The 72,089-nt window shown below is 42.0% G+C and overlaps 1 protein-coding gene across 2 annotated transcripts; it reads right to left on the reverse strand.

Moving 5' to 3' along the window:
* Window positions 1–26,060: 26,060 nt before the first annotated feature.
* On the reverse strand, window positions 26,061–53,523 carry LOC148029778 (uncharacterized). 2 transcript variants are annotated; one of them, XM_087686101.1, is made up of 20 exons: window positions 52,228–53,523; window positions 51,989–52,144; window positions 51,811–51,894; window positions 51,392–51,511; window positions 51,179–51,292; window positions 50,962–51,054; window positions 50,789–50,878; window positions 50,632–50,702; window positions 50,453–50,527; window positions 50,281–50,368; window positions 49,997–50,055; window positions 49,821–49,884; window positions 49,645–49,710; window positions 49,382–49,567; window positions 49,206–49,310; window positions 48,271–48,506; window positions 47,885–47,954; window positions 31,338–31,403; window positions 31,200–31,250; window positions 26,061–31,109 (listed from the first exon to the last, which is right to left on the reverse strand). In XM_087686101.1, exons 1-20 carry the CDS (start codon window positions 52,867–52,869, stop codon window positions 28,284–28,286), a joined length of 5,262 nt encoding a protein of 1,753 aa, XP_087542227.1. In that variant the 5' UTR covers window positions 52,870–53,523; the 3' UTR covers window positions 26,061–28,283. The 2 variants fall into 2 exon arrangements, with proteins under 2 accessions (XP_087542227.1, XP_087542228.1); XM_087686102.1 differs by having other exon boundaries at window positions 26,065–31,109; window positions 51,989–52,115; window positions 52,228–52,355.
* Window positions 53,524–72,089: the final 18,566 nt, after the last annotated feature.

The following is a 72,089-nucleotide window of genomic DNA, read 5'->3' on the forward strand; positions in this document are numbered from 1 at the left end:
TTGACCTATATTGCCCTGACTTTCAGGTGAAACATCATATGAAAGCTAAAGACTGTTTTACATATGTTGAACCTTCAAGCCTACATGCACACAAATACTAAGGTATAAAATAGCAAATATATGGTGGAATCCGAGCCCTAACACCTAGCACAATCCGATGGATGACTGGGACAGTCATGACTCCAGTCATGACTTGAACCCACAAGCATGCAGCTAATGACAGAAAAGATAAACAACTGACTATGATGATGAAGAGTAACTCAAAGAACACATTTATACCCTGCAGAGGCCTTGCACCTCTTAACAAGCCACACTGAGCTACCATGAGTAGAGCCCCTCTAGGATACTCATAGTCCTCTTGTGCAATTGCATAATTGGTCCTAAGTGTTAGTGAAATTAAAATAGCAGCTAAGTAAACATGCCAAGGTTGAGAACTCATCAAGTACAATGACATCCATACTACATCATAGAGAATAAAGATATAGAACCATGACTGAATCAATAAATCACTATTCCAATGGCAAAGAGTAGGAACAATAATCAAGAGGCATGTCGATGACGCTCCAGCATCTCCATCATAATTAGTGTATGGCAATGTACCACACAACTTGAATTTCAAACAAGAAACTTCATCTCAAATAAATATGCAAGATAATCCAATAAAACCTATAAAAGAAAACAAAATAGATTTGAATCTGCATCTGCATCATACTCATTCAGAGCTTCAATCTGCACCATATCATCTAAACAATATTGCTTTGCATCAATCCTAACTGATAAAGCATATATCTCCTAACTCTCAAGTCGATTTTCAAGTTTCTAAAAAACTTAATCTTCAGGTTGCTGCTATACTTGATATTTCCCAGCTTGCTAGAAGACTTCTTGCTGCATTTCCTGCTTTTTAGGTTGTTGCCATACCATTTCTTGTTGTAGGAAATTAGGTTGTTGGTGTAGGAACTCAAGTTGCAAGAATTCGGTTTGCAGGGATTCAAGTTGCTGCAATCCACACTGTAATTTTGGCATTACCAGCAAACCTGAACAATCATGAGTTGCTGAAATCTACTATAAACCTGAAAATTTCAGCAAACCTAAAAAACATTCTTTTAGGTAAAGGATTTGAACACTTCCTGATGGAGAAAACCACAATATACTTTGAAAATTGACATCTAACTCATCCAATATCCTCATAGCCATACTCAAAAACCAATTAATATGACCCATATCAACCATTCCTTCTATAGCATCAACTGCATAGATATCAACTACTATAGGTACTTGCATGATTCTACTCACTTCAACGTCATCTCCAAACTGATTAGAATACTCAAATACTTCAGAAATATCAGGCTGAACTGAGATATCAACAACCTGATCATTATCCTTATCATACACATCTACATTGTTCACTATAGATTGAGATGCTTCCATATCCTGATCTGGAGATTTTGCTTGCTACTCAGGATAAAGTTGCATAGATCCAAAATTCTGAAATAATTGATCCAATTCAGTCCCTAAACTTCCTCGAAATCCAAACAACTCCTGCTCAACCAAAAAGTCTTCAGGATGTTTTCCTAAATCATCATAAATTGTAGAAAGAGCAATTTGTTGTATAGGAACTTCATTTTCAGCCATGTTGGGCTACTCTTGATACCTCTAAATCATGATATCCACATCCATTCCAAACACTGGCACTATGGATAAATTTCCCTAAAGAAAAAGACCATTCTCATAAATACTCATTATGATAGAATTGCCTTCTTCCTACTCATTTAGGTTAACCTTCTGAACTTCATCTTCAACTACTCTTATAGATCCTCTCACAGTGTGTTCATACCTCTACTCAACTTGAAGAATAACCTTTTGTCCTTCCTCTTCTTGTATATCAAAGTTATCCATCTGCTTAGAATCTGTAGAATGCTGATTTTCAGGTTTCCTATTGAGTTTATTTTTAGGATAACCAATTCTTGAGTCTTGAATTAAGTTATTCTACTCATTCCCTAACCTATCCTAAAATTCAAGCTACTTCTGATCTTCAGGACAATTGCATGCCTGCTATCCTAACAAGTTTTGGACTGCAGAATGAACAATTTGTTGTTCCAAAACTGCATTTTCTTCAATTATGGGAAAACCATGATTCTCTTGAATGATGCCATCAACATCTATCTCCAAGATAGGGACTACAAAAAGACTTGCTTGCATGCATAATTCTTCCTCATCTTGTTCCACTTCATCAATCATATTAATTGTTTATGCATACAGATCCTCAAAAATAATAGCTTGACTTGGAACACGGGAATAAGCCAACTGAGTATGCAAGTTAGCAATTTCATTATCTTTCAGCAAAACAACAACTTTCTCAAGAACATCAATGACCTCTGAACAATGAGAAACTTGCAAATCCATTGCATTCTTGATATGAGAAACCTCCTGTTGAAGCAATGCTTTCTCTGCTGCTTGAAGCTTATTAATGACAAATAAAGCTTCAACTACTGCAATTTCAATTGCATTCCTCTCCTTTTCCAACTCAAAAGAAATACATTGAATCATCTCAGTTGAAGATTGAGTCATAGGACATAACTCATGCAAATCTTCATGAAAACCACATGCATAGACTGATTTTTGCAATTCCTGACTTTTACCATGATGTTGTAAACATGGACATTGCTGCAAACTATTCATTTGCTGCCTGAAAACTTGCTGAAAATTGATCACTTGTTGTCCTAAAGCTTACTCTCCTGAAAACTGCTCATACATGCAATTAACTTGAGAGTTTACAGCAGTAGTAACTTGTTGAATTTCTTCAAGTTGAATAGTGATATGACCTGGAATAGTATGCAGCATGTTGTAAATACATGTATCCTGCAAAGATACATCCTGAAATGATGGATTTTGTACTACAAGTAGTGGCATTTCAAGTACTTGTAAAGCCTCTTCAGTGAAGTCTGGCTCCTTGGCTGTATAAACTTCCTCAAAACCAGTAAGAGAACCAAGAAAATCATCCATAATAGCATCCTCATTGAGAAAAACATTAGCCTCATGCTTGTCATCCATGACAACATCATCTTCTTGAATATGTAACCGATCTTCTTGTTCAACAAACTGATCAACTTCCTTGATAATAACTTCATCAGTTCTTTTTTCTTCAGGAAAGCTAATTCAAGATTGATTGTGGTAGTATGCTAAAGGCCAAAATATGAAAAATACCTTCAAGTTGTCAATGCAAGGTGTGTGATGCTCCACTCTCCCATTGGTAAGCTCCTATGTTGGGTTTGGGGCACTAAAGGGTTCTTGGTTGCTTTGGCTAGTGTCCTCTCTGACTCCCTCAGCCTCAATCTCTAACAAAACCATAGGTAAAGGATAGCAATCATCATCATCACTTGAACTTGAATCCTGATCCGAATCCAAAACATCATAATACTTCTCCTTGAGCTTCTCAACTGCTCTAAGCAATCTCTGAATCTACTTCAAACTTGTGCAAGACTTAACCTTCTAGCCTGCATGGTCATCATGTCATTCATAAGCATCATCAAGTACAGTCTCAAAAGAAGTCAGCTTTTCCCATGCTCTATCCAATCTTGAATTGGAACCCTTCTTTGTTGATGAAGACAACTTCTTATGGATACCATTAAACTACTGACATAGATCAAACATGCAGAAATATTTGCAGAACTTCCTGATTTCACAAGACTCATGGACATATGGACAGCATTTGGAACTATGCCCATGCTCAAAGCAGACTTTGCATCTCTTTTCCTTCTTCTTGGATTTACCCATAATGAAGCATTTCTATAGTTTGAAAAAGAATCTGCTTTGCTTTGATCCAACCTCCTTTTGCAATGATGGAGTAATAGGTCATTAGCCTATAATACTCAAGGTGCGCCTACAATTCTAGCAGTTCAAGCTACCTAAAATACTCCTTTATAGGTACTTCTTGAAAATTCCTGAAAACTCCTTTATTGACCAAACTTCTCAAGTTTATCAAGTTATCTCTACAACTACCTGATGTTTTTGACTTGCGTCCTGACTTTCAGGTGAAACATCATATGAAAGTTAAAGGTTGTTTTACATATGTTGAACCTTCAAGCCTACATGTGCAAAAATACTAAGATATAAAATAGCAAATATATGGTGGAATCCGAGCCCTAATAAGGGGCATGGGCCCACAAACATCCGAATGTGTCAATGCCAAGGGCTCACTCATGCATGTCCTACCAGACTTCTTATGCGTATTCCTAGTCTATCTGCCATAAAGACAATGCTTACATGAATCAAAACATGCATAGTCAAGGGGTGGTAAGTATTGCAAACTAGAAAGCATTTTCATTTCCTTCAAGGACATATGGCCCAAACGAGCATGCCAAAGAGATACATGTGGGATGGAACCCACTGACAAAACATGGTCAACAGAGGACCCATCAACTACAAGAGGATAGATGCTGCCAACTTTGGCACCTCTAGCAAGCACAAGTCGGCCATGTGTGATCTTCCAGGCGAAATCCCCAAAAGAGACATGAAACCTAGCATCATCAAGTTGCCATGCAGATATAATATTGTGTGTAAGTGCAGGTACATGACGTACATCTTTTAATAGAAAAGTACTGCCAATAGAAAATTGCAACTTGACATCCCCAATGCCAATAGTAGCAAGTGACTGGTCATCACCCATACTGGTCATTACCCAAGCAGTTGAACCAGAGACAATGCGATAGGAGTGAAACCACTCACAGCATGGTGTAACATGAAATGAAGCACCAGAATCCAAAAGCTAGCACTGTGGATACATACAGTGAACCTCGTCAATGACGTAGCATCACAAAAACTAGCTACAAGTATGTACTCTCCGTCGAAGTCCTCAGTCTGCATGAAATTTATTTCCTCGATTTTCACACTGGATTCACAGGTACCATGCTGTGATCAAAGGACTTTTCCTGTACTTTGTCTTTCCCCTTCTCTTTGCGCTTCTCATTACGCAACTCGTGACACTATGGGTGTATGTGACCCTTCTTGCCACAATGATGGAATGTCACATTAGCATTTCTCCCACGAGACTTGCTATGTGACTTACCATGTGACTTAAACCTAGACTTCTGCAAGTCTCTGCCACGGCCATTTCCACGATCATTCTTTCCATTACCATCTCTGCCTCTAACAATCAAAGACACATGAGAGGCATCCAAGTTCTTATGAGTTGATCTCTTCCTACAGAAGAGCACCCTCTACATCAGGCAAGTTCAAAATAGTAGCACGAGTACATAAGGTAGTGCGGAATACATCCCATGACTCACTCAGAGTCCCAAGAAAAAACAATGGAGTAACCTCATCATTGAAAGTAATGCCCTGCAAAGTCAAGTTCTTGAGAATAGCATGGAACTGGCTCGAATGAGTAGACATCGTCATATTCTCCTTCATGTGCAAGTCCATAAGTTGCTTTAGCCAATACATCTGACTTGCTAGACTTTTCTCATCATAGAGGTTCTTGATCTTATCCCAAAGCTGCCAAGCACTCTATGCTTCCTCAACCACATTGTAATGCACTTGTTCAGTGAGAGACAAGATAAGGGTAGACTTGCATAACTCATCAAGCTCCATCCATTCGTCATCAATCATAGTTTATAGTTTCAGGCTGCTCTCTATGCAACCTTAGTGGTTTTATCTGTGATTTATGCACCAATACCTACCAAACTTGGCTCTTCCAATAGGTATAATTCGTACCATCAAGCTTAGTGATGTTGAAGATAGCACTGTCAGTGGAAGAAGATCCCATACTACAAGCTGAAACAGTGCAGACATTTCAAAATTGCTTGATGTTTTCTGCTATAAACAACCAAAATTTCACCAAAACCAAGGCAGAATGACCATGAACTGATAGCTAATGATGCTTCCCACCAAGTACCATCAAAAGTATATAAAATCATCAAGATGATTCAGCATGAAAAATACATCATACTCCATGCATAACTGCTTGCTGTAATAAATTACAACTAGGTACAATGAGAGAAAACTGTAGACAAAATGAATGCACCACGTCAACCATTGATTGTCAAAGCATAACCAACATCAAGTGGGTATAAATCAGAGTGATAGTCATACGGACATCAAGCAAACACCCAAGCATGTCAAATGAATCTGTCAGTAAGCTGGCACACCCCTTGTGTAATAGGGCAAAGTGTACACAACACTAGCAAGACCTGACACAAATAGGTGTATGCTCAGGGAGTGCAAAGCCCAAATCATCCCAAGTACATCTGTGAGGACCACGACATATAAACTGTGCAACATCCAAATGAAGATCCTAGTCTCAAGTATCTGAATGCTCAATTAGCATAAACCCACCTACTGTCAAGCATATCAAGACACTCCCACTAGCACAAAATCCATAAATGTCAAGCAAGAAAGCTCAAATAAAGCATATAAGAGTGCATCAGTGACAAGTGTCCAAGATCAAGCATCGATGAGACATCCCGAGCATATAGGCTCCGTAGAATCCATACATAGCATCCATAGACATTAAGTACATCTAAATTGTAACTCTAGCAAGCCAAGAAATATCCAAAGTAAGCTCCGATCAAATAAATGTCAAGCCTAAGTAAGTTGCAATAGCAATCAACTCCAAGACAATGTAACTAGCATGTAGTAGTGGCATAGGCCAAGCATGTCAAGACTGGTCAAAGACATAAGTGAGGTACATGTCAAAGTACATCCAAAGAAGGAGTTTCAAGTGCTATAAAGCAAAGCTCAAGCTCAACCAATGATCTGAAGCAATATCAAGCTCAAAGTTGATCCCCGATGATCAATACATCAAAGTACATCTCCAAAGCATGTTCTGATTCCAAGAGGCATAGGCAAACATGAAGTAATAGGCTTCAGCCCACTGTTGTATAGTAGTGATTTATTATTGAAAATTATGATTTTTCAGCCCAAAAATCAATCTAAGTTCATAGCAAAACATATGCTTTGCATCCCCCAACAATCGGTCATCAATAGGCATCAAATCGCTTAACTAGGAAGCTCCAAATAAGCATAGGCATCAACTGCTAGTGTAGCATTGACATTTAGTGTCTATAAGCTATTGTAAACTGTTTCAAAATGGTGCTATAGGACCTCAGATCAATTTTCAAGGCTTGGGAGGCTTCAAAGCATATCAAGCATCATTGTTTGGGGTGCCACAATGATCTAGGAGCAAGGCATGACCATCATTTGATGTGGGGAGCTGTTGTCCACTTCAGCCTACAGCAAGCATCATTCACACTAATCTACATGGGGTTGCTACTCACGTTTTTGTGCTGGTTAGGGTGATAGGAAGTTCAAGGGGGTGCCAAAGAAGGCACACAACAAGCCTCAGGTGCCCCACTAAGGCCTATGTCAAGATATGGAGTCGGCAAGATACAATGGTGATAACCCCTTCTTCTTCTTAGACCTATAGACCTATAGACCTGTAACCAGCATGAAACCTTGAAGAAGATGAAAGAATACCTTTGTTGGAATGCCCTGGAGTGCTCAAAGGGGCCGGGTAGGTGCTCGAAAAGACGAGGATTGACGGGAGCTCAAGAGAGTCAGCTATGGCTATTGGGAAGGAGACCCAATGAGTGTAGGTAATCAATAGGAAGCTGAAGGAATCACGAACCAAGTCGGAATGCTCGAGAAACCATGCTCTGATACTAGTTGAAAGGTGAGAAGGATCGAAGCTTTCTTGGAAGAGCTATGGTGGGAGAGCAAGAGCAAGAGAAAGAGAGAGACACAAAATGGGAACTCCAACAATCACAAGGTGTGATCAAGCCTTCCTTTATTCAAACTATCACTAAAAGTAAAGAATAAAGTGATAGTAACGGGTGCCCGCCATCTGCAGTGTGCAGTGGTGGGTATTGTCAGTGTAGTAATACACGGGTGGCTAGGCGGAGGCGCCTTTACCCCCAACATTACCCGCATTTCAAAATGCAACAACCACATTGGGAGGGGACAAGATGACCATTGTTGGAGCCGTGCTGCGAATCAGTCCAATATTGTCTACAAACATCATTACCATCGCTTACAAAAATCTAAGATATTTTCAGTATGTACAAGTCTTAATAAATTTGTAGCACTAGTGCCTTTCAAAACGATCATGTATTGAGTGAGTGTCTAAGTGAGAAAAGGACCATCTCTTGAGGGGATGGAGTGATGGTTAGTGTATTGAAATATAAGGGTAAAGACCTAATAAATTTGTACCAGGAGTACTTTCAAAACTATCATGCCTTGAGCGAGTGTCTTAAGTAAGGAAAGGACCATCTAAGGTGTTTCAAGTACAACCCATTGGTCCACTCTTCTTCTTATGAAGAAGAGATGAAAACCTCGCAAGGACTGTGTTCCCGAAAATTTCTCAACATCATCCTGAAGTGCAACTGCTAAGCTTCGTGTCATCATCACTCCCCCTTGCTCACCACAATTCTCCCTGCCATTCTGTTTCCAACATACGAACCCCCCATTTCTCCTCCCTACGGCCTTGAAACAATCATTCCATCACATCCACCTTATGCCAATGCTTGGAGTGCAAGGTGGCAGTCAATCTACCTCCTACTCTCGCAGAGACTACGAGCACATCCTCAAGGTATTGATGATGACCCATACTTGGACATTCTCAAGGTATTGTTGATGACCCAAACTTGCATATAGCCTTGCATTCCAATGATGAGGATTTGACTCGCACCCCGATGTGCACTAATGACACTCCACAAGATGCACCCACAACAACTCTCCTCACCATCTATAGCCCTTCACAAAATGACGGGCCTATAGTAGTTACAAAACCAACAACAACACGTGAACGACCAAAAGACAAACAGCTGCAAAATCACGCAGGCAAAAACACTTGTTGGTAGGGAGGCTCCCCACATATCGAGACCATTGGTCCATGGAAGACTTCAAGGTTCTCGTTGATGCAAAGCTTCGACTTGACAATGAGATGGCAAAGGCATGAGGCAAAAGTACTTTTCTCTCCTTGGATGAGAGATGGCATAGGTTCTCCACCTAGTGCAAGGTTGAGATAGTAAATAAAACCCCTCTAGTGCAAGGTTGAGATAGTAAATAAAACGCCTCTTCCAATGTCCAGAAGAGTGGGAGAACACATTTTTCCAAAAGTACAAGAAGATAAGAGATTGGGATCATGTAGTACCATTGGGCAAAAACATGTATGCCGTGATGCGTGAGAAAGAGAGTAAGGAAGGGGGGGTTTCCAAAGAACTTTAATAGGAGACTCTATGATATCCTAGACACAAAACGTTCAGGATCGATGTGTTCGTCGATCTAGGACCCATCATAACATATAGTTCTACAAGATGCTCAGCAACTTTTTCACTAGTTACCTACATTTACAGTTATTTGATTGGGTAGGAGCAACATTGATATTTAGTAGTAAACATCATTGTAAGTTCTAGCCATAAGTTCTAAACCCAATATTGATATTCATATTTGCAGAGAATTTAAACTCTTCGATGCTAGTAAGACAAAATGTGAGTAATCCAACAATGTTGTGCGGGGGAGCCAACAACACACCTATAACAAGTTCAAGTGGTACTAGTGGCAACTTTTTTGTATCATTGTACCAAGGAGAAAGGAGTTTTGGGAAGTTTTCCATGGAGTGTGGATGTTGCACTTGTGATTCTATGATGTCTAGATTTAGACACCTTTGTTTTAGCATTGTCCCTTGAAGGTGAATTTGTGTCACCAAATATTTAATGCTAAACTTACAATAGAAAATTAGCTATATGGCAACTGTTTTGTAATGTACAAATGTGTTAGAATAAGGCACACATGGCATTTGTTTCAATGAGCCATGAGAGAACAATCAATCTTGCAAAGAGTGAAATGCATGATAAAGACGTAGTAATGTGGTAAGGATGTTGACCTCTTTGAAAGAAATCTATTTCAAAAGAAAATTTAGGCAAAAGTAAAAATTGCTTGAAAATGTTTTGCAATCATCATTTTTAAAGCAATGTGCCACTAGCTTTTGTGCAACAAGCATTATCAACAAACAAAGAGTCCTTCTCAATATCTCATCTCTATCATGCTAATGTTACTAAGCAGCCGAATCAAATATAAATAATCTTTCCACATTAAAAAGCATGTCATCTAATGATGCTCAGTGATTATGCCACCTAAACTAAAAAAGAAAGATATTCTCACATAGCTCACTCGACTTTCCAAAGTCACCCTAGCAAGGACTAGTATACTGATAGAGCAGAACCTCAAATAGCTTGTGTGCACAATACTAGGATCCTTTCCTAGCACATACATACACATGAAGTAGTTACTAAGGAGATGCAATAAGAACTCGAAAATAGTAGCAAAATAAAACCACCTAATAGAAAGATGGCATTGCACTTGGAGCTTGACTACATAACATGTACAGGCACAATGCAGATACAAGTAGACACACCCCTCAAGAAGAGCACATGGATATGACAAGTATACTAAGCACATCTAAAACCATCAAGATTGGTGGCCCGCATTTTCTACTTCCTACCATCTCCTCCACCTTCTCTTCATCATTGCAACCTACAGAACACCACCGCTGATTCCACCTTTCCTTTACATCATTAAAGTACCCATTCCCTCCAAGATCTCTTTCCCACACAATAAACTCGTAAGTCCAATCTAATCTATCCCTGCCAAAATCAAGAGCATTATAACCAATAGCAGAAACATGATGCACCGACATGATAGGGTGAAAACTAAGCTATAACCATCATTTGAACATGTAGATCATCAAGATAAGGTGAAAACTCAGTTACAAATGCATGATAGTATAGTTCATGATGTTCTCATACTAGACTCAACTGAATTATGTTTATATTGTAGCTTGTGATGTGGGTAGGTAGGAAAATGCAATGGAAAGCAAGAGGGATGATAGGAGAGCTATGTCCGATCTGGTTGCCCGAGAAGTAATGGATGGTGTGGTAGGTTGTCGGTGCTTACAACCTAACACACCCATCACGGCGCCTTCCCCTTCCGCAGAAAAAAGCTTAACCCATCTCACGCCCACAAACTGCCCTTCGAGGTGGTAACGCATGGCGGACACAGACCCGCCATTAATACTTAGAAAGCCTGCATACACTCGAAGCCAATACGCAGAAACCGTGTCGTCAATAAACCCTGTACGCACTCGTGACGACACACATTCAGAGACCCTGCACACGCACACCATCCAGAAACCCAAGACATACTCACAGTATGTCCCATCCCATCCATATCTGTCGGCTTTGATGATATCATTCATTGGCATCCATGTGGGTCTATGATGTTGCTGGAATTCATCTTAGACTGATGCACTTGTATGAGCTCGCTTTCATTGTTCGGATCCTCATTCTTGACATATTCTGGCTGCATATTGAGTGATGTTGATGCTTCTTTCTTCCATAAATTCATTGGATGCACACATATAAAGCAATTCATGTATTAATACCATGAACTAGAATGTGTGAGGTTTGATGCCCAGGACACTAGTTTATCAATTAAGTAAACCAATGTCCTCAACTAGGACATGCAAAGCCTTTGCTCCATGAAAAGAACACTAATCTATAATGTCATCAAAGGTTTGCTTTTAATGTGATTTTCTTGCAAGAAATTAAGCTTGATAAAGATGACTAGGCACTCCTGCCTAGGCCGTGCTTCATGCAACATTACACAAACACAATGCGCTTTGTAGAACAACAGCATTGTTAGGCATGCATGCTCCACAGATATGCATCATATTTATTTTTGAAGAGGCTACCAGTTTATTAATTAAGAAAACCAAGAACGTGTTACACACGTAGGCATCATATTTGTTTTTGAAGAGGCCACTAGTTTGTTGGTTACAAAAACCAAGAATTCTAATGTCATTGACTAGAATGTGTGAAGTCTTTGCTCAACGAAGAGGACACTAGTCTATAATGTCATCAAAAGGTTTTCTTCTAATTTGATTGTCATACAAGAAGTTAAGCTTCATAAAGCTAACTAGGCACTACAAGCCTAGGCCGTTCTCATGCAGCAAGCATTGGTGGGCATATACAGAGCATATATGTTCCACATGTAGAGGGCATATGTGTTTCGCATACATATCAAATTTTATTTTGTCACCTCATCCTTCCTATGGTAGAGGGTGAATGGAGATAACAACTGAATGATTGCCGTACGAGAAGTTAAGCTTAATAAAGTTGACTAGGCACTATAAGCCTAGGCCATTCTCATGCAGCAAGCATTGGTGGGCATATAGAGAGCATATATGTTCCACATATAGAGGGCATATATGTTCCGCATAGACATCATATTTGCTTTTGTCACCTCAGCCTATGGTTGAGGATGAATGGAGATAACAATTGAATGGCATTGATCTTCAACCTTCCTATGGTTGAGGATGGATGGAGATAACAATTGAATGACATTAGTCTTCACATTGTGGGAAAGAGAGAGAGAGATAGAGGAGCTCTCAATGGTGGTGGATCTGATAAACAGACATCTCTTGTCAAATGTATACATGCAAATACACAAAAGTCCATCACATATTTTGCCTCACACACACCTAGCTAATTAATATGGGTATTGTTGGTGCTACAATTTTCAATTGTTCTTCGTTATTCATAATGTTAATAATGGTTTACACCTATGTCCTTGGCCATCATTCTTAAATATTTACATGCTTCATTTTTCAAACAACTTACGAATTGGTGCCACTCACTATATATTGTAAATGCTTCATGAACATGTAGAGCAAGTTGTCCCTCTTAAGACACCATGTATTATGGACTCTCATCTAGATACGAGTTCTTGATGTCTTTATTTCACAAGGTGATGATAACTAAATCACTTACAACTCACTTAACTAAAAGCTCCTACGATTTTAGTTCTTGAGCATTTCCTATTCAAAATGTTTACAACACACTTTCCTAACAAACTCTCATCTTGTATATGTTGTAGAACTACTAAAGGCTTCTAACAATGGCTCGCTTCATTGTGCTTTACACTACATGGTGACATGTATGACTATCCTAAAAGCGGTACATAATTGAGCTAGGTTGAAATACATACACTTTTGATGCTATTACAAAAGAGGGTGTGGAAGTAAAAATACCTAGTGTTGAGATTTGCAATCACATCCACGATGCCTCTTTGTAAGTGCAGATGAGGTGAGGATATGCAGGCTGCAAGAATCCCATAGGGATAGAGGGAAAGACTGTCACCTACTCAACTCTATTCAACATTGTACTTGCTTGTCATTTTCATATGAGATGAATGCAATGTCATTGTTAGTTTGTTCTTCAATATAGTGTACTTATGTAGCATTCAAAAGAAATGTTTTTCATAGAATAGCCTTTTACAATAGAAGTGTTAAGTTTTATAAACCTTCAAAAGAAAATTAAAAACAAAAATCAAACTTCACCATAGAAATGCTTAAAATTTTGCACCTTTCAAAAGAAGGGAAAAAAATTTTGTACATTTCAAAAAAAGGCTAAATAAATTTTCACTTGTCTAAAGAAGGATAGGCTTAAGTGAAACCCTTCAAATAAAATTCAATTAATTGTTTTACAGTAAAGATATATAATTGAAAATTATAAATATACTTTTGAATTTAAAAACTAGTAAAATTTTCAATTAATTCTTCGAAGACTCAAGAGTCGGATTTTCAAAATTCAAATCTTCTTTGATATTATAATTTATATTAGTGTTTCGTTCGTGCTTCACTCGCACAAAACGATAGGCCACTCCGAACCTAAAATAGATCTTGAGGCTTTCCGAACCTATAACTAAAATAATATAGTGGTAAGGTAACATAGTAAGATTAAATGTGTAAAATTAATGAATCATGATAGACTTAGTTACTAACCTATACATCTAGACTCTCTTCCCTCTCAAAATAACTATGGCATGGCCGTCACATGTCCTACTTTGTAGGATGATGGATCAGACAACCGTCTCTCTCTCTCTCTCTCTCTCTCTCTCTCTCTCTCTCTCTCTCTCTCTCTCTCTCTCTCTCTCTCTCTCTCTCTCTCTCTCTCTCTCTCTCTCTCTCTCTCTCTCTCTCTCTCTCTCTCTCTCTCTCTCTCTCTCTCTCTCTCTCTCTCTCTCTCTCTCTCTCTCTCTCTCTCTCTCTCTCTCTCTCTCTCTCTCTCTCTCTCTCTCTCTCTCTCTCTCTCTCTCATGTAGACTCTCTCTCAAACTTCAATAACCACTCTAAATCGAGTCGTCTAAGTCCTGACTCTACTTACTACTTAGTACTCTTTGTCTTGACTCCCTCTCTCTCTCTCTCTCTCAATCTCCCAACTCCCCAAGGGTCAAACCCTAGGGCCCAGCATCCTACAGCTTGTCTCTTCTCTTCTTCAAGCTTCTTCTTCTTCTCTCCCCCCCCCCTTTCATTGCTTATGAATCATGATTATGTATAGCGTAAGCCTTGTGTTCATGATTTTGGAATCTGGACCTTGGATCTTCGTGGTTATTCACTCAGTGTTGGTGCTTGGAGGTTGGGCATTCACGATTTCTAACACAAGAGCTTCAACCTTCCACCTTCATGCACATTAACCTTGAGATGTTAGGGCCCAAGCACATTGTGTTTACACTTTCCTTGCATTATTGTAGCCTGTGCTAGCCTCTGAGAGACGTTGTGTTTGTCTTTCTGCATTATTGCAAGATTCAAGAGACATTGCATGTTTCCTATATAATTGCAAGGGGCCCCTGGGATCTTCCTACAGGGGCTATTACCCTCATTGCTTCAGCCTGCAACTCTCCCAATAGGCTACTTAGCTATAGCCTACCACCCCTCAAGCCTAGCCTACATCAGCCTCCTACTCAAGAGTCGAGAGTCTCCCTAATCCATGGACCATACTACCCCTCGAGCACTGTAGTGACATAGTCTGCTCGACTGTGTGATGCTTGCTATCTGAGCACCAAAATCAAAGATATCTTTCGACTCTTGCACTCTGTTTGCTTGTGACCTACTTGGTCTTGGGAGTCAAGATGGTAGTTTAAATCTCAGCATTGAAATCATTGTAGCAACTTGCCTTCTTACTTATATTTAGTGATTAAAACTTACAAGTAAATCTCTTACCATCCTTTTCTCATTTCAAAGGACAAGAAAATGTTATAAGTATTCTTTTTTCATATATTATTATGCTTGTTCAAGTGAAGTCTTCAAGCTATTGTGTTACTTTATGTCTTTTTTTCTTAAAAATATATGTTCTTTTGCTCTAAGTCAAATTTTGTAAATATCATAATAGTTTGCTCCTTTGTATAAATTGAAATAAAAACCTTGTTTTAATAGCTTTGAATTGTATGGTTATAAGGTTTGTTTATATTTAAGAAATGAGTCAATGTGTACAAGTCTCACAATTGTATAACTTGCACATATCTAGTTAGTAGACTTATGAATAAATCCATGGTTGACATTAATTTAAGGTTTGATCAAAATGGCATTTAGGTATGGGAAGGCCAAGGAAAGACAAGCACCAACAATTGCTTGAGCAATCATGCATCATACTTCCAATGGCACAATCTATAGAAAATGAAAATGGAGATGCTTGTATTTTGAATGGAAAGAAAAGAATATATGTTTGTAGCTATATGTCTTCATGGAAGTTATTATATCCTTGGTCTTACTCTATCATAGATGAAGCACGCAAGGAAGAAAAGATTTAAATGCTCCATTTGTACTGCATTCATCATGCCCAATCCTTTTGCAGAGGAAAAGAGAGTACAACTATTCAAAAACAAGATTTGGCTATACACAATGCAGCAGAGTCACATAAGCTAGTGATTCAACGTAAGAAATTCATGGCTGGTAAACAAGTAAAGCACGTGGAAAAACATATTAAGCTTATTGTTGATAATGAGAAATGCAGAATTATTAGTGTTATTCAGATCACGTTAGGGTTTCTTTAAAAGACATGTCTCTAGAAGCATGTTGATGTCTGCCTTACAACTATACAATGTGGTAAACCATGAGAGAAGTTTCCCACATGCTTTAACATAGTTTGGTGGTTCGAATCCTAGAGCTAGTGTGACTTGTAGTAAAACCTAAGAGAGGTTTTCCACACATCAATCAAGTTTGGTGTTTCAAATCCCGAAGCTAATGTGACTTCCAAGACCATGATGGAATGGTTTGATAGTGAGAGGTGCCATAACGAAAACCGAGATCTAGCTGTTTCCACTTTCTGTGATCAAGGTTTGAGTACGATCAACATTGTCTTTCTTCTTCTTTAGATGTATTCTATAGAGCCTAGGAGTCATGACCCAAAGCTAGAGTCTTCGAGTATTTTCAATGGTGCATTTGAGCACATCAAGTATCTTCTTTGAGCATCACTTACCATTGTTGTATGTATTGTGATATTACAAGTTTTTAATAGATCATCTTTGTCATTTGGGGCATAGTGGTGATCCTTGGGGGCTTGTATGTTCCTATCATTGTATAGTTTATTGTAGCAATCACCCATGATCTAAGAGAGGGTTTTAGCAATGTCAATTTCATGGGTGTTAGGCACATTTATTAGGCTAGTATTTGGGTGCGTCTATATGGGCAAATAGTCGGCTCATTTAGGGCTAGCCTATTTGTATTCCACTGTTAGAGCTGGATAGCTGGACATTCCGTGTAGGATAGGCACGAGCAACCACAGTCGAAGCAAGTGACATGTGGTAGGCACAATAGGAGCAGGTGACACGTGGTAGGTGACAGCAATTTTTCAAGTCGAAGCAGGTGACACGTGGTAGGCGGCAGCAGTTTTTCAAGTCGGACAAGCTGATCAAACAGCATTGTTGTTAGTCAGTTGCATTAAATGCAGTCAACCTGGTATTTTTTCATCGTTTCTTGCTGGCCTATTTATTCGCCCTAATTTCTGCAATCGTCCATAGTTGTACTCCCAGATTTCAGGCTGCAGACCATGTGTTGTCTTGGTCATTCACTTTCACATTGCTTCACTCTGACATGGTATCAGAGCATTGAAGGACTGACCTAGAGTGGACCCATCTGAAGAGGAGATTTCAACACGACACAAGGATGTGTTTTTAACGCTCTAGGGCAAGCAAAAGGGTTATACATCAAAACAAGGCCGAAGCGAGCGTGGCCGTGCGAAAAAAGAGAAGATTTGATGAAGTTGCTACTAGTTTTTGCTGTTGGAGAAGGAAGAAGGCTGTGTTTTGGACTTTCAAGTGCAGACTTTACCTTTTCATCACCTCTAATAGGTGAAGGAGGAGCAGGATGAGCAGTCAAGAGCCGTAGCATGTTGTATTCTCACAATTAGAGAGGGCTGCTTTTTGTGTTTTGTGCAGGCATTGTAAGTGAAGATGCCTTCTAAGGTTGAGATAGAGTTTTAGGCAATCATGGACTGAAAGGTGCTCGTCTTACCAACTCTTCCATCAGATCAAAAGCTCGATGGTGGCAAGAATTACCACATCCAGCAGGTCATGATGCTTGCCATTTTGGAATCCTATGATTTGGCGAAGCTTGTTATGAAGGCTATTCATCGTCCTTCTTCGCAAGCAAGTCTCTTTGGAAGTGCAAATGTGGACCATGAGTGTCAACAAGTCATCTTCTATGTGGAAGCATATTACCAAGCTGAGGTAGCTTCAGATGCAAGTACAAAATGCAAAAAAGGTGATCACTTCTGAAGACACACCAATAACTCTTCTTTCACAGTAACCGCCCTGTTTCAATGGTTTTTATTCCACCTCCTTAACAGTTGTTCTCTCTCATATTGAGCATTTGACGATGGCCGGAGAGATATGGTTGGAGCTTGATCAAATGTACAATCGTATGTGGTGGGTTGTAAAGTCCTTTCGTCTCCATGTAAATAGCCTTACGAGTGTGAACACACCCTTATTATACCTTGTACCCTAACATATAAATACATTATTTTATTATTTGTGTACCATCACGAATTGGTACACCTATCTCTATGTTCACTCATCACGCCTTGATCTCGCACTCCATTGCACGCTCTCCCCTTCAAATTGGTACCAGAGCTAGGTTACAGCGCTCGCACTTCCCAAGAGTGTTAGTTCATAGGACTGACAATAATCTACAAACATCACTCGACACGTGAGGCAGACCAAGACAGAGTGCAACAAATGGAGTTGAGAAGCAAGGTGACTAGACACAGGTCGTGTGCATTTGATTAGCATAGGACTTGTGCATCAGCTACACCAAGCGACTAGACAAAGTCGAGGAGTAAAAGCGACCAAGTCGACTAGAAGACCAGTGGGCGCCAACGAGCATGCAACCAAACCAACGGGCTAATAGACGGGTGCAATCTATGTGACTGACGGGCCATCCAATCAACGCAACCTGCATGACAGGCCAAAGGACAGCCAAGACATGACTAGCAGGTCAACGAACCTCGTCACGTCATATTTCCTTATGGTCACAAATTCGTTTTTCTTCAAAAATTCTCCTTGATTTTTCCCTTGGCTTGACGAGGGTTTGCACGCATAAGCACAGAGTTCAAATTTGTGCATATTTATGCCTAGAAATTTGGGGCTTTTCAAATTGAGTGCTATTCATACAAAATTGAGACATCTGCATCAGAAATTGCAGATGCTATGTGCGTTTAAATTAGGGAGTTTCCCCAAATTTATTGAAATTTTATTCATTTGAGTGAAAATTCTCAACATTTGACCCATAAAATTTAAGGATTTTACTGTATTTGTGAAATTTTGTTCAGCTGAGTCTGGTTGGCTGACATTGGTGCACAATTGGACCTGAGAAACTTAGGATTTTTGCAAAATTTTGTGAAATTTTGCTAATTTTGCCCATTTTATGCTTTCGAGAACATGTATTAATGCAATCACGGCAGATCGGTCATTGAAATTTTGGGGCTTTTGTTGAGGTCTATGGATTTTGGCAAATTGGATGCGTGAAATGCATTTTAGGAATATTGTTGAAGCAATCTTGTTGTGATAAGCAGAGTGGTTTAAGCATTTTTATCTCCCGCTTGTGCGTTTTTGGAGAAATTGCATAGATTTCTTGGTGTTTTGTGTATCAGAAGTTGATACGGGCACGTATGTATGCAGTACACATTGGACTGCTCCCATTGAGTCAATGTATTGCGAATTATTCATGTTGCAACAATCTTAGTGATCATTTGCAGATCTGGGATTGTTGCAAATGTATTTTTTGGTGATATTGCTGAAGTGGGAGCTACGTGGCAATGATGTATGCATTTAATGTATGCTGCAATTGCAATCATATTGCTAAAAGTCATTCGTTCTATTGTTGTACATGTACTTGGACTGAATCTTGCTATTACCTGCTGAAAATTTGGGTAGCTGAATATTCTGCTCATTTTTGCTATAGTAAATTGCAGCATTGAATTTCTGGTTTATTGCTAAAAAAATGGCTACAAATGCTTCTAGCAACAGTGACACTAAATCCCTCTTTGAAATCAAGAGATTTGATGGCAATGGCTTTGACTTGTGGAAGGATAGGATGCAAGGCATTTTGTTTCTCAAGGACTGTGAGGATGCTCTCTTGGAGACTAAGCCTGCAGCTATGATAGTTGTGGATTGGGCTAGACTTAATAAGAAGGCCATTGCATACATTAAGATGGCAGTGTCTAATGATGTACTTATAGACATTAAGCGTCTTGATACAGGTTATGCTATATGGAAAAAGCTTAAGGACACATGAAAATACAACTCCTATGAATCAAATGTATCTTATGCGTAAACTTGTGAACATGGAGTTGGATGAGTCTAAGCGAGCATCTGAGCATTTGAGTGCTTTCACAAGGGCGTTGGGTCAGTTGCAAGACTTTGGTTTGGTGGCTTTCGATGATAAATTTAAAGCTATTTTCTTATTAATGACTTTGTCTGATAGCTGGGAATATTTGGTTGTGTCACTTAGCAACAATCTTGCTTTAACTTTTGACGGTGTAAGAGATTCAATCCTTAATGAAGAAATCAAAAGAAAGTCTAGTGGTAAAAGCAGTGGCTCAGCTTACCATGTGAGAGGCAAGTCTGAAAAGAGGGGTAATGCATCCAATAAAGGGAAAAGCAAAAGCAAAAGCAAGGGCAAACAGCAGGATGTCACATGCTATCAGTGTGGGCGTAAAGGGCATAAAAAGCCCGATTGCCGGTACTTCAAAAAAGAACAAGAAAGAAAGAAATAGTAGGGTAAGAAAAAGAAGGATGATAAGAAAGATGATGACAGCTCTTCCTCAAAAGAAGTTGCAAAGGCAAATGTTGCATCTAGTGTGGTGATTGAAGAGCTTTCTGACACTAAAGAGATACTTGTTGTAGCCTCATGTAATGATGCATATATTATGGCAACAGCAAGTGATATGCACATCACCAAAGAGGTAAATGATGCCTTACTTTCAGCTCATGATGGACTGTCACAATCGTGGAAAGTGGATAGTGGTGCCTCTTTTCCTGCTATCCCCTCTTTGGAGTCATTTTTTGAATACACTGCAGGTTGCCTAGGCAAGGTTTACTTGGGTAATAACTATACATGTGAGATAGAGAGTGTTGGCACCATTCACTTGGCTCTTGAAAATGGCCAAGAGCTGATTCTGCAAGATGTCATATTTGTACCTAGCATAAAGAAAAGTCTACTATCAGTTGGGCAGCTCGATGCTAAAGGGTATTTTACTACCTTTGGTGGTGGATCTTGGAAGGTCTATAAGGGCTCTATGCTAATTAAAGGCAACAAAAGGGAGACTTTATATTACGTGCATTGTAAAGCATTACCTGGCAAGTTCTTGGTTGTGGCTGAAATCCATTCACAGATGGAGCTTTGGCACAAAAGACTTGGTCATATGAGCTCAAAAGGCCTTCAAGTTCTCTCCTCTTTAGGGAGATTTGATGTAAAAGGCTCTCATCTCAAATTTTGTAATGATTGCTTATATGGAAAACAAGTGAAGTCTCATTATTACTCTGGTGTCATTAAGAAGTCTAATGCTCTTGACTTAGTACACTCCAATGTGTGCACTATGCCTGTTAATTCATATGGGGGTGCACGCTACTTTGTTACTTTCATTGATAATTTCAGTAGAAAGTCATGGGTGTATGTACTCAAGAGCAAAAAGAAAGTGTTGGATGTTTTTAAAAAGTTTCATGCTTTTGTTACCACACAGAAAGGGCTTAAGTTGCAAGCCCTAAGAACACACAATGGGGGTGAGTATGTCTCAAATGAATTTAACAAGTTTTGTGAGATGCATGGCATTAAGAGGGAGTTGGCAACCCCTTATAATCTTGCATCAAATGCCATGGCTGAAAGATTTAATCGGACACTGTGAGAGAGTCAAATGCATGTTGTCCATAGCTAATCTCCCGCAGCAGTTTTAGGAAGAGACTCTTAAAACTGCAGCTCATGTATGCAATCGCTCTCCCAATCATGCATTGGAAAATGGCATTCTTGAAGAGGTTTGGTCTGGAAAACCTGCTTCGTATCACCATTTACATGTATTTGGTTGTGATGTCTTTGTGCATGTACCTGTAGAACAGAGGACCAAACTAGACATGAAATCCATCAAGGGCATCTTTATGGGATATGGAGATGAGGGAGAGATGGGTTATAGAGTTTGGATTCCTCAAAGCAGAAAGATAATACGCTACTGAGACGTAGTATTTAATGAGGCAAAGTTGCTGAAAAATGCTACACATGGTGATCTTGACAAAAAGAAGATTAAATTTCAGCATGAACAGCTAGCCATTCAACAGCCATTAGCTGAAAATTCTGTCCCTTTTGATGCAGAAAATGAGTAGCAACCTATTGTGCTACAGCCAGAGGATCATAGACAGCAAATAGATGCACATGATGAAATAGGACAACAACAAGAACATGCTGAAAACAGATTGCAACAGCAAGAAAATGCTGAAAATCAGCCACCTATTGATGGTGTGCACATTCCTCAAGATATAGACCCACTGCCTAATAATACAGATCATTGGGTAAGACAGCCTACACGTGTCAAAAGGCAGCAATAGAGGTTTCAGCCGTCTTTGGATTGCATTTTGTCGACTGATGAGGGTGAGCCTCTGACATTTAAAGAGGCACAATCATGTGAAAACAAGAGAAAGTGGAAGCTTGCTATGCAGGAAGCGATGAAGTCTTTATATGAAAATAACACATGGGAGCTTGTACCTTTGCCCAAGGATAGGAAAGCTATCTCTAATAAATGGGTCTACAAAGTGAAATGTATTGATGGGAAGCCCAAGTACAAGGCAGGGCTAGTTGCTAAGGGCTATACACAGAAGGAAGGCATAGACTTCCAAGAGGTCTTTTCACCAATGGTGAAGATGACTACGCTCTGTGTTTTGTTTGTTGTCACTACATCCTTGGATTTAGAGTTGGATCAGATGGATGTAAAGATTGTTTTTCTTCATGGCGACTTAGATGAAGAGCTATACATGAAGCAGCCTGAAGGATTTATTATTCCAAGAAAAGAGCATTTGGTTTGTAAGCTGAAACGCAGCTTATATGGGCTGAAACAAGCCCCTAGGCAATGGTACAAAAAATTAGATACCTTTATGCTTAGCCATGGATTTAAACGCAGTCATGCAAATCACTTCTTATACACTAAAAAGGCTGATGATGGAAGCCTTATTGTGTTGGTTTTATATGTGGATGACATGCTGATTGGAGAACAACATAAGAGTACTTTGAATGCTCTTAAAAGGCAACTGAGTTCAGCCTTCTCCATGAAAGATTTGGGAGCAACTGAACACATTTTGGGCATGCGCATTTGTTGTTTCTCTCACAGGTTTAATATGGTTGATGATAAGCCTCTTGGTGTGCCTTTACCACCACATACAAAGCTTAGCAAAGCTGATTGCCCTAAGGATGATGCATCTACTAGTGCCATGAAGGGTATACCTTATGCATCAGCTTGTGGATCTTTGATGTATGCCATGGTTGCAACTCACCTTGGCGTTGCTCATGCAGTGGGAGTTGTTAGTAGATTCATGTCTAATCTTGGCAAGCCACATTGGGAAGCAGTGAAATGTATCTTCTGATATTTGAAAGGTACACAAGAAAAATGTATATGCTATGGAAAGGGTACACTAGAGTTGCAGGGATTTTGTGATTCAGACATGGCGATAACTCTTCTTTCATAGTTACCGCCCCGTTTCAGTGGTTTTTATTCCGCCTTAATTGCTTCAAGGCAGTTTGAGACTCTTGGATGGGAAGAGTTGGTTCCTATGGTCTTGGACTAAGAGGAGCAATTGAAAGGAACCAATGCTTCTAAATTTGAGACTTTGGTTGGTCGGTCCTCTCAAAAGAAGGGTAAGGACCAAAAGGAAGAAATCCAAGAAGGACAAAGAAAAGGAAGACTTGTCACATCTATGGCAAAACATGTCACTGGAAGAAGGATTGCCCCGACAAGGAGAAGAAGGAGAAGGAGAAGAAGAAAAAATCTTCAAAGGATTCCGGAGCGGTGGTTGCTCCCTCACCAATTGCTGTCCTCCACTTGGAGGAGGTTGAGGATTCAACCCTAACGGCTTCTGATGTTGTGTTGATGCCCCCATATACTTGGGAGTGGATTGTTGACAATGATGCCTCACCACACGACTCCTTATTCAGCAGGTGTTACTCATTTGCAACCTTCACATGGCTAGATTCTCATTGGTAGCAGTTCGTCTATTCCTATACAGGGACGGGGAGACATGCATCTTATTCTAGATAGACGAGGTGATGCTCATACATCCGAGGTGCTTTATGTGCCAGCCTTCAGGTACATCTACTTTCAATGCACATGATTTGTATCCTTGACCTCTTGTCAAATTTGATGTGGATTCTTTTCGAATTCTTAATGGTGGATCGAGAAAGATTCTTTCTTCCGGTTATGAGGAGAATGGAGTCTACAAGTTGCAGTCTCCTTCTGCCTTGACTTCTCTTCTTCTTACCTCACAAACTCAACCCGAGCTTTGGTAAGCCCAGTTTGGCCACCTCAATTATGATTACCTTTAGAAGGCGTCAAAGGGACAACTTACTCAAGATTTGCCGGATATTGTGGTGAGCCAGTAGCCTTGTGTATCCCGCATCCGTGGGAAGCAGACTCGTGATGCTATTCCCAGCAAGCTTCAAGGAGGTCTTCAGCACCCTTGGAGCTTGTTTCTACCGAACTTTGTAGACTGATGAGGACGGAGTCCCTTAGAGGGAGCTTGTATTTCATGATAATTGTGGATGATTACAATAGGATGACATGGGCTTATTTCTTGAAGCTGAAGTCAGAAGCTTTCTCCAATTTTAAGGATTGGTTACTCTTTGAGAAGAACCGATCAGCCGGAAGCTGAAGACCTTACAATCGGATAAGGGCAGAGAATTTATTTCTAATGAGCTTGCTCGTTTTTGTGCAGATCGTGGTATTCACCAAGAGTTTGCCAATACAAACACCCCTCAAGAGAATGGCATATTGGAGCGGAAGAATTGCAGTGTGATCGAGATGGCTCGTACCCTGATGGAGCACTATCAGACACCTTAGTGTCTATGGGCAGAGGTTGTGACTGCTCTAGTTCGCATTCTTAATCGTTCCCCTATTTCCGTTGTTGTTGGTATGACTCCATATACTCCATATGAGGCGTACTTTGGGTCTAAGCCAGATGTTTCTTATTTCAAGGTTTTTGGGTGTGATGCTTATGTTCACATCCTGAAGACTATGAGGCGTACTTTGGGTCTAAGCCAGATGTTTCTTATTTCAAGGTTTTTGGGTGTGATGCTATGTTCACATCTCGAAGACAGTGTGACAAATTTGAAGTGGCTTCCAAAAGACGTGTTTGTGGGCTATAGCTCGATGTCTCAACGCTACCGATTGTATGATCCCATTAAGCGGGATATCTACACGAGCTGTGATGTTAGGCTTGTGGAAGTTCCAGCCTCAAAGGGAGGGACAAATTTGAAGTGGCTTCCAAAAGACGTGTTTGTGGGCTATAGCTCAATGTCTCAAGGCTACCGATTGTATGATCCCATTAAGCAGGATATCTACACGAGCTGTGATGTTAGGCTTGTAGAAGTTCTAGCCTCAAAGGGAGGTGAGGAACACCCTGTTCTTGAAGATCCCCAGTGATAGTTAGGCGCGAGCGACCGTTCCTCTAGAGCCTGTCTCTCGAGGACTCTTCTTTAGATGAGGAGCTTAGTTCTCAGCCACCGGATTTATCAATTGCTCCCTCACAGTCGGTGGACCTTCCAAAAACTTCAGCAAATGGAGAGCGACAAGGTGAGATCCAACCTCCTCCTCGTTGGGCTCGTAACACTCTTCGTGATTGAAGAGATCCCTGAGGAGTGGCAACCGCAAGATGGCCCGTGGCGTTCTTGGAGAAATCAAGCACACCACACTAAGCTTGTTTACACTAATTACTGTTTGATGACTCATGTCCTGCAAGATCAAGAGCCCATCTCTGTGAAGGAGGCTTTACAACATGATCATTGGCCGAAAGCCATGGAACAAGAGCTGGAGTCAATTGAGAGGAATGGCACTTGATATCTTATGTCGAAGCCTCCTCATAAGATCATTGGAGTCAAATGGATCTTCAAGACCAAGTACCGCAGTGATGGCGCGTTGGACAAGTACAAGGCCCACCGTGTTGCTGAAGATTTTGCACAGCGCCCAAGCATTGATTTCCATCATACTTTTTGCTACATCTCGGATGGCTACTATTCACATCGTTCTTGCCTTTGCTAGCCATAGGAGAGCTAATCTATCAATTGGATGTAAAATCTGCCTTCTTGAATGGGGAGTTGAAGGACTCCGGAGATCTATGTTGAGCAACCTCCAAGTTTCAGTTCTTCTAATGGTAAGGTGTACATGTTGCAGAAGGCTCTCTATGGTCTTAAGCAAGCTCCCCATGCTTGGCATGAGAAGATTGACTTGTTCCTCCATGAAAAATTGGGGTATCGGCATTCCAAAGCCGATCCCCAATTGTATGTACACACCTCAAGTGGATATCATGTGTTTGTTTGCCCTTTATGTGAATGACTTGATTGTGACAGGTGACCACACTCAGATAACCACACTCAGATGGTCGAGCAGACGAAGACAACACTTCATGAGAAGTTTGAGATGACGGATATGGGACTTCTTCATTTCTTTCTGGGTCAAGATCTATCAGACTCCGAGGGGGATCTTTATTTCCCAGTAGCGGTATGTACAAGAGCTCTTGACTGTGTGAGATGGAGGGAAAAAAAGTCTCTTACAACTCCTTTGGACCCGATTTAAAAGGCTATAGCTCATTCCAATTCTCCTTTGGCAGATGCTACCCATTATAGACAGATGGTTGGCTCCTTGATCTGGCTTCTTAATACTCGTGTTGACTTATATTATGTTGTCGGTGTGTTAGCCGTGTTCATGAGTGAACCCAAGATGGTGCAAGCTACTCAGAGGATTTTGTGGTTGCTACAAAGGACTCCTGATCCAAGGATCTATTATCTTGCTAGTAATACAAGTGCTACAGACTTGGTACTTACAGGCTGGAGTGATTCCGATTGGGTTGGCAATGTGGATCATCGGAGGTCCACGACCGATTATTGCTTTAGCTTGGGTTCTGGTGCTATATCATGGAGCAACAAGAAGCGACCCACAATTGCACTCTCTTCGACCGAGACAGGGTATCGGGCAACGTCTTCCACTATATGTGAGACAGTGTGGCTTCACAAGCTGTTGGAAAAGCTTGGTTGCCTGCAAACAGGTTCTACTATTCTCCAATGCAACAATGAGAGTTGCATTTCCTTGGCCAAGAATCCTGTGTTTCATGCTCGGATGAAGCATATTGAGATCCAATACCATTTCATTCGAGAGGAAATTCTAGATGAGATGATTTCCCTGGTCTACTGCAAGACAGAGGACGATCTTGTAGACTTGTTTACCAAGGCGCTTCCCCAAGCTTTACTGCGACAGCACTCCAGATCCCTTAGCCTTTTGCCATGTCCAAGATGGGGTGTTAGAGCTGGATAACTGAACATTCCTTGGACAGGCAGGAGCAGTAGGAGCAGTCAGAGCAAGTAACGTATGGCAGGCGCAACAGGAGCAGGTGACACATGGCAGGCAGCAGCAGTTTTTCAGGTCGGACAGCACTGCTATAAGTCAGCTGCAGCTGACCTGGTATTTTTTCATCATTTCTCGCTGGCCTATTTATTGGCCCTGATTTCTGCAGTCCTCACATTTGTACTCCCAGATTTCAAGCTGCAGACCACACGTGGAGACTACCCTTGGGGCTGACGGAGACAGATCTTTGAGGTGGAGACATACAGCATTCTTCACTGCAGATTTTCTGTGTTTCACTCTCTTTCTCTCTGTTCACTCTTTGTTATTCGCTTTAGCATTGCTTCACCCTGACATCCACTCCACTCTTGTATCATTGGAATTTGAATCGCATCCATTTAGAGAGAGGGAGACTGAAGGTATTAGTGGTTCATCACACACTTCATCACTTGTGTAGTTGTATGGTACATTTCATATTTTGAGTTATAGATTTCATTCCCTGTTCATTCATTCTCTGAGTTCATGTTCTCCTTTTCACTATTCATTCTTCACAATGTTCAGCAGTTGTGCTCTTTCTCTTCCATTGCTTTGCTAATTCTCACATAGCATTCCTCCTCTCCTATTTTTATAGAAATTCCCAATACACCTCATAATGTGGTCAAAATTCATAGCATACCCCTCTATCCTTGGTATAGAAATAGATAAACTAGGCAAAATAGAAATTTTGTAATTTCCCAAACAAATTCTACCCTCTGTTTGGACTATATTTCCAGACACCTTAACCATAACCAGTCCATAGACCAGATCCAAGATAAACTAGGCAAAACAGAAATTTTGTAATTTCCCTAAAAACTTCTACCCTCTGTTTGGACTATATTTCCAGACCTTAACCATAACCAGTCCATAGACCAGATCCTTGTCTCTTCGTATCTTGGCTGCATTCCTTTAAAAGATTATAGCTCTTTATTCTAACTGTGGGGCAAAGTGTCCCTTTTGAGCCAGGGAAACAAAGAGAAGCTATAAAAAGGAGCAAAGAAGAATTTCAACTCCGAAACTCCAACTTCATTACATTGGAGATAGGTTTGACAAGCTTCATGCTTTGCATAGTGATACAAGCAGGGCAAACTTGGACATAGTCAATACCTTTGCAAGGTAGCAAAGAACAAGAATTACTGTAGCATGACTTCCTGAATGTACTTTAAACTTGTATAGGTCACCATTTACACTTACATCACATGTACACTTACACCAGACCCCTTAGAAGAAGCAGATGTCGGACACTCTTTGGAATGTTGGAAGCACAAGGAATTAATCCTGGAGTACTCCACTCATGCCTAGTGGCAAGTCGCAAGTGGCACGCAGATGGTGTCAGCTCTCTTTAACATGATCTACTATCTTGCCCAAGTTCTCAAAGGAAAGTTTCACATCCAGTAGAAACTCCTTAATATCTACAACATATTCTGCCAGCATCCCACTTTCTTCTTTTGAGCAGTCTGCAGCATCTGCCTTGTCTTCTGCAAACTTGCTGTGTGCCACAAGCATCTGATTTTCCTTCAACTCATGTAATGAACTCTTACTTTTATACCCCTTCATTTGCTCCTCCAACTCTCTTTCTTCATCCGCCACTTTTTTATATTCTGCAGTTAACAGCTCAAACTCTGCGCTACCTTCAGCTTCAGCTTCTAGTAGAGCTTCTTTCTCTTTCTTTGTCTCTTCCATTTCAGCCTCTGCCTCCTGTAACGTGGAGATAGCTGCCTCCAAATCTACCTGAGAAAACATCAGGGCTGTATCTATTTTGTCAATCTGCCCCCTTAACTGCTCGATGTCAGCCCTAACTGTCTCCAACTTCTCATGCAAACTGTCTACAACAGACCGCAGAGTAGCTTTTTCTTCTTGCCCCCGTAGCAACTGCAGCATTGACATAGAGGTTTGCCCTGTCGCAAGCTCAAATATACCCTCCTCTGAAACCTGAAGTCTTTCCTTAAGGTTTTCTGACTCCAGGAGTGTTAGCTCTTCCTCTTTAAGAAGCTCATCAAGACAAAGAACAAGCTTCTCTTTTTCACCTTCCAAGTTGTTCACCTCCGCCTCTTTCTCCAGAACAACATTATTAAGGTTTTGCAAATGCTCATGCAACCTCTCTTCACGTGAGAACCAAGCCCGTTTTGCAGATGATAGCCTATTGAGTACTAGCTTTATGGCATTAACTTTGTTCTCTGCTTGTTTCAATTTAAACTGAACCATGTTGAGACTGTTTTCTACCTCTTCCTCATCATCACTTTCAATCTTCAGAATGCCAGATGAAGAGTCCCTGGAAGTGTCCAGATTCCAAAATATTTGGTTGCTTGAGTAGAGCATCTTTTTGTCAACAATTGTGGAGAGTTCTGTAATTTTCGCCTCCAAAAGTTCAAGCTTGGATTCAGCATCAGAAATGCCATCTTGGAGCATTTTGTCTTTTGAAGACAAAAGCCGACGTGCATCATCAAGCCTTTCCTGCAACACCTTTTGATCTTGCATCCAGGTACTCTTCTCTACACTAGAAAGAAGGCACACATCATCTCTAGCCTGTTCAGCATCCTTCAATCTTAGTTTTGTGTCTTCCAAACCCATGCACAAATCATGCGCTTTTTGTTCTGCTTCTTGTAATCGTATTCTTGTGTGTTCCAGATCTGTGCATATAGCTTGCACTTTCTGCTCACTTTCATCCATATCCAAAAGCATTGCCAACATCTGTGAAACTATCCTGTCAACTGCTGTCTCCAGCGAATCCCTTTCTAGTTTAAACTCACTTGTGGAAGCCATTACCTTTTCAAATAAATGTTTTATGCCATCAGTGCTTCTTTCAATCCACTGCATCATTCCCGAAACTGTTCCATCTATAACTTGGAGAAGTGAAGTAAGATTTTCCACACATCTGAGAAGAGAAGTTAATTCCTGGCATACTATCTGATCATTCTCCTCATTTTCCTTTTCCTGCAGTTTCAGATTACTTAATGACAGTGGTACTGACTGCAAAGCATTCCTCAGCTCCTGGATCTCTGCTTCCTTCCCTTCCATTTCAATTTGGTGGAACAGATGAAGCTCCACCTCAGTGGAGCTCTTTTCTGCGAGAGCGGACTGGTATATGGCACTGATTCTAGCATTGTCATCCTGCGAATCTTTTAGTTCTTTCAAGAGGACTTCAATTTCTGATGCTCTTGCATGTGTGTCTTCAAGACTCTCTTGCCCTTTGTCTTTGTCATGGAACATTCCACCATCTACTGCACACTGTGATGATGGTGGTGCAGAATCTTTCAGATTACTTAAGGACAGTTGTGCTGCCTGCAAGGCACTCCTCAGCTCCTGGATCTCTGCATCCTTCCCTTCCATCACAGTTTGGTGGAACAGATGAAACTCCACCTCTGTGGAGCTCTTTTCTGACTGAGCAGACTGATATGTGGCACTGATTCTAGCATTTTCATCCTGCAAATCTTGTAGTTCTTTCAAGAGGACTTCAATTTCTGATGCTCTCGCATGTGTGTCTTCAAGACTTTCTTCACATTTGTCCTTGTCATGGAGCATTGCACCGTCTACTGCATGCCGTGATGATGGTGACACAGAGTCTAGATGGTAAGGATCCACGTTCCTTTTCATTTTTTCTCCATCTTGACTGTCTGTGCTTTTATTACTTAGGGCCATGATCCTTATAGTCTCCTCAGCCGCCTGTAAAGCATTCTTTAAACTGTAAATCTCTACCTCTTTTTCTGAGTCAGCCTTTTCAACCATGTTGCATAGTTTAGCATTCTCTTCCTCCAGATTTTTATGAGCATTATGAATTCCTGGCTCTTCCTCTTTGTGATGACTCACAGCATGTAATGTTTTCTCAGCATGCTGCAAAGCAATCCTCAACTCATTTATCTGCCCCTCCTTCTCCTCCTTTGTCATATTCCACTCGTTCTTGAATTCTTTGATCAGTGCATCTTTTTCAGACAATGCAGATTGGTACATTCCACATAACCTAGCATTTTCATCATGCAATTCTTTCAATCCTTTCTGCAATGCTTCGATTTCTCCTGTCAAAAGAGAAACACGCTCACGGGCCTCGAATTCACCCTTCGTTGCTGCAGCAACTGCTTCTCGCATTGCTATTAGCTCTGCCTGCATTGAAGCAACAGCTTCAACGGTTTCAATCTGCTTTTCCAACCTGGATCGATCAACCTGTACCTCAAAACAACTTCAAAGTTAAGCTGAAACCACAGGCATAGAGCATTCTACCTTTTCAAATTTATCATTTGGCTTGCCAATTACCTCGAGTTGCAGCAAGTCACTCTCTTTATTCCCACAATCTGAGTCTATTGGCTGTTTCAGATACACCCAGCATATTAGGTCAGATCACAATTCTGAAAGCATGCTTGAAAGCAAACATTCAAAGGTGATTCCCTCAACCTGAGCATTTTCCAAGCTTCCAGAATCTTGCTCGTGCATCAACTTCCAGTCCAGTGCTTCTAAAAGCTGTAAGAAAACAAATTTTAAAGGCTCTCTCTTTTTTTTTCGTAAAGCTCTCTCTCTCTCTCTCTCTCTCTCTCTCTCTCTCTCTCTCTCTCTCTCTCTCTCTCTCTCTCTCCGTAAAAGGTAATTGTATTAATTACGAAAAAAAGGTACAAGTTTACATGATTACATGATTACAAAATACACGAGGGCCCTAGGCCAACGTGTGTAAAATCCCAGTACTAATCCACGAAAAAGGTTACACAAATCATGGCAAAGACCCAGAGGCAATTGCCATATGCCAGGGAAGCAAGTCCTCCCGAGAGAGCAAATCTGAGTGCCGAACGAGATCTATCTGCCAATGCAAGAGACCTTTAAGCCGGGCAACGTGTCTCGGTACATTAGAGGCCGAATCAAAGAGAAAGGCATTCCGTGTGGTCCAAATGTGCTAGCATCCCTAGTATCTGAAAAAGTAGAATAAGATCTTCATATGCAACTGTGGCGGTGTGGGGTAGTTTGGGCGCACAAAAACCCAATCGAAAGGAGTTAGTGAGGATCCCACCACTGCGCGCCAAACTTGTGACAAGAGTGACCAGATATTCTTGGCGAGCGGGCAAGAAAGAAATCGATGTCGGGCCGATTCCACAATAGTGGTACAGAAGAAACAATTGCCATTCGAGATTCTACACTTGGAAAGGGCCAAGGCAAGAGGAAGACCACCGATCATTACCCGCCAGAGAAAGACCTTGCATTTGAAAGGTGTCTTATTCAACCAGCCCTCCATCACAGTTGCCTTCCACCATGACTACGATTTCCACAATCCCCATACAGTATTAGCTTTCACACCCAGCCATTGATGATCTTTAATGAGAAGATGATACACCTGATTAGCAGAGGCCTTTTCCAGACTCAACCGGTCTGCAAGGTCCCAGTCCTGCCAAGGACGATCCACAGCCAAGGCAAGAAAGGGTTGCCTACCCCAAAGCACCGACAAAAGCTGTTCCCATAAATCATGGTATCCGCGCGGGATCCTGAAAAGTCTCTTGGCAATACGAAACAATGCGAGGACATTGCGAGTGGCAAGGGTAGCATCCGCAACCGAAGTCACACCCAAACGGGCCATGCGGTTAAATCTTGGTCTAAGCTGATGTTTGTCTTCCCATGAAAGTAATCTCGAGACTGCCAACAATTCCAGTTGAAAGGAGTTAGCATGCAAGCGGTCCCCCACTAGATGCCAATGCACCTTTTGGAGCACCACTTTCCTGGAGCCGACCAAATGCAGTAACAGAGAGGAAGAGGGGCTGGAAAATCGAGAGTCTGCATTAAGGACATGCAACCAGGAGCCCCGAAGTCAGATATTACCATGGCGTAGCCCGCTGTCCTCAAGAAAATAACTCTCTCTCTCTCTCTCTCTCTCTCTCTCTCTCTCTCTCTCTCTCTCTCTCTCTCTCTCTCTCTCTCTCTCTCTCTCTCTCTCTCTCTCTCTCTCTCTCTCTCTCTCTCTCTCTCTCTCTCTACCTTCAAACAACATTTAGAAAACTCACTGTCACCATCATGTGCAGAACATGAAATTATTGAATTAATAACCCACCTATTGTCTTTTCTAACTTGATTCCATTATTGAAGAACTTTGGGCACACTTCTATGGCAGAGATAATGGATGCCTTAAAGACCATATTTCGAACATTATTTGCACAAAAACAAGTTAGCTCTTGGGAGACAAACTCCCCTCCCTTATTGGAACACAAGGTCTTGAGTTTCTTGCAAGACTTGTTCTCCTAAAAGATCAACTAATCCTTAAAATGTGAGAATGCTTCAGACTTCAAGGCCAAAAAATAAGCCTATGTCATCTTGCTAAAATCATCAATAATAAGCATAAAATATCAAGTCCCCTTAAGGGACTCCCTCCTTATGGGTTTGCATGTCTGTTGAAACAAGCTTCAAGGGCTCCTTAGTCCATCTCTATGCCGCTTGCTATGAATGCAAGATACATATGCATAGTTACATGGAACGGGGAACGGGACCCACGGGAACGGGGGGAACGTCCAAGGTGGGGGAACGGGAACGAGGGGAACGGCACATGTCTTAAGTGCCCCAAATATGCCTTGCATGACCAAGTTGCCCCAAAGAATGTCCCTCTAATTGCCCCAATACCCCTCAATGTTCCAAATTGACTCGATTACCCCCATAGCTCCAAATTGCTTTGAATTGCCCCAATTATTCTAGTTTCCCTTGAAATTAGACAATATAAATGGATGATTACCTTGGAATTGAGAATAGGCTGAAATTTGATTGTGATTTGCAAGAGTTCATAATGCATCAAATTTGAACTTTGCATGGACTCCTGATTGGCTTGTGGATTGTCTTGACACTTTGAATATTCAAGAGAGAGAGAGAGAGAGAGAGAGAGAGATTAGTGTGTGCACATTAGGCGATGGACATGAGTGAACATTTGGTAGAAGGAGTGTGATACGAACAAAAAGAGAAAACGAGGAAAAATGTAAATTTCTGGTCAACAGGCCTGGAACGGCCGTTCCAAATAGGGAACGGCCTTGGGAACGGCAGGGAACGTTCCCTGGCCGTTTCACCTCCTCCAAGGGTCTGGAACGCGTTAAACCGTTCCTACAGGCCGGAATGTCCGTTCCCTGTTTCTATGTACACATGGTGGATGGTTCATTCCAATCTCCAGCATTCCACGTACCGGTTGACCATGAGCAGTCTTTTGAAGATACTCGTAGTTGAGGTGGCCGAATCAAGCATGCCAAAGCTCGGTTTGAGTTTGTAAAGAAAGAAGAAGAAAAGAAAAGGTAGAAAAAGACCGCATCTTGTAGACTCTATTCTCCTCATGTCCTGCACAAAGAACTTGTTGAGATACGCCATCAAGAACTTGAAATGAGTTTTTATTATCAAACTTAACTGTCAAACCAAGAGCATATATCTTGCTCACTGAAAGGAGATGATACCCTAGACTTGGCACATAGAGCATCTTTGATGTGTGGGGCTCGCTGCATTAGTGGCCGTTGGAGGGACATCCTCTATCACCTCTTGATGGAGAAAGGCGGCCAATGAAAGAGCAGCCACCGCTGCCCCCGAGTCCTTTGTAGTCTTATCCTTCTTGGTGCCCTTGTTCTTGTTGGGAAAATCTTTCTTCCACTAATTTGTCTAGCCTTAGATGTGGCAAGTAGACTCCTTGGCTTTGTCTTGTTTGGACTTCTTGTCCTTCTTTTTCTTATTGTTGTTCTTCCCCTTCAATTGGGAAGACCGGTCAAAGCCCTCGACCCGAGAGCGTTTTGACCTTTGAGTTGTTCCTCTTGCTCCAAGATCTAGCTCATTCACCAAGAGTTTGTCAATATGAATATACCCCTCAAGAGAATGGCATATTGGAGCAGAAGAATCACAATAAGTTCAAGATGGCACGGACTAGGATAGGGAGCATCGACAAACATCTCAATGTCTATGGGCCAAAGCAGTAGCCACCGCTATCCACGTCCTTAATTAATCCCCTATCTTGGCCGTGGTTGGCATGACCCCTTTTGAGGCTTGCTTTGGACAAAAGCCGAATGTCTCTTATTTCAAGGTATTTGGATGTGATATCTATGTTCACATCCCAAAGAAGGGGGAAGTTTAAGGCGGCTTCCAAGAAACAGGTGTTTGTGGAACATAACTCGCAGTCCGAAGGATACCAACTTTATGATCCTGCTTCTTGGGAGGTATACACAAATCGAGATGTTTGGTTCATGGAGTTTCCAACTACACACGGGTTGTTGAGCATCCCCTTCTTGGAGATCCAAGTGACGATTGGGCACCTGCTCCAATGCCTTATGAGCCTTTGCCTATTGCGGCTCCATCTCAATGGAGGAGGAGATTGCTTCACCATCGGATTCACCCATTGAGTCAGCCCTAATTGATCTTCCAGAGACTTCGAAAGAGGAGTGCAGTGAGGGGAGTATCGGCCTCCTTGTTGGGCTCATGATTCACTCTGTGATTTAAGGAAGGATTGAGAAAGTCCTTGAGGAGTGGCAACGGCAAGATAGTCTATGTTGTTCTCAGAAGAACCAAGTATATTCCGCCGAGCTTGTTTATACTAAATACCATTTGATAACCTATACCATAGTGTAAGAAACCTACCTCCGTGAAGGAGATTTTGCAATCACAACATTGAAAGAAGGCTATGGAGCACGAGTTCGATGCTATTGAACAAAATGGCACTTGGGATCTTGTGCCTAGGCCTGTTCATAGGAAGGTGATTGGTGTTATATGGGTCTTTAAGACCAAAAATCATAGTAAAGGTACTCTGGATAAGCACAAGGCATGGCTCATTGCAAGGGCTTCTCACAACGGCCAAAGGTAGATTTCCATAACACCTTTGCGCTTACAGCTCGGATGGCTACCATTAGGGTTGTTCTTGCCTTAGCCAGCCATATAAGATGGCTAGTTTATCAGATTGACGTGAAGTCTGTCTTTCTAAATGGTGATTTGAAGGAGGAGATCTATGTTGAGCAGCACACTAGCTTGTCCTCATCAAATGGATAGGTGTACAGGTTGAAAAAGGCCCTTTACGACCTCAAACAAGCTCCATGTGCTCGAAACGAGAAAATAGACTCGTTATTCCAAGGGAAGTTGAAATATCGGCATTCCTCTTCCAATCCCTAGTTGTATGTCCATACCTCGGTTGGAGAGCACGCATTGTTCATGCTTTATGTAGATGATCTTTATCTTGACAAGTGACCATGCCCAGAAGGTCAAGTAGACAAAGGTGGCCACTAGCACTCCATGAGGTGTTCGAAATGACGGGTATGAACCTTCTCCATTTCTTTTTAGGTCATAAGATTTACCAGACTCCAAGGGGAATTTTCATCTCCCAGTTGCGATATGTGCAGGAACTTTTGGCCACGTTTGAGATGGAGGATGTAAGGTCATTTCTACTCCTATGGATCCGAACTGGAAGGCCCATGCAGATTCACCAACACGACGGATGCTTCTCACTATAGGCAATCGATTGGGTCCTTCATTTGGCTTCTTAACACTCGGGTTGATTTGTACTTTCCAATAGGTTTGTTGACCGAGTTCATAAGTGAACCTAAGGTGGTTCATTGAAAGGATGCTATGAGGATTTTGCGGTTCTTGAGGGAGACCCCTGATCTTGATATTCATTGTCCAACAAGTACTAGCAATTCGGTTTTGGTTCTTACAGCTAAACAGATTCAAATTGGGCTGGAGATGTTGACCACCGAAAGGTCAACAACAAGATACTGCTTTACTTTGGCTGCAAGTGTTATCTCACGGAGTAGCAAGCAGCAGCCCACAATTGCATTTTCTTCCGTAGAGACAAAGTATAGAGCGACGTTTTCTACCACATCTGTCATGAGGACGTGTATTTTTGAAACCTCAATCAATATGTGGATTAATTTTTAATCACATGATTAAGTAAATGTTACACATGTGAGGTGCAATTGGGGTTAGAGTAAATTTACGAGCTTGAGACCCAAGAAAATCATGAGATGTCAAAGGCAAAAGTTGCTATAAGTTATGGTGCACAGGTATTTGGTGGTATCTGGTGACAATTGTTGGCCTAGGTCATTCATTTGGCCATAAGTGTTAGTTGGTGACACTAGCGATGTGGTGTTTAATGGTATCTAACACCGATTTAATGATCAAAGATGACACAGAGAGACTCGGGAGTGAAAGATGCCTAGCCAATTTAATCATTGGTCAATCAAATAATTTTTTTAGGTACCGAAATAATTATTAAATTAATTTTCAGTAATTAAAGGCTGAAAATTAATATTTAATGGTAAACCATGTTGGAAAAACCATTTGGGAAGACTGCCACTTGGCAAACTTGCTCATACAGGTTGGTAAAAGGCTGAAGAAGAGGAAAAACGAGATCATTCTTGATGTAGCAAATGTGGGACAGCTGTGAGTAGCCATGGCCAACCTATTTTCAGCCATTGAAGCCAACCATGAGTGAGTTTTGAGGAGGCAATTGCAAATTCGGACCCTCCACAGTTGGGCGATTGCATTCAGGTACAAGGTGACAGCTGATTTGGATGTCTCAGTTGTAGGCAACAGCATTTGATGCTGTTGTGGCAGGGCAGCAGCTGCATTTGACTGATTTTCAGTCATTCTTCACGACAAAACTCTGAATTTTCTTTCTTTGCAACTTTTTCTCTCATCTCCCAGCCATTTCACAGCCTTCCTCCAAAGATCTCAGCATTTAGACCCTAAGAGACTGAGAAATTGTAAATTTCTCTGCTGTACACCTAAATTACAACAAAAATTAGGGTTTAGTAGCAGTCTCGGGAAGCGTGCCAAAAATTGGAAGCTCCAAAACTTGGATTTATCAAGGCTAAAGGTGAATTTCAGCTAAATTCGAGTGGAGGAGCCATTGAATTTGGGGCATTTCCATCGTCTATGAAGTGGGTGAAGGCCAATTAAGTGCACGAATCAAGGGGCAAATCAAATTGAAGACTTGCTAGTCACTTTGGACAGCAAGGGGAGTTTGGATTGCGAAGGGGATTAGAAGAATCCATTGTAAATCAACTTCTTCTTCAATAAAGCTAAAGAAATACCAAAAGGGGTGCCAATTTTGGGGCCAATAGGGTGTGCATTGTCCAAGATCAATAGGTAAATTTGTATTTTCAGATTTGAGTTTATTGTTTGCTACTGTAATTAAGTTGTAATTAGGGATTTACCACCCATCCACAGAAAGAAGGCTAGTTACAACATGTGAGTCTATGTGGCTTTGGTAAATACTAAGAGAGCTTGGCTATCTTTAGATATATCCTATGACCCTTCATTGCAAAAATGAGAGTTGCATTGCTTTGGCACAAAACCCTATGTTTCATGCTAGGTCGAAGCACATTGAGATACAATACCGTCTCATTTGAGAGAAAATCTTAGATGAGACTATTGATGTAGTTTCTTGCAAGACAGAGGATAATCCGGCAAACTTGCTTACGAAATCGCTTCCTCAAGTTGTTCTCTGACAACACTCCAAATCCCCAAGTCTTATGTTGTATCCAAGATTTGAGAGGGGGTGTTAGAGATTATCCAGCAGCCATTGTCTCTCGAAGGAGTAGACTGACGAGGAGATGGTATCAAACAATCACAAGCTCTCGATGGAGTGGACTACAGATCCATAGGTCGTGAAAGCCACTGTACCTGAAAATAAGTGGGAGAAGGTTGCCGTTGGCATTGCGACGATCTCCAGGAGGTCATAGTGCCAATCGATCCTCCATGTGCTCGAAAGGACTTAGTGCGCATTGGATGCATCTTATTGCCTTGAGCACAATACTCTGATAGCCAATGAAGAACGATCTCTGTGGCCCAAAAAGGAGAGGTGGTACAAGAAGTACCTGGTGGAAAATGCATGTACTCTGAGGGAGTGGGGAGCAAGGGTCGAAGTCGGCAAGCATCGATGGTGTGTCTGGTGATGCCACAATAGGAGCACCCAGTAGTCTGGACATCTATTGGTAAAGAAGCCATGGATACCAATGTGCCTTGTTGAAGAAGGAAGAGGTCAGCCACCATGAACCACGAACCGCAATGTCCGCCTTAAGGGGTGTGAGGGCAGTGTGAAGTACGAACCGCAATGTCCGCTTCAAGGGGTGGGAGGGTAGTGGAAGGGCTGAAAGTGAGTTGTCCATGGGAGGAGGATGCAACCAGCAGTAAGAGGTTGCAACCAGTAGAAAAACGCAAGTGAGGAGAGAAAAATACTAAAAACGCAGGGAATAGGAGAGAGAAAGACTAAAAACGCAGGCAAGACAACTTGCAAGAGAGAGAAAGACTAAAAACACAAGCAGCAGAAGAGAGAAAGACTAAAAACGCAGGCAAGACAGTCTGCAAGAGAGAGAAAGACAAAGACTAAAAACGCAAGCAAGACAATCTGTAAGAGAGAGAAATACTGAAAACGTAAGTAGCAGAACTGTGATGACATAGCAGGTTGTACAACAGCAGGTCTGCACAGGAACAACAGTCGCCTGACTGAAATCAACTTCAAGCTGCGTGAAGAGGGCTGGAAATCAAGCACCAACTAATGGAGACAGCAATGGACAGCTTCGGCTGAGATGTCCTCAACGGGGTGTGGACAACAAGCCAAAACACCTAAAATCTGCAAAAACGTAAGAGGTTGCAACCAGTAGAAAAACGCAAGTGAGGAGAGAAAAAGACTAAAAACGTAGACAGGACAGCTTGCAGGAGAGAGAAAGACTAAAAACGCAGGGAGTAGGAGAGAAAGACTAAAAACGCAGACAAGACAGCTTGCAAGAGAGAGAAAGACTAAAAGCACAAGCAACGGAAGAGAGAAAGACTAAAAACGCAGGCAGGACAGTCTGCAAGAAAGAGAAAGACTAAAAACGCAAGCAAGACAGCCTGCAAGAGAGAGAAATACTGAAAACGTAGGCAGTAAACTGCGATGACGTGGCAAATTGTACAGTAGCAAGTCTGCACAGGAACAACATCACTCACATGACTGAAATCAACTCCAAACTGCGTGAAGAGGGCCGGAAATCAAGCGCCAACTAATGGAGACAGCAATGGACAGCTTCGGCTCAGATGTCCTCCGCGAATGGGGTGTGGGCAACAAGCCGAAAAACCTAAAATCTGCAAAAACGAGATTTTGATGTAGCGGAAGAAGAAGAGAAGTGGATGCCGAACCCGCCACCAATCTTTGCCTTTACTGGAGTGGAGGATCTTTGCCGCTGTTTGAGCAGATCCAGCTCTGATACCATGTCAAAAGATAACGTACCAGCAAGATAGTAGGGTTGGCGAGGAGGAACACGGAGTGAACTCGGCAAACATGGAGAAGAGAAGAGAAGAGAGAAGGGTTAGCGAGGAGGAACACAGAGTGAACTCGGCAAACATGGAGAAGAGAAGAGAAGAGAGAAGAAACTCTGATAAACGGAATGATGAAGATCTAAATCATGGAGTGAATGTGATGCAAGGAAACATGGGTGCCGTAGCACAAGGAAGATGATGAAGACAGCCACGAATCACGAACCGCAATGTCCTCCTGAAGGGGTGTGAGGGTAATGGAGAGGCTGGAGAGAAGAGGTGACGGACTGAATGAATCAGCCATAAGGAATGAATGAGAGAGTGGCCTATAAATAGGCATAGTTAGTCTAGGATGGCGCCCCTTTTTGGGGCTACAAACCCTAAACGCAAAACGCAAAAACGCAAACTGCGGGTCAAGAGTGAAGGGTTTCTCAACACATGTGGCCAGTCTGTATTCAGAGTCTGAGAAATTCAGTCCGTCAGTGTGAGGTTCTCTGAGAGAGAGACACACATACACCCTCTAGTACATATTCTGCCCTAATTATACAGTATCCAGCATTCATCTTCAGAGTTTCTTTCTCCCCCTCTCTCTCTTTCTCTTCTGCATTCTATTTTCTGTTCAGCCTGTGGATCTGCTTCTGCATTGCAACATTCTGACATCATATCAAAGCTGTGGTGGGCTGCCATAAAGGCGAACAGATCTGAAGGAGTTTCAGTGCATGAAAGGGGTAGCATTTCAGCATAGAGGTGTGAGCAAGAGGGGTACACATCAGGCTATTGCTGGAGCGGGCTGGAGAGCACATCATGAGGAAAACTGCTGCTTTTTCAGACCAGGAGGGCAGCCTAAACTTGCAGTTTGTCAGGAAGAGGAAGCTGAATTATCAAGGATCAAAGACGAATTTTGAGTTTCAGTGCATGAAAGGGGCAGCATTTCAGCATAGAACTGTGAGCAAGAGGGGTACACATCAGGCTGTTGCTGGAGCGGGCTGCAGAGTGAATCATGAGGAGGAAAACTGCTGCTTTTTCAGACCAGGAGGGCAGCCTAGACTTGCAATTTATCAGGAAGAGGAAGCTGAATTATCAAGGATCAAAGACGAATTTTGAGTTTTCATTGCCTCAGGTAATGAAGGAGACCCAATGATCAACCAAGAGAGAGTCCTAGCCAAGTGTGTTTTCAGAATCTAAGGGCTACCTGTGAAGTGCACCATTCTACAAGCAGGAGCAGGATGTCTACTGATTCAGACATGGAGTTCCATGCCCTGATGGAGAGATATATATGGTCCCCATTCTACATGTGTTTCCTCATGATCAAAAGCTAGATGGAGACAACTTCAACATTTGGAAGGTGATGATGGAGGAATTAGCTCATTTTAAACAGCCCCAAAACTCAAAATGCTACAAAGTTTCTATGTCCCATAAGTAAACAGCCAAATGAATAGAGGTTTGTTTTTTAGAGCAGATATGTGTGATCCGTACATTGTGTTGCGCAGGACCAACTTCAATTGGGTAAGAAATATTGACCATCAAAGGTCTACTAAGGGCTATTGCTTCATGTTAGGTTTGTGTTTGTATTGCGCAAATGAACCAAATTTTGATTTGGCAAAAAATATTGATCATCAAAGGTCGATTAAGGGCTATTGCTTCATGTTGGGTTTGTGTGTTGCTTCATGGAACAACAAGAAGCAACTCACTATGGCCTGCGTGACAACTACAATTGCATAGCTATTGCTCAAAACCTGATGTTTCATGCACGGACCAAGCAGATCAAATCCAATATCATGATATTTGGAGAAGATATTGGACGATACAATCCCAATAGACCCAATAGACTATTGTAAGATTGAAAGCAATTTGGCAAACGTTTTCACCAAGGCTCTTCCTTAGGCCTGAGCACATCTTCACTCCAAATCCTTTAGTCTCGTGACCCATCCAAGATCTAAGAGGTTCATCTCAAGTTTGTGTTAGTTCATGGGCAATTGTGTCAATTTCTGGACATGTGGTAGTACTTTTGCATAATTAGACAATATTAGCCAGCATTTATGACCAATTGGCCATTTCCAACAAGGCGAATGTAGCATTTTATTGATCATTTAAAATTATTTTGTTTGGACGGCCCAATTTTCAAAGTCTAACCTAGTTGCATTTGTCTTGTGTTTATTGTATGCATGTGTGGTCAATCTATATGTAAATAGTCTATGAGAGATTCAATCGGTTAGTGTACATGTATGTCTATACAACAATAACAAATGGTGCTCAAAATACTTGAATGAACCACCAAAAATATTCCACAACTCTAGCTCTAGATCATGACTCCCAAGCCTAAAAGCATCTAATGACAAAGAAATACAAAGTCGATATCAAATCATATCCAAACCTAGATCACATAAAGTGGGAATACCTAGATCTTGATGGCTATCATGGACAGCCCTACAAAAGCACATCGTGACCATGGATTCCCCACCAACCCTAGATCATGACTCCCAAACCAAAAACATCTAGAAGAAACACCAATAGGATGTTGATCATACTCAAACCTAGAACACATAAAGTGGGAATACCATTTGTTGAGATACCAAAGTCAATAAGTTCATTGCATTACATTAATTCGTATGTTGGTCTCCATTTACAACCACAAAAAGGCTTTATTTTGTATCGTTGATTAGTGTCTAGGCACCACCCTAGACAGTTTGTTGACTCATGTGTCTATAAATAGGGCATCTCACCTTCACTCTTCACCAGATTCTTCTCTCCTCAACACTCTCTATTGTTCACACCCCAAAATAGTGGACATCTTAGACTTAGTTCATGGATCTTAATTTGGGAAGATAGACAAGCTGAGCCCTATCCCTTGTCTTGTAGGTCATCACACTTGTTGCAAATTTCAGCCATTGACTCCCCTCTGTAGTGGGTTGTCCAGCCCTTGCAATTGCTACCCCGTCTCCATTTGTTAGCTTGCCTATTCTAGTCATGTCAATTTGTCATCTCGTTGCGAGCTCCTGTCAGAGTCTGACAAGTTTAACGGAGACATGGGAGCTCTCGCATTTTAGTGTGCATCTCTTTTGTTTTAGGCACATTTGTTGTGCATTTCCTCAGTCTGTCCTTTGGTTTACACCCCTTGTTAGTGTCTCTCTGCTCCACGATTATCTAGGATGCTATGTCATCATTTTTCCCATTTTACTGCGCAATCGGACTGCATTTATTGCAGCTGCATGCATTTTAGTAACAAGTCAGCCATATTTTTAGCAGTCGACTAGATTTGGTGGTTTCTTGCTGTTTATAGCAGCCACCTCTCACTTGATCTACACATTTTTCTACAAGTTATGCACACTTTATCTCTAATACTCATTTGGTGGTTTCTTGCTGTTTATAGCAGCCACCTCTCACTTGACCTACACATTCTTCTACAAGTTATGCACACTTTATCTCTGATACTCATCGACTTTGGTGCTGCCATCTTCATCAACCTGATCTGCCCTCACTCACATTGTGGGCTGCGTGCAAGGACTGATCAGACCTCCCTTTGTATTCAGCATTCATTTTCAATCAGTGCAAATTTCTTCCTACTTCCTGTTGTCTCTCTCTTCCCTTCTCACTATGTTCGTGCTCCTTCACTCTCACATGGTATCATCGCCTAATGTGTGACACAATTGACCCCCAACACCTTGAAGAGGCGACCACCCAACTTTCAAAACATAGGTCGTATCCTTGAATTTACTGCACAGACGCCTTCCTTTGCTTGAGGTGACCAGCTTTCAGCCTAGGCAACAAGTTTTTCCCATCAATCGACAGCTTTTTGGCTGCAAATGCAGGTTTTCTCCTCCACACAATAGGTTTTCTTCTAGCAACAATCTCTTGCAGCAAGCGACAGCATATTTACCCCAAGTGGCACATCTACGCGCCTACTGTAGCTGATTTCCTCTTGTTCCCATGCTGTTGACAGCCAAATGCAGCTTTTCCAGGTGATTGCAAGTTCTCAAAGATGTCTCATAACCAGATTTTTCGACTTTGATGACTCAAGAGGATGAGGTCTCTCATCATTCCTTTGAGATGGAGAGATCATTGTGCTAGTCTGCGCAAAGATCCAGAAAAACGAAGGTCACCGAGTCTGATTGTACGAGAACCTTCTCCTCTTTCCTCCATGTTTCTCACAAGTCTCAACACCATGGTCTTAAGATGCCCCCAATAGCACCCTCTGTACAAGTGCCCATGCTTCCTTCTTTGCCTAAGGAGGACCGTTTTCTCCTTCCTCAAATGAAACCAAACACACTAAAGAAACCAAACCCATCTAGCAACAACTCCCTAAAAGGAACAAGTTTTGCACACACTACTAGAGACCAAGCCATGTGGATGAGAAGTGTCATACTAAGACCCAAGGTCTCCCAACCAAGCAACCACAACAAGCTGCAATTGTCTCCAATCCCCATGGACAATCGAGTGGGGCTACCCCTCCCCCTGATGTCCCATCTACTCCTCCTGGCACACATGCCACTAGACGTGGCACACGGACATTCTCATCCGCCCCCGCCTTAAAATACTCCTAAAGGTTTGTGTGATTGATCCACTAACACCACTCCTATCTGTTGAGAAACCATTTCTTCAAGTTACACAATCCATTTAGGGTTTCGCACTGACAGCCCCAAAAGGGGCTAGTATCCACATTTTGGCCACATTTTCAATAGGCGACCACACAGTCATACACCACCCGACAACTTATTCCTATAAATAGCAATAACTTCATTCATCCCTCTCTCCCTCTTCAGTCATTCTTCACCACCTTCTTCAGTCACCACCACCACTTCCCTTCTCTCAGCAGCCCCTTCCACTACCCTCGTACCCCTTCAAGAGGACATTGCGGTTCGTGGCTCGTGGCTACCTTCACCCTTCCTCTTCTGCTTTAGATGCCCTGTTCCAGCATCAAGCCTTACGTTTGGAGCATCTTCCACCTAGCGTCACCATCCTCTGCTTGGTGTCAACACCCTTCTCCCTTAAGCTCCACCTTCACTTGCATTTTTCAATCCGGAGGTCTTCTCCTTGCTTGGCATCATCTCTAGCTTGGCATCAACATCCTAGCCTCTGGCGACATTCTCTATTACAGAGCATCAGTGATTTTATCACTCGTCTATCACAATGTCTACTGAGACCTACGTTTTTACAACCTCTCTATTCCTCCATCACCACTCGTCTATCACAGGGGTTGCTGGGACCTACGTTTTTACAACCTCGCTCCTCCTCCATCACCTAGCGTCAATTGTCTGTCACACAGGCTACTGGAACCTGCATTTTTGCAGCCCGGCTCATCCTCCATCATCCAGTGCCATCATTATCCACCTAGCATTAGCATCTAGGCTGCTCTCCCTACGTTTGACAGCTCTAATAATCTAGGATTTGCGCTTTGCAAAGGTCACTCCCCAACATCAAAGAACTACGGTTCACTCCCTCAATAGCTATCCTTCACCTTCCAGTGATTACTTCGATAGCCCACCACTTGAAGGACTGCACTTCGCTCCCTTCACTATGCAGATTCCCATAGATGTTACAGCCTGATTCAGACAAGACATTGCACTTATCTTCTGAGCTTTGGCTTTGCTGTATCAACTTTTCTTCTCATAGCATGATTCAGTGCATCATCACCATGTTCTTCTTGTGATCTTGAGTTTCTCTTATCTCTCAATGTTTGCCATACACAGTCTATATTACCCCCCGCAAACCCTGCTGTCTTTTTGACACTGTCACATTCTTTGCATCCATTCCAGGGTCTCCTGAACCCCCATCTACGATCATTTTTCCACCTAGGACCAATTCCCCACTCAACATGAGTTTCATTCGCAAAGACTGATAATGGTCATGCGTGATGGTAACCACATACTTAGGCTAGCACCCTTAGGGTACTATTAGGGTAGCTAGTGTAGCGTTTACTTAACACTCTTAGTTCCTTAGGCTAATGAGTCGGACCCATAGGCTACTATGTCCTTAGGCTACTTAAGCTTTAGGATTTTCTTCATTTGTCCCATTGCATTCACACACTCACTTGTTCGCATATCTCCTTTTTTCCTTTTAGCTTTACTTTTTGTTTTATTCCCCTTTGAAGCATCTCACTTCGAAGCTTTTGTTTTTAAATATTCTAATCTCTTTTGCATGGTTTTATAGTTCAATCTAGGACTAACATGCAAGTTTGCACCGGTCCTTCCTAGACTAAAGACATTGGAAGTTCACCATTTCTTTGTGGTTTCATCTTCCTTGGAAACTTGCTCTTCTACCAACATGGAGACTTCCCCTCCTGAGGTGGATCTTATGACATCTCTTGATGCTATCACAACAATAGCTTCACCCTAGCTCCCCCAACTGGGGTGCTTCATCCACGTCCTTCATTAAGGTTCTTGACACCACACAAAGACCGACGTATACATCTCATTGTCCAAAGCACCCTTGAGTGGATCCTAAGTTGTCACCATCGACGATTCTATTACCGCCATGCCACATGCAACCTTCAATGCTACACCTAACCTTCCAAAGATTGGTTTGCAAAACCTATGAGCACTACAGCAAACATGTAATGAACCATCTCAATAGTCATCACACTTAAGGGGATTGTGCCGAAGACTTCCTCATTGAATGTTTTCCCAAACTAGATTCTAAATTCTGCGTTCACAGCCATCTAGAGTTATATATCACATATTCATTTAGGAATATGGAAATTCAAGATGTCTTCTATGGAGGACATTGACCTGCTTGAGGAGGAGCTTACCAAAGGACCCCTTCTTCATCACATTCCTTTGTTTTTCATTGTTTGCATTATTGAGGAGTTCAAGATTAATTCACATTTGTCACAAAAACCCTACCAACTTTCCTTTTTATGAGAACTTGGGCTCCTTTCTTCTCAAAAGAAGGTGGTTCAAATGATATATATTCTATCTTTGACATTATGGTTGATAAATTTAACTCAAGTTTCAAGGGAAGATATGGTCCAATAAACCATCCTTCAAACTCCAAGGAAAGAGAAAGGGAATCCTAGCCTACAAGATAAGCCCACCATACATCAATGCCAAACAGCCCACTATACACGTGTTATGAAATGTTGTAAGCAAAATTTTACTGCAAAACCTTGCATTAAGTTGCAAACATAAGATATAAAGATTGCTGATTGCCTTATTTGCTGCAAGAACTTAGAATATATTACCAAAAAAACCACACATTGCCTCACCTACATGACTCGATGGCTTTATGCCATCTATCCTTAAATAATGCTAATATGTATGGTGACCATCTATCTGGGCCTATGTTTACTAGCTTCTTCCTTGGACTGTGTCCACTGCTGTATTGAAGGCTTCAACACATGCACAAAGTTGTTTTAAAGAAAGAACGCTTCTCCTTGCACTATGTTCGACAGCAAGTTGAAAGCCTGCTAGTCTATGTGCTACAAAGGAAATAAGAGAATCTAGCAGAACTTTGAGTTCTACAAGCTGGATATTTTGCTTCTTTGCACTTTTCAAAGAAATTGCTACATCTGAATGGGGAAAGAACGTGTGAAAAATGGGCAGTATTTTCTCTCACATATTGCAAGTGATAAATAAAAGTGGCTTTTTTTTAAAATTGAATGTTAAGTGAAATTATCTGGCATCTTTGTCTATATCTTATTCTCTCACTTGTTTGCAAATGTGAATCCTCAACATGAAGGATCCACTTAAGCAAAAACAAAACATATGCATCCTTTTGCACCATAAACAAGCTACCTGATCTCGCAAAATTGATATCTCTTCAGCCATCATATCACGCTCACCAGCCTCATAGAAATCTTGGAACCTGGAACAATGAGCAAGTATTAAGACCTAGCTTGATAACTTAAATTGGTAAGTTTCTTCAGCAAAGGATCTAATCCAGCAATGCAGGAGGGATGCACTTCCCACAACTGGCATTAAAGTTAGTGGGCTGGAGTTCTGCAGGCTAGCACCAGTGAGTATAGCATTAGCATACTAGGTTGTGTATGTGGACATGTGAACCTTTAACACACAGCTGGAGTCCAATCTGCAGTCAGTGAGCACCTGTTTCCAAAAGGAGAGCTTTCTGATAGACACTTCGTTTTTATCTTTCAAAAGCTGGGATTTCATGCACATTATACCTGCGTAACTCTTCAAGCAAACGTATGTTCTCCATGGCGAACCGAGTTACTTCAGGATTGCGTTCAAGCCTTGTCCTCAGAATATTCACTTCTTCTAGGAGACTATTTCTTTCTTCCATAAGATAGGCATCAGTAGATATAACTCCACCCAAGGCAGCCTCCAAACGTTTAATTTTGTCCTCACGAAAACGCAACATCATTTTGCCACATTGACTATCCTCTTCTCGTTGCTTCACCTTTAACATCCCAAAACCAATGAAGTGTTAGCATCTCAAAACAAATGAAGCATTGAAGGATCTGTTGAAACAAGCATCAAAGAATCTTCCGGAGGAATCAACAAAAATCATGAAGGATTCTAAAGCATAAACCATCATTGCCACATAGAATCAGTTCAGAGAAAATTCAACCAAAAGACTGCAAAATGACATAAATTTTAGAAACCAGCATCTCAAACTGTGGCTGCCACACCTTACTATAAAACACCTAGCTTCCTTCCCCTCAAACTGTTCACTTTTTCAATTAGAGATGAACCCTGTGAGATCCAAGTTAAACTGCATGACAGCTTTTCTATCTTTGTCTGTAAATCCTGGAAAGGTACTCTCATTGGTTAATTCCAAACAAATTAAAAAGAAAGACAGGTTCAGTAAGATATTGATTGCTTCTCTTAGCAGCTTTTGCAATTTGCTTATTGCCACTGTGAAAGTCAACTATTTACAATTATAGTTCTGATTGCACTGTACAGGCTATTGAATCAGAAACTCTTGCAACAGGATTTGTAACAGTGTGAAACACTCGTCCCCACAGCTCCCTCTATACTATCTTCCCACAAAAGAACACATACCCCCACATTTTGGTTATAAGGTTCAAGGATCCTGAAGTTTGGTCGAAACAATTAGCAGTGAAGGAAGACTTGCCATAGCCTGCATTGCACTTACCAGCCGCTTGAACTGCTCTATTTCAGCATGAAGCTGCCTTATTCGCGCCTCTCCAGCTTGTTCTCTTCGAAGAGATCCTGACAATGCATATTCTAATTCCTTTCTCTGCACTCAAACACAGAATATGTTACACAACCCCCTGACAAAACCATAAAGACTAAATGCATGAGAGATACCTTCTTGCTGCTGAAGGTAGGGCTAGCCAGTGCTTTAAGAGAGTCCCAAGCTTCCAAAGAATATGTCGAATGACTGATGTTGGACAGTTCTAACCCATTGACATCACTACCCAGGACACCTTCTGGTAGCATCTCTACACCCCCATGCACCATAGCACCTTGAAGGCGTAGCCTATTGATCTCTTGCTGTTTACAGCACCAAGACTAAGAAACTGATAACATTGGTAAGACAATGTCAAAAGACGTAGAAGTTATATCAAAACCTTCAGTCGTTGGATCTGAAGCCGCAATGCCATCACATCGCCTGAGTTATTTTCATTGATAATTGCCTGAGGGAACAATTCATCAAGCCTATTAGCCAAGAGACCTCTGTACACAAATGTGATGCTAGAAACATCAAGCTACTAGGGCTAAACAACACGATCAAGTAAATCCTCACGTTATTTCGGATGAATTTTGCCCTCTGAGCAAATTTTAATGTGCTTAATGTCTCCATGGCACAGCTGCATAACAAGCAAGGGACCAACATCAGAGAAGCGCAGCTTACAAAATGGATAACCTTCAATTTTAAGATCAGAGAACCTGCAACTACTTGAATTCACAAAAAAAGCTCACCAGTTAGAAGGACTAATATTGGCTATTATAGTTGTCTTGGAGTTACCCCCCAATGAATCCTAGAAAGGAATAAAACATCAAAAATGCATTAGTATGGTAATGTAATTCCCACAATTTAGGATTGGTATAAATCCAGTATCTACTTAGAGGCACGGTGTTCTCGCCAATGTGAGTGAAATACATGAAGCAGGAATGAGTATAAGATTTGTAAGATTCCAGTATCTGGTTAGAGCATACGGTTCTAGCATAGATCCTGAGAAGAAAAGCTTAATTAAGTGGATTACATGAAGCAGGAATGTGAGCTTCGAATCACGGTAAGGTACATGCCGCTGTTTACCATTTGCGATATCAACCAGGCTCATGATGACCAGTCTGCAATACAGAAATTCATGAAACCGGCTTTCCTTTTGTTGCGTTGAACAGTTGAAAACATGTTGATCTTATCTATAAGCTTACCCTAGTGTTGACAATGACTTGTTGATGTTGGCGGCCTCTTTAAGCCTCTCTCCCTCAGCACCTGAGCTCTTTTGCCTGGAAGCACATGGGTCAAATGAATCTCATGACTATCAAAGAGAATCCTCCCTGGGAAGCAATAAAAAGACTTGACAGTAAAAGGTTTTCTAAACAATGCCAACCTTTCAGATCCTGCTAGATCCACCAGATTTAGTCTCCCATAGCGGCTATTTGTCACGGACTGGTTGATCCACTGCAAGGAACAAACAGCATAAGCATGTCTTTTCTGTGCCCTAACTGTAATTCTAGATTAATGGGACAAAAATCATTGTTTTCCACCTTGCTCTCAATGACACAGGTAAACACACTGTGTGACCGGCTACTTTCTCTGTTCATGTTAGTTGCTGCAACTTTCCTGTTGGCAGCACCCTTTGTCCAAAAAGACAAATATTAGTCATGCAATCTCACTGCGCATACTTTTTAAAATACCCTGCACCTGTTATTAGATGCACCTGTAGAAGCAGCCCTATAACATCCTGAACATTCTTTGCTTCAACTTCTAAAAGATTTTCCACATAAACACCCTTTCTGGCATCCTCTCTCATCTGGTCAAAGCAGACAGAAGAATAAGAAGAAAATATGCAGAAATTGTGACTGTTTGAAAGCAAGCAAGCTGAGCAGTTCAGGTGTAACTACAGGTGAGATAGATAAACCTAAAAGCAAGCTAACCTGAAGATTTGCATTTGATGGTTCAAGCAAATCCAATATCTGCTCATTATAAATCTCCAAGAAAGAACATTTGCAAACAAACTTGAGCCGCTCATGTGCACGAGCTTCTTCTTCCTAGTTACCAACCAAACAAAGAGCAGCTGAACATTACATATGTCCATAACCAAGAGTCCTATGAGCTTTGCTATCCACATTAATCTGCCTTCTACCCACCTGGTCAATCCTGGCAAATAGATACTCAAATACCCGAGGCGTCATACCACGATCATTGCTGGGACGATGATCTGCATCTTCAAGATCCCCAAGCATTGTATACGTCTTTCCACTTCCTGTCTGCCTCAGCCAAAGGAAGGGCATTAATTCATTTCATTAAAATGACCCTTTCCTCTCCCATGCATGACATGCGATCTATCTCACTATCAAAACATATGGTCTGAAAAGCCATCAGCAGTACATCTCAACAGTCAACACAACCTAGAAGTTATTGAGAATAATTTTCTGCTCCCTTAGACACTTCCCCTATCAAAACGTGTTATCTGAAAACATGTGGCAGCAGTTTGCTAATCATGCCGAGCAGAAGAGATGTGGCTGGCATATACACATTGGGAAAAAGAAAGGCATAAAACACTCACCTGACCATATGCAAACATACAACTGTTGTAGCCAGCCAGACAGTTATCTACCATTGGCTGACCAGCAACCTTGAATATCTTCTCCTAAAGGAAACAAAATAGTGACTGCTTCAAACAACTGTTCAAATGAAGATTGAGCTAACAGAAGTGCTCAGCAAAGTAAAATACTTTGACCTACCTGCGTAATGGATTCACAGGCCACAATATCAAAAGTAAACCGTGATTCAGGATGCCCAGTCCATGTCAATGCATGAGCACTATCCTGCCGTACACATCTACTTTGACCCTGGGTTGCAAGTTCAGAGCTGTTGAGAGGACGAAGTCGTATGACAACCTGCAGCACAGTGATGTCATCTGAATACTCCATAGATTTACACGTAGCCATACTGAAAGATGTCCTAAGCACAGATAACATGCCTGGACATTATGGTCTTTCCAAAATGTTGGATCCTCCTCAATCTCAAAATGCAACTGGGCGCAAGAATTAGGAATTGGAGCATGAACAGTACATGATCCAATTTGTGCATTGCTTCCAGGACCATACTTCAGTGACCGTGCCACAGGAGTTATTCCAGCCACTAAACCAGTGTCAGGGTCGCAGCTTGAAGTCTGAGGTGTAGCATAGGCATTTCTATGTTCTGAGTAATAATTTCCAGGGCAGGTATCAAGCATGCCAGCTGAAGAAGCTGAAGATCGTGAAGAAACAGTAGTGCATTCTGCATCAAGTTGATTTGGGGGCCGCAGCTTGCTTTCTCTTGCAGTTTTCGCTTTGAGATTGGACTGCTCTGACAAGGGAGCCTTTTCAGGAGATACAGAGGGAAAATTCTCCTGTGATTCAAAAAACGGAGGATCTGGAAGGGGGGTTGAGGACAACCATTTCATTGCATCACGCGGAGTTGACAATAAGTCATTTTTCCCATCAGTAAAGCTATTCCAAGGAACTTCTTGCAAAGGAAAAAGAGGAGGCCGAAAAGCATCTCTTCCTGACGGTTCGGAAGCATCGGCACTGTTATTGGCTGTCTTCTTCGGAGAGCTGCGTGAGAAAATGCGGAGTGGCATCTGATCCAGTATTCCTAATACTATTCCAGCAATGGCAGAGCACCAAACAGGTTCAGTTAAGCAATTTCCCTGCTTTCTGTTCTGCTTAACTGTGCTCCCTACAATGTACTTTGTTCATGCTCCTGTACAGAAGAGACGCACCTGGCTCCTTTACTTTGAACACCTTAGACACCTTCTAGAATTTTCCTGCACTGAGTGGCAAACCTTCCCCCTAGGTTTTGCAATTTCCTGCGTGAAGATGTACAGCTAACCCTTCCTGGAAAGCTGTTGCTTGCAGGTGATCCTCAAACGGACTGCATCAAGCCCTACAATAGGTGTTGGACCTCACAGTCACAGTCCCGTAAGGATGTCTAAAGATCGTGTGCTCCCAACAGAACTGATCGGGAACCTGGAAATTGCAAATTTGCTTGCGCGCCCGTTACTCACACCAAGAAAAGACGGCTGTCTCTCTCGATCTCCTGTTTGTTCTGAAGCATATGCCTGTGTCAAGAGCATGCACGGCGGCGGTCGATCGAAAATGCAGCTACGCGATACACAGAGAGAGAGAGAGAGAGACGGAGACAGAGACAGAGAGAAGGTTCCCGCGCCCTCGCCTTACGCCTCAGTTTGAATGCACCCCCAACGGTCGCCTGAGTCGCACCAAAAGCCATCATCTATTGGCATTTTCGATTATGCTTTTTCTTACACCATAACTTTTCAGAGCTTAGGTTTTAATCATTCATGTGGCATGCCATGTCAAACGAGTGAGAGCCTAGGTAGAGGCCTTTCGCACATACACTTTACCAGCTTGAAGGAAATACCATTTTAGCTACGACTACACATTCGCACTACACAAAAGCAGCTGGTAGCAAAAAGGTTCAGCAAATGTCTAAACTGTGACAATTTAGTGGAAACGAAGCATCGTGCAAAAGGCTTATAAGAAATGTGTCATCTAAGTAATAAGGCTTTAAAGTAAGTAATTGCTTCTCTTAGAGTCAATAGAAGAGCATCCTTTGTTGATCCATGATAGCCCACGCACATGAGTAACGAGCACTCATGTGCATGGTCATAACTCGTGTGCGTGGGTGCTTTTTCGACATGTCATGCTTTGAATGATGACCCCATTAACTTGCATGTGACCAATGGGAAAAGGCCAGTTTCTATGTCTCGCGAATAGAATCCATATTGAAGAGATGGATCAACCATTATTTGGATGAAGGCATCCAAAAGGAGGTTTTTCTTAGAGGCCTACAACTAGAAGTTCGCAAGTTCGTGGAATTGAGAAGACTAGTCAATCTGCAAGCTACAGTGGAAGGTGCAAGACTATATGACGAAGTTGAAGAAAGGTTGTCAATGACTTCAGAAAGATGAGTCTTACCTCCTCCCATGCTAGGAATGGTATTTGTACCAAATGCAGTCTCAGGGACAGTTCCCTACCCCTATCCCCATATGCAAACAACACCGTAGTACAATGCACCTAATCCACAATCTGCCAAAACCACGAAGTTCAACCTTGTTAGGGAGAAACAAAACAGTGCAGTACATAACAATGTAGTACATAGACAGTTGTAGAGACAAGACCAGAGTTCTAGGAGATAGAGGATGTTGAATCACCTCCTCCTCAAGAAGGAGAAGCGCAGATATTGCTGCTCCTAGAAGAAAAAGAAAAGATAAAAGTGGGTGTGGCCCCATTCCCTAATTGATTGGAGAAGCCTGTGGATCCTATCAAAGAATATGACTTGGTTAAAGACCTAGACACTTTTAAACCAAACTTAACATTTCGATAGTTTGCCGATATTGTCTCCTAGCTATTGAAAAAAATTCAAAAGCATATTGAAGGATTGCTTCCTCTACAGCAACCAAGTCCAATAGAGTCTTTGAGCCCGTGAAGGAAGTGGATGTGGCTAATGCCTTCCTGGATCCGGAAACCCCAGAGAATTACATATGGATTGAAGGATGTTTTATAGCAAATGCATTGATTGATGGAGGCTCATCAATAAATATAATGACAGATGTGACAATGAAGGATCTAGACCTACAAGGAATGTAGCCTACACAGTGGCTTATCAGATTAGCAAACCAAATAGTTGGGCATTCTCTCGTATGTAAAGACAACCCTCGCGAGAAGGGATTATTGACTAACATATTTGGTGGTCAAACAAAATTCCTACGGGACCTCATACTCTCTGCTGCTAGGAAGACCTTGGCTCTTTGAAGCCAAAGTAAGGACGGATTGGTTCAAAGGTATTCTAACCCTAGGCAGAGGACTTAATAAGGCGGTGTTGAAGTTGTATGGATCACAAAAAGGCAATGGATCTACTTCCATCAAAGTTGTAAAAACAGACTCCTCTAATGATGTGACAGATAGTACATCATGAAATGAATAAGCCATCAAACAAATCTTTCCCAAGAAAACAGAGGCACAGTCCCTAACAGTGAGCACTATAAGCAAACTGCTAAAGGAAGCAACTTTGTCAATGGGTGAGTATCTCCTGCATGAACCCAATTTGACTTCTAAAATTACCTTTGATAGCTAGATAGAAGCATGGATGTATTGTTCTCCCTGTTACACAGCAGTCGCAGAGACAGAGCCAAAGATAAAGACAAAGGCAGAGCTAGAGACAACAGGAGCAGAAGCAAAGGACATAACATGGAGTTTGTTTTTCTCTTACAGAGCCCCCACAGAGGTAGAAGGAAAATCTGAAGAGGACGAAAGTGATAATGTAGAAGAAGATTATGAAAGCAACCTAGAAGAGTCTATCCTACTCGCGCAGAAGGCAAAGATGAGGAATAAGTTTTAGAAGTTTTAGAAGCCTCAGAAGTAGAATATCCATTTTTGTTCAACAGAATGACTATGGTATCCTTTGGATTCATAAATGACTCATGTCATAAGCAAAGCCTCTGTATAAGAAATGGATTAAGAATAATAGGCTCTCCTTCAATAGTGGGCATTGTCACCTAAAGTTGCCCTTCTTAAGAGAAGATGATGACGATGCACCTTGCCAACAATCCCTAGCTCTACAGCTTAAACAGAACATAGATGGTTCCTGTTATGTGACGTTCTTGGATGCATCCTCAAAAGATGAGTCCTCGAGCCAAGAAGTAACTCACCCTCAAACCAAACCCGAAATTGCTCTAATACCCTTTCAGCTTTCCAAGAAGCAAGCTAAATCACCACTGAAAGAGGAAGTTAGTTCCAATGAATCATTAGAAGAGGAGACCACTCTCTTGAAGGAGTCGGAAAAAGTAGTCTGTGGCACATTCATCTGCGAAGTGGAAGGTGAATAGCAATTGACATTCGTAGATGTTGAAGGTACTGAATGTCACTTGAAGGTGGGTCTAAATTTTCCAAAAGAAGAACTATTGATCTTGCATAATCTACTTAAAGAGAACTTAGATGTGTTCGCATGGTCATACAAAGATCTGAAGAGGATTGATCCCACATTATGCCAACATCACATCGACCTAGAGCCTGATGCCAAACCTATGAGGTAGAGATAGAGGCATTGTCATGCCGTTACGTACAGATCGTGTAAAAAAATCTAGAGTGTGGCTTCCTTTTAGATTTAGAGAGCCAATGCTACTTTAGGCATTAGTGTTAGTGTCCATGGTTTAAAATATTAGATTTTTTTGGGCAAGTTTTTTGCCAATTTTTGATATTCTAGATATTATCTCTTGTAAAAATCCATAAACCTATAGACAACTTCTAGATTAGGATGACATGTAAAAGAAAGCATGTAGCTTTTAGCCAATTTGAGAGGATTTTATGTAAAAAGAGAGATTGACGAAATCGCGCGACGCATGATCACTGTTTTCAAGCAGTGAACAGCACTCTGAAGTGGGAGATGAAGGAGTGATCTGGCAGGATTCTGGTCAAGTGTGTTGGTATTTTACCCCCCTTTCAGAGCCAATGAAGGGATCAAATTGGCGATCTGAGCAGCATAGATGAATGTATCATTTTATACATGTTTTTGTCTATTAGAGTTATATATTCTCACAATGTTGAAAGAAACTGACTGGTTTCATCTCTGTTAGTATTCTTCTACATTTTCTAATTCTTTTTTTGAGTATTCTTCTACGTCTTCAATTTCTTCGAACCCCTTCTCTTCCGTCTACTCCTCTCCCTGAATCTACCTTCACCCTGTTGTCTCTTATCTTCAATAACTTGGCTTGAAACCTTCAACCCTTCTCTTATCTCTACTATCTGTGAAGTCTAAGCTCTTGAACCCCCATACATTCTTCTCTTGCCAAACCCCTATGGTGACCTTCAACCCTATGCATTGCGATAGCGTATGAATCCAAATTACTATGTCCTAATGAAGGCCAAATTATTGAAGCTCCTTGAAGCTGAGTTTATCTATATAGTGGCTAACAGTGAATGGGTTTCGCCCATTGTGGTAGTATCCAAGAAGAACAAAAAGTTGCGAATATGTGTGGACTTTCGAAAGTTGAATTCCAAGACAAAGAAGGATCATTTTCCTATCCCTTTTATAGGCCAATTGTTGAACACATTGGCATGCCATGAGCTCTATTCCCTCTTGAATGGATTCAACAGATACAATTAAGTCCAAATCATAGAAGAAGATCAATCCAAAATGACATTCACAACAGAATGGGGAACCTATGCTTATAAAGTGATGCCATTTGTGCTCTATAATGCCCATGCTACTTTTCAATGAGTGATGATGGCTGCCTTCCAGAACCATTTGCATGACTTCATTGAGATGCATCTCGTTGACTTTTGTATCCATAGCCTAATCCGTGAGCATTAGGGACATCTAGAGTAGTGATTTGATAGATGTCGAGTATGGGATTTCTTTCAACCTTGACAAATGTGTCTTTGGCATCTCGTTCAGGAGTTCTTCTAGGCCACATTGTCTCTCACAAGGAATAACAACACATCTTGCCAAGATTGAGAAGATTGTTGCCTTAACAGCCCCAATCAACCTTAAACAATTGAGGGGATTCCTTGGTCATGTGGGCTATTACAGAAAATTCATTGTGCACTTTGCGACAAAGGCAACCCCTTTGCATAAACTCTTGAGAAAAAATGTGGAATTCACATGGACCACTAATTGTAATGAGGCGTTCAACACCCGGAAGCAGTGTTTGATTAAAGCACCCATCCTGTAGCCTCTTGATTGGACAAAGGAGTTTCATGTGCACATTGATGCATCAGTTGAAGGCCTAGGTGTAGTGTTAACCCTCAAACGAACCAGGTGGAAAAGCCAGAATGTTAACCCTCAAACAAACTAGGTGGAAAAGCCAGAAAATCTAAAACAGAAGACAAGGCCAAGGCAAAAGTGAAACTGAAGATAAATGTGCACCAAGAAGAATCAGGAAACACAAGAAGTGCAAAAAAGTCCTAAATCAGGGAAAAAGGTGCACAGGAAAAAGCACATGTCAACACTTTTGTAAAAGAGAGTAAGCCGCATCATGATTTATTTTAGGGCACTGAGCTCTCACCCCCATGCAATTTGTAAAGATAGAAGGGCGGTAGGAATAAAGTTAGAAAGATAGGAGGACAATGGGAAAAAGGGCCCAGGTCATGACCGAGGCATGCAAAAAAGGGGATAAGGCCCAAAAGGGATTTAGGGTTTTGTATATAAAGTTGAAAAGTGAATGAGAAGCTCATTCTTGTGTTTGGCCAAAATAGCTCTCCTATTCTTATTCTTGCTTGCTTGAGCTTGTGCTTGAGAGAGGGAGTGTGATAGTGTGAGGGAGTGAGTGTGTGAGGATGAGGGACCGGGGTGGAGAAGCTCTCCATCTTCTCCTCTCTTCTTCTCTTCTCTTGTCTTACTCACAGAAATGGAGCTTGGAACGTGGATCTTGAGGATGAATCTTGCTTAAAGCTTGCACTTGGATCGTGGAGCTACCGGAGTGCTCAAGAGAGGAGGTAACTCGATCGGGCATGGAGGTAAGCTCACTACACCTGGAGAGATGGAAGGTGCGTAGGATATGTGGGAGGTAACCATTAGTGCTCGGCTTGGAACACTTGAAACAATAAGTGGTCTGTGGGTCTCATCAGTTGATCGCCCCTATATTTTGGTTCCATTGCCGAGACCAACAGATTCAAGCCTTGAGGGCTTGCGCGCTTTGAATTGAGCATTGAAGTAGGGTTTTTCCCAAACCGGTGCTTGAGGTGGATAAGTAGGAAGCGAGGGAGTTTGAAGAGGTATTCGATCTCCTTAGCAAGTAGGTCTTTGGTTTTTTGGATTTGGAAAAGCATGGTGGAGTAGTGTATGTAATTTTTTTGTGATTTGGATGCATTAGGGTAGGAAAAAACACACAAAAACAAAGGAAATTAAGCAATAGGGTTTCTGTTGTCATAACAGGACATGATGGTTTGATTCATTTACCGATTTACATTTTGGATTTTATTTTCTATTCCAAGTATATACAACTCTTTCCCTCCACCCATAGCTTTGACCTGGAGGTTCGTGCAATAGGTCGTGACCTAAATCGTGTGATTTGAGTGATTTATTGTTGTGTTGGCCAAAATCGCGCCGCATTCGGCCCGTTCGAGTGACAGCGATTTTAGGTCGAGTCCTAGAATCGGCCCTCGACCCACTACCACTCGGATGCCAACCACTCGAACCACTTGACTCGGACGCGTCAAAATTTGGCCCTCGGCCCACTCGACTTAGATGCATTGAAATTCGGCCCTCGGCCCACTTGACTTGGACACCCACCGCTTGGCCCATCCAAATCGACCATTCGGACCAACCTGGCATTCGGTCCACCTGACTCGGCCCTTGGAAAAAACCCATTCAGAGAAACCACTTGGCCCTTGGCCCGGTTGATTTGGCTCACTACTGTGGCCATCCGGCCCTCGGACAACCACATTCGGATTGACCGAATTTGACATTTGACCTGTTACATTTGACCCTTTCTGGCCATCAACCATTCGAACGGGCCGAATCAGACATCCGGCCCCTGCAATTTGGACATGTTTGGCCGAATTTTGATTTTTAAAAAAATTTAACTTATAGACCTATGAAACTGACCCAAAGACCATATAGAGCCGACACCACATCATAGATCTATCACTTGGCTGAAATCTAGAGCAAGTAGTTCAAAACTTGGCAACGAATGGTCCTTCGAATCACGCATGGTATTTACCGTAATGGCCTTGTGGGCCGCGGGGGGGGGGGAGACTGCCCCCCCGACCCCCATAGAGGGGGCTGCCTCTGCATCTCCCCCAAGTAGACTGGATAGAAAATGCGCGCTGTGACAGGCCCTCCAAATTAGATCCGAGTATAGTAATGACTCTGCACCAGCATAGACTTTTACTTGCAAAACAATAGCCAAAAGCCCATACCCGAACAAAGACAAATAGAGGCCCTAGAACCTCATTGGGCCAATCTAGCCAACAAGGGCAAAAAAGCCACACCACGAAGACATATATAGGTTGCATTCGGACTACATCTAGTCAAAGAAGAATGCAACAACATCAAGCTACAATTGCGCAGATGACTAGACATGACAGCCTTGACATTAGATGCACCTTGAATGGCACTGCACAAACGACCCAAGACATCAGTGGAGAATCCACATCTAGTCGTGCAATTGGGGACTCAAAGGCATGTAACAAAAGACTTGAATTTATAAGCCAAGATCATGAAGAGGAAGACATAGTACCACCTGCTTATCTTAGGGTCAAACTCACAACAAAAAGAAAAGGGAGCACTGTGTTGATTTTAATATCTTGACCTATGAAGCATGGACCCTACTAGACCAACCAGAGCTCACATCGACTAATGCAACTCCTACTCCTTACGGGGGACACTCCCCCAAGCACTTATAGGAAATTGAAAAATCCTTGTAACCATTGAAATGGAAAGCCTGCTTATCCTATTCCATGTTTCTCCAAATAGTGCTAATTGTGGAAAGGAAACCCTCCTAGGACGACCCTTCAAAAGGGTGATGAAGTGTGAGGCTGACTATGTAGCACATAAGATACACTTGACACTACCAGGTGTGAGGATAATCACAATCTTTAGTAAGGGTGACCTCATCAAACCTTGAGGGAAAGATAAGGAACATTCCGACATACCAGGCAAGCCTAGTAATGAGAGCAAGGACTTGTTGAAAGAGTTGATACAAGCGCATGTTGATCAAAGAGAACCAGTGAGCAAGGCCATGCTTGAAACAATAAGGTCAAGAGACAATGCCAAGGACAGGCTTTGGACTTACAAATATTGTAGAAGACCACAAAAGAAGCCCAAGCCTTACATACAATGGTCTCAATGGAGAGCCAACACAATGCCACGATGGATATCCAAAGCATTGCTACATGCTTAAGGATATTATGCAGATATTTGATGGATTTGGGTACCAAAACCCACTGCTAAACTATCTCTATCAGATGAAGGCCAGACCGCATCAAAAGCGAAGAAGCGCAAGAGGAAATCTAAACGAAAATCCAAGTCTTAGGTCAGCAACATTAGAGTGACTAAGTCCCTCATGATTGAAATCAAAAAACCAAACATGACTATTCGAAAGGTAGATCCTTAGCCTAACGTGCTTAATAAGCGAATATTAGATGCAACCGTCAAGTGTGCACACAAGCCACTAGTGGCCAAGGAGCCATTAGTGGCTAAGGAGCCTAACATGCTTAATAAGCTAACCTTGGATGTAACTGTCGAGTGTGCACACAAACCACTAGTGGCCAAGGAGCCTTTGACTTCTCAAAAGGATAATGAGCACCACAGGCACAACGCTGCTCATGATAAGGCTAATTGCTCAACAAAGCAAATGGCATAATCGTCTAAGAGCCACAAGCAAATCTTCTAGCTAGTGCCAAGTCCACCTAGGAGTCCCAAGTCTCCTACACCCTCTTTCCCTAAACAGACACAAGAAGCACAACAACAGTCGTCAAGTGCAGTTGCTCAGTCTCGATCTCTATCTCCATCCAAACTTCCAAATGTCCAAGAGGTGGGACATGACACTACCCTTAGCTCTCAGCCTAAGGATACGCCTATGCAATCCATTGTGACTAGCTCAATGGATGTTCAATATACACAAGTGAACGTGTAAAGGGCAACAAAAGACACGACTAGTTTTGATCTGCTTAAAGACCTAACATTGCACTTTACCAATAGTGGCCAGTCCACTGAACTAGCCTCTACTACTTCCAATCAGAAATCACAGCAACCACAGCCTTTGGCCATGACGACACCCCTTGTAGAATGTGTCCTTAGCAATTCATCTGTGGAAGAGGTATCATAGCCAACATCCTTGACACCTCCAGGACTTCTGAAGCATCTAAAGCCTAGGCTCGAGGAGAAATCTCTTGATGATTTGGCCAAGGAGATGGCGCATCTGACCAATCAATCTAGCAAGCTGTCCATCAAGTTATAGCTACGTCCCTTGGGGACATGCTAGAGAAAAAGAATGTTGAGGCCCAACTAAGCATATCAACATCTAACCTAGTTCAGGGTCTTGAGTTCTTAAAGGATATACCTTGATTGCCTAAGAAAAAGAAGAGAGCAAAATGAAAACAACAACAACAGTTGCAAGTGGTTATAGACCCTAAGAAGATTGAGACCAAGATCACTGAAGAGCTGAGGAATAAAACATCAAGCTCACCCACCAATGAACCCATTGTAATATATCCTAACAATGGTAAAACCTCAGACGCATCCATGTGTTCTGATAAGTCACAACAACCATTACCATCAACGGTTACTTGCAACACTCAATCCACCGACAACAGAACTTGCATTGACCAATCAAGAGTGGATACAACACTGTCACAACAAGGTGACAAATCTATACCAGTCACATCCAAGGAGAAACATAACACAATAAAAACAAAGCCTTAGAAGAAACATGAAAACCCCAAGGACATAAGTAATCCTAGCGTTGACCAATCTTGCTCATCTAGGCCTGAGCCCCCAGCTATGCTAAAGCCTAGGGAAACTCCTAGAACCTTGCATGAGATAGCAACTGAGCAAGCCCTCATTGAACATAGAAGTATTGCAGAATACTTAATTGAGTTGGATGCTAAACTCAAAGTATTTGCATGTGTCTACGTCCTTGCACACATGGGTGCATTCCCTAAGGAGTACCTTGAGGAATACTTGCCATTTTCTCTATCCTGGGAAAAACAAGAATATTTGGATGAGCACTATAACAATCTCCTACATAAGCGCATGCAACTCATCTCTAACGAGGAAGCTGATGACTTACGCTTAATTGTGACATTCAAACGATGTGTTGTGCCAACCAAATCTTTTAGAGATAGAGCAACTAAAGTGACAATCAAAGGGTCAAAGTCAATTCGAAAAACGTTGGTTTGAAAATTGTGTTACAATGACTGAACTGGGAGTGCACAATCTCACAGGAGCAATTGGCTAAATGGCAGTCTCAAAGAGACCCAACCTATATGGCACCAACTTCCTTTCGAGTCCTGACTATCATTAGGGGTATGGACTTAGCCGAACTAGCTAAGAAAACACTCTGGTTGATAAGATTCTCACTGAGGAGGAGCTACATATTGTGAGTAGGCTCGGACAAGGTACCATGCTACTCGATGTTGTAAAATATTTATTGTTATTGAGTAAGCTGCCATGAGTACTGGATGCATGTGCAACATTCCAGTATAATCCTAAGTTCTACGATTGGTTTTTATTCTCATGAAGCAACATGAGTGCATAAATTGTACATAAATGAACAATGTGTTTTGTGACTGTGAATAAATAATACCTAAGTGAGCACACACACAAGCAACAATAGTCAAGCGCAAGGAGAAAAGTTTGGATTTGATAAGTTGATCTCCTAGGGTCCTCTCACTACACGTCTAGAAGTTGTGTGACCGTTCCCGCCTCTGGGTAGAGGGCATGTAGTCCTCATGACCACCATGGGAAGCCTTGACCAACATCTCTGAGGGTGCATATGGGGCATCGTCCCTTTCTACAAGCTCTCCCTCTATTTTCGATCTCCCCTTCCAGGAATGAGCCCTGCCCTAGTCCATCACAACCAGTCTGTGTGATTTGGAGTGAGCAAAGATCTGCTACTAGCTGTAATAGGCCCCGCGATCGAAGCAGGACGAATATTATCATGGGGGCCGTCCCTCTACAACACACATTGCATGCCTTACCTCACCCCTTCTCGTCATATGCACTTGATAATCCATTGTTTAATCCCTTTCATCTGAATAATTCTATCCTGCCTTAGGGTCTAACCCTTGATTCACATTTTACAGGTTCCCCCGCAATAGCTGTCATGGAACACATAGTGCAGCTAGCCTATAAGGAAGCTCTCCGCCACCATCGGAGGGAGCATAATGCACGAGCGCCTCCACCAAAAAGCTACATGCCTACTTTAAAGAGGTATGCACCGAAAAGAGGCCCCAAGCGACACCACCTAGGACATAGGCCAAAAACTCCCCAAGCCAGGAGAACGAAGGCTCAAGGGAGCGCTCAGGGTATAGCAACACTTGCTGTGCAGACCCTCCCTAGATGCTTGGGCACAAGGTGCTTAAAAGAGGAAAAGGCAGGTAGAAACAAGAGGGAATTCGATGAATTATTTAAAAGCATTCTTAAAATAGTAGTGGCCAAGGACTACACCATTCGGGTCCCAGCCGATATCTTCCCTACCCGGCCTGATAGGAGTTCCTTACCAGCACAAGCCCAGTCGCCCGACCACCCGAACTCACCCTGCCCCATACAAATAGAATAGCCCCTATGTTGTATATGTTGCTTAACAAAGGCCATCTTGCCATAACTTATTGTCCTTAACTGGTTAAAGGGTAAAGCCCCCCAAATTGTACAAACCTCCCTTACTTACTACTAATACATGTCACATCTTTAACAAGAGCTGATGAGATGCATCGCAACTAATACCATAGGATTTTGATGAAATAATATATTTTTGTGTTGCATCTGTTTATCATAATTGATACATGTGACTTGCATATACTCTCACGAAGCGTCAAGTGGATAGAGGATAACACAAGTCAATGTATAAAAGTATTCAATGCCCAAGTCACCGCAAGACCACCAACCTCACAAAGAGCCATGACAGAAGCCTCACTGCTAAAAGCAAAAATCACCCTTGCCAATTGCCCACATCACATGGCCCAAAAAATGATCAATGGTACTCTCTCTTTTTGGGTCAAACTCTACACCTGGCACTCACAGCGGTTGTTACCTTAATTGTACCAACATTACACATTACAAAGAGGTTTTGCAAAACCTCCAATGTATCTCCCCATCTCAACAACTGTTCCTCTAGCAACAAGGCTAGGACACAATCATTGCTGTAATATCCATTTTCATAGAAGAAGAAGAAGAAGAAGAAGAAGAAGAAGAAAGAAGCAAGAAAAAAGCACTCATAATCATAGCATGACACCTAGGGGTCCTCAAATGAGGTGTGGCCAGTGACCTTGGTCAACTGGCTTCCCTAGTCCCCTAGCCCTCTACACATTCCCCACAATTGTTTAGGGCACATTAATGACAGGACATACCTAGGGAGATCATCTCGCCTATGGTTAGACCTGTTACCCTGGCCCATTTGCACAATTCCTTTTTCCACTCTGCCTTAGTACCATCGCAATTGATCATGGTAAGCAATGCACGAATGGCCATGGAAAGTACACCGTACTCGTCAAGCAATACAAGTAGCTACCCGCTACCAAAAGTAAGGTGTCGATGAGTTCAACCATGCTACATTGTGTTGCCACAGTACAAATTAAGTCTCATATGCCTTCATGTGTACTTCTCCTCAATCTTGATAACTTTTTCCACCTCATTAGACCCTTGCTTCATCCACACATTGCTACAAGGAACCAAACCAATAGCCTTCTAACTATGTAATATCTAAGTATGCACGTACACTCACATAATATTTGCACCGTAATCTATACATAGTTTGGGTCCTCAAGTACATGACAATACTCTTGGCTTGCTTAGAGTTGAGACCTATCTCCCAAACTAATCAGACTATGTCTTGTGCACGATAAGAAGACTAGCACTACCCCCAGGGAGAGACCACATATGAGAGGTTTTCAATTGCAAGTATTAAAGACTCTAACAAAAGTACCATCAACTCTTCATCAACACTCAACATTGAATTCTTATCCTTTATCATCTTGCAAGTCCACCAAAGAATCGTCGCCCATAAAATCCCTGACACATCAACACCTGTGCCAACCCATGAGTGCAACTCTCAACAACAACCTGCCCTATCACCAACTTCAACAACCCTACCACCAGCCAACCACCAACAACATGTTCCCAATGACCTTCATTCGTAACACCACCAAAACTCCTCCATGGCAAACCACAGATGTCCCTTCCACCCACATCTTCAGTGCATGCCCAAGCCTGCTACCTATGACGGTTAGAGCCATGGGACTGGCACTCATCTAGGAGGGGGGGTAATGTTAACCCTCAGATGAATCAGGTGGAAAAGCTAAAATGTTAACCCTCAAATGAACTAGGTGGAAAAGCCAGAAAATCTAAAGCAGAAGACAAGGCCAAGGCAAAAGTGAAACAGAAGATGAAGGCGTGCCAAGAAAAATCTGGAAACACAAGAAGTTCATAAAAAGTCCTAAATCACGGAAAAATGTGCACATGAAAAAGTGCATGTCAACACTTATGTAAAAGAGTGCAAGGCGCACTATGATTTATTTTAGAGCGTCGGGCTCTCACTCGTACAATTTGTAAAGGTAGAAGGGTAGTAGGAAGAAAGCTAGAAAGATAGAATAACAATGGGAAAAAGGGCCTACCAGGCCACGGCCAGCCATGTAAAAAAGGGGATAAGGCCCAAAAGGGATTTAGGGTTTTGTATATAAAGTTGAAAAGTGAATGAGAAGCTTATTCTTGTGTGTGGCCAAAGTAGCTCTCCTCCTCTTCTTCTTCTTCTTGTTCTTACTTGCTTGAGCTTGTGCTTGAGAGAGGGAGTGTGAGAGTATGAGGGAGTGAGTGTGTGAGGGCGAGGGACCGGGGTGGAGAAGCTCTCCTTATTCTCCTCTCTTCTTCTCTTCTCTTGCTCGCGGCAATGGAGCTTGGAGCATGGAGCTTGAGGATGGAGCTTACTTGAAGCTTACACTTGGATCGTGGAGCTACCGAAGTGCTCGAGAGAGGAGGTAACTCGATCGGACATGGAGGTAATCTTACTACACTCGAAGAGATGGAAGGTGCATAGGCTATGTGAGAGGTAGCCATTAGTACTCGGCTTGGAATGCTTGAAACAATAAGCAGTCCATGGGTCTCGGCGGTTGATCGCCTCTACATGTAGTCTTATGCCAAAAGGGCTCCTCGAAGTTAGATCAACCTATCTATTATACAAGTTGAAAAGTAACTGACTGAGAACGAAACTACACAGTGACAGAGCTTAGGTGCCTAACAATGGTGTTTGCCTTGGAATTCTGACACTATATCTATTGTTGACGCACTTCAAATTCTACGTGAATCAGGAAGCCCTGTCCTTCTTGATGAATAAGGCCGATGTGAAGGAAAGAATGATGAGATGGCTTCTTTTGTTTCAACAGTTTGACTTTGAAGTGGTTACCAAACCTGGTCGCTTTCATGTCCTGGTTGATCATCTGTTGCAAATCCCTTAAAGAGACGATGAAGAAGAGCAAGATGATCCAGACCTTCCTGATGCTTCTTTGTTTCTAATCAAAAAGTTAGCCCATGGTACATAAACATAGCCAACCTCCTGGCAACCCAACAATATCCCTTGGGCATCTCAAGCCGTGAGAAGAAGAAGCTTCTATTGGAATCAGCCCCCTACACCCTATAGGGAGGTGCTCTATACAAGAAAGGCAAGGATGAAGTCTTGCGAAGATGTGTTGTAGAAGAAGAGATTGGAATTGTGTTGAAAGCATGCCATGACGAGCCCTATGGCAGACACTTCGCAGGAGAAGTGAAAGCCAGAAAGGCCTTACTTGCAGGATATCGGTGGTCAACCCTCCATAGGGATGCCTATAACTATTGCACCCTCTGTAGAAAAAGCACATATGGCAACTGAGCATGGCCAAAGCATAATCATCGATTACCTCCTTCTTCTTGGCTAAACTCTATGTTCGGGCAAGAGCCACGCTCTCCACAAGGGCGAACATCTCTTCATCATCCAGGATTCAATTCGCAAGATGCTAAACATAGCCAACCTCCTGGCAACCCAACAATATCCCTTGGGCATCTCAAGCCGTGAGAAGAAGAAGCTTCTATTGGAATCAGCCCCCTACACCCTATAGGGAGGTGCTCTGTACAAGAAAGGCAAGGATGAAGTCTTGCGAAGATGTGTTGTAGAAGAAGAGATTGGAATTGTGTTGAAAGCATGCCATGACGAGCCCTATGGCAGACACTTCGCAGGAGAAGTGAAAGCCAGAAAGGCCTTACTTGCAGGATATCGGTGGTCAAACCTCCATAGGGATGCCTATAACTATTGCACCCTCTGTAGAAAAAGCACATATGGCAACTGAGCATGGCCAAAGCATAATCATCGATTACCTCCTTCTTCTTGGCTAAACTCTATGTTCGGGCAAGAGCCACGCTCTCCACAAGGGCGAACATCTCTTCATCATCCAGGATTCAATTCGCAAGATGCTCTGCCCTTGTCCATGCACAGCTCACTCCAAGTGCTACCTCAATTGTTCGATATCTCACATGTTATGAAGAGGTTTGCAAAATCTCAAGTGTATCCCTTCATCTCAACAACAGTTCCTCTAGCATCAAGGCTGGTGACACAATCATCTCTGTAATATCAATTCTTCATAGCCTTTGAATCCCAACTTTTCTCAATCCAAATGAAAGGCTAACAACCTCAATGTATGGCATTGATTGTATTCATTTTTCCCACCAAAAAAAAAGAAAAAAAGAAAGAAAGAAAGAAAGAAAAAAAAACACACACGATCACAGCACCACACCTAGGGGTTCTCAAATTAGGTGCATCCAGTGACCTTGGTCAGCTGGCTCCGTCCCTAATCCCCTAGCCCTTTGTACATCCCCCACAATTATTCAGGGCACATTAAGGGCAGGACATACCTGGGGAGCTCGCCTCGCCTATGGTTAGACCTGTCACCCTGAACCACTCGCACAATTCTTTTGCACTCCATCTCAATGCCACTACAATCAACAATGGTAAGCAAGGCATGAAAGACAATGGAAAATTACACCATACTTTTCAAGCACTACAAGTAGCCACTAGCTACCAAAAGCTAAGACATCAAGGAGCTCAATTACGCTACATTGCCTTGACACGACCATAATGATGTCTCAAGCAATCTTTCAGTGTACTCTCCGTCTTCATTGACAAATTTTTCCATCAACTTAGCCCCTTGCTTCACTGACCCATTGCTATACAAGGAACCAGGCCGACAGTCTTCTAACTAAGTAATATCTAAGTATGCCAAGCACTCACATAATATCTGCATCGAAGTATATACACAGTTTGGGTCCTCAAGTGCAGGACAATACTCTCAGCTACCTGTCTCCCAAACTAATTGCACTGTGTCTTGTGCACAATAGAGAAGACTAGCACTACCCTTAGGGAGAGACCACATGAGAGGTTTTCAATTGCAGGAGTTGAAGACTCCAATGAAAGTGTCATTCACTCTTCATCAACACCCAACTCTGAATGCTTATCCCTTACCATCCGACAAGCCCGCAAAGAATCGTCATGTGCAAAATCCCCAACAAACCAACACTTGTGCTGGCCATCAATGCAATCCCCAACACAGAATAGCCCTACCACCAACTCCAACAACCTTCCACCAGCCACCTTGGCCACCAACAAGCCCCAAGGACCTTCTACCACACCACCACCAACACTCCTCCACACAGAAACCATAGGTGTCCTTTTCACCCACGTCTTCGGTGCATGCTACAGCCTGTTGCCTATGACGGTGAGTGCCATGGGACTGGCACTCGTCTAGGAGGGGGGTAATGTTAATCCTCAAATGAACGAAGGTGGAAAATCCGGAAAAGCTAAAGCAGAAGACAAAGACAAAGGCTAAGGAAAAGAGAAACGGAAGACAAAGACACACAAGGAGAAGAGTCCTAAATAAGGGAGAAAGGCGCACAAGGAAAAGCGCAAGCCAAAACTTTTGTAAAAGAGCACAAGCGCATCATGGTTTAATTCAACGAGCGCCAGGCTCTCACCCGTGTAATTTGTAAATGTAGACATGCGGTGGAAAAGAAGCTAAGAAGATAGAAGGACAAGGGGAAAAAGGGCCTAGGCTACGGCCAGCCATGTAAAAAAGGGGAAAAGGGGATGACCGCCCAAAAGGGATTTAGGGTTTTGTATATAAAGTTGAAAAGTGAATGAGAAGCTCATTCTTGTGTGTGGCCAAAAGTAGCTCTCTTCTTCTTCTTCTTCTTCTTCTTCTTGCTTGCTTGAGCTTGTGCTTGAGAGAGGGAGTGTGAGAGTGTGAGGGAGAGAGTGTGTGAGGGTGAGGGACCGAGGAGGAGAAGCTCTCCATCTTCTCCTCTCTTCTTCTCTTCTCTTCTCTTGTCTTGTCTTGCTCGCGAAAATGGAGCTTGGAGTGTGGAGCTTGATGATGGAGCTTGCTTGAAGCTTGCACTTGGATCTGGAGCTACCGGAGTGCGCAAGAGAGGAGGTAACTCAAACGGCATGGAGGTAAGCTCACTACACCCTTAGATATGGATGGCGCATCGGTTATGTGAGAGGTAGCCATTAGTGCTCGGCTCGGAACGCTTGAAACAATAAGCGGCCAATAGTGTCCTATACATAACAAGACTATCTATCTCTTAGCATAGGCCATGGAGGACAAGGAAGAAATCAGAAAGGTAGAGGAGGATATTATCGCCTCCTAAATAAACAATGTTTCTTTTGTATACAAGAAGGTCATTGGAGATCCGAATGTATTGAGACCCAAAAGTATGATGCTCAAAAGTGGCAAAGTGAAGACCAAACTCTATCACCCTCTATCAACACATTGGAAATCAAAGAGCTCCTTGAGCTAGAGTTCAACATAGTTATTGAGTCAAGTTGAAAGCTAAAAGGCAAAGAAAACAACCCACTGGATTTTCCTAGGTTGAACATGACAAAGTCTACCACCAGGTGGCTATGTGGATAGCAAAAGAACTAGTAATGCTGCCAGATCCATAGCCGCTACTGCCTATCTCAAATTTAAGATCCATATATGCAAAAGGGAATGCATGAACATCGGTACCATAGCAAAGACCACTGCTAGTTTTGAGTTTGAAACCAGTACATTCAAGATAGGAAGCAACCATCAAGTATTGGCCATGATGTAGAATTTTGCAGTTGACTTCTGGTACTATCCAACCCATGAGGATGGAAGGAAACCAGCCTACTCATCAAGCCAAGGCTTTCACCTCAACACAAATGAATCCGAAAAAATTAGACACCCAAATTTCATGCTGTCCAATTTCCATTCCCATTTCCTTAGGAGACCTACTGAATCTGGTCCCTGCATTCAAGGACCACTTATTGAAAATGATCCAACTAGATCTAACCTGTTTTATTGAAACTCGAAGTGGCAGTATTAACTATATATACCTTGGAAGAGGAAGCTTGAAAGGTATAGTAGAATCCCTTCCCATCAGGACCATTGTCTAGCCCTATCATTCCAGTCATCTCTCTTCGATTTTGAAATTAGCTAATCAATAATGTCATATTGGACAGTGGGTTCAGAATCAATATCATCATCATCATCATGGCTACTTGTAGAGATTTTGGGTTGATCAATTGGAAGCTAGTCCCATTCTTGGTCTGAATGGCAAAACAACAAAGAGTGCGACCACTTGGTATCATCCAATAAGTCCTTATGGAGGTTGCCAGTGTGCCATTCTTGATTTCCCTACTAGTACTCAATTTGAGAATGTAGATAAAGATTATCACCTATTGCTTAGAAGACCCTAATTGTGGCAAGCATGGGTCAATCACAATTGGGATTGTGACCACTAGCTGACCATTCATCGAGGTCACAACAAAATTTGAATCTTCTTAAACAAGATTCTGCCTCCATCAACAACAAACTACCAATCAATAGTCGTAGAAATTGTCAATATGGTGGATGGCCTAGATGATGATGAGGAAATTGCATTCTTGGCAGTATTATCCACTTAGAACCATTTTGTATAGTGGATGTGATGCAGATTACTCAATGGTACTTAGATTTGCACCTGCCACTCAACCCTACCTAGGAGTTGGAATCAATTCAGGACTAGAATCTTGATGATCTAAAAACCTAGAATTTGGACTTCAAGGTAGAAGCAACTGAAGCTACAGCTATAACTGAT

This window comes from Lygodium microphyllum, chromosome 10 (assembly GCF_053477565.2).
Source record: "Lygodium microphyllum isolate KBCC chromosome 10, Lygodium_microphyllum_v1.1.10, whole genome shotgun sequence".
Taxonomy (NCBI): Eukaryota; Viridiplantae; Streptophyta; class Polypodiopsida; order Schizaeales; family Lygodiaceae; genus Lygodium; species Lygodium microphyllum.

Bases quoted from the DNA above. Each gene is read 5' to 3' on its own strand.
- LOC148029778 (XM_087686101.1), bottom strand. From the start codon at position 52,869: ATGCCACTCCGCATTTTCTCACGCAGCTCTCCGAAGAAGACAGCCAAT. The intron at 47,955-48,270 runs GTATAATGTGCA...TCATTGTTCCAG, and splicing joins TTGCTTGAAGAGTTACGCAG to GTTCCAAGATTTCTATGAGG. The intron at 31,110-31,199 runs GTAATTGGCAAG...TTTGAGGTACAG, and splicing joins GTGACTTGCTGCAACTCGAG to GTTGATCGATCCAGGTTGGA.